Source organism: Pogonomyrmex barbatus, unplaced genomic scaffold (genome assembly GCF_055798465.1).
Source record: "Pogonomyrmex barbatus isolate J1 unplaced genomic scaffold, ASM5579846v1 scaffold21, whole genome shotgun sequence".
Taxonomy (NCBI): domain Eukaryota; kingdom Metazoa; phylum Arthropoda; class Insecta; order Hymenoptera; family Formicidae; genus Pogonomyrmex; species Pogonomyrmex barbatus.
In genome coordinates, this window is record NW_028297118.1 from 2503364 (window position 1) to 2575452 (window position 72089).

At 29.1% G+C, this 72089-nt stretch overlaps 7 protein-coding genes and 1 long non-coding RNA gene across 32 annotated transcripts in view; 2 read left to right on the forward strand and 6 right to left on the reverse strand.

The window, feature by feature from the left end:
- Window positions 1-10492: 10492 nt before the first annotated feature.
- ast (single-strand DNA endonuclease protein asteroid) lies at window positions 10493-20159 on the forward strand. Of its 4 annotated transcripts, none has more exons than XM_011634118.2 (3): window positions 10493-10640; window positions 10914-10975; window positions 11410-20159. In XM_011634118.2, exon 3 carries the CDS (start codon window positions 11474-11476, stop codon window positions 13781-13783), a length of 2310 nt encoding a protein of 769 aa, XP_011632420.1. In that variant the 5' UTR covers window positions 10493-10640; window positions 10914-10975; window positions 11410-11473; the 3' UTR covers window positions 13784-20159. The 4 variants fall into 4 exon arrangements, with proteins under 4 accessions (XP_011632420.1, XP_011632482.1, XP_088934072.1 ...); XM_089077946.1 differs by having other exon boundaries at window positions 10498-10629; XM_011634180.2 differs by lacking the exon at window positions 10914-10975 and having other exon boundaries at window positions 10494-10640.
- Window positions 13438-14511, reverse strand: LOC105423964 (uncharacterized). Its single transcript, XM_089077953.1, has 2 exons — window positions 14221-14511; window positions 13438-14152 (listed from the first exon to the last, which is right to left on the reverse strand). The coding sequence occupies exons 1-2, from the start codon at window positions 14509-14511 to the stop codon at window positions 14027-14029; spliced, it is 417 nt and encodes a 138-aa protein (XP_088934079.1). The 3' UTR covers window positions 13438-14026.
- On the reverse strand, window positions 15971-31667 carry Orp8 (Oxysterol-binding protein-related protein 8). Of its 4 annotated transcripts, XM_089077943.1 has the most exons (17): window positions 30488-31667; window positions 30182-30324; window positions 26786-26914; window positions 23768-23817; window positions 23173-23403; window positions 22952-23096; window positions 22500-22721; window positions 21046-21236; window positions 20747-20925; window positions 20493-20670; window positions 20262-20358; window positions 19962-20158; window positions 19629-19754; window positions 19299-19547; window positions 19035-19202; window positions 17816-17991; window positions 15971-17694 (listed from the first exon to the last, which is right to left on the reverse strand). In XM_089077943.1, the coding sequence occupies exons 1-17, from the start codon at window positions 30553-30555 to the stop codon at window positions 17469-17471; spliced, it is 2775 nt and encodes a 924-aa protein (XP_088934069.1). In that variant the 5' UTR covers window positions 30556-31667; the 3' UTR covers window positions 15971-17468. The 4 variants fall into 4 exon arrangements, with proteins under 4 accessions (XP_088934069.1, XP_088934070.1, XP_025073206.2 ...); XM_089077944.1 differs by lacking the exon at window positions 26786-26914; XM_025217421.2 differs by lacking the exon at window positions 30488-31667 and having other exon boundaries at window positions 21046-21203; window positions 30182-30318.
- Window positions 30081-34762, reverse strand: Ccs (copper chaperone for superoxide dismutase). Of its 4 annotated transcripts, none has more exons than XM_089077952.1 (7): window positions 34473-34760; window positions 34188-34386; window positions 33747-33936; window positions 33614-33680; window positions 33347-33528; window positions 33156-33268; window positions 30081-30324 (listed from the first exon to the last, which is right to left on the reverse strand). In XM_089077952.1, exons 1-7 carry the CDS (start codon window positions 34485-34487, stop codon window positions 30314-30316), a joined length of 777 nt encoding a protein of 258 aa, XP_088934078.1. In that variant the 5' UTR covers window positions 34488-34760; the 3' UTR covers window positions 30081-30313. The 4 variants fall into 4 exon arrangements, with proteins under 4 accessions (XP_088934078.1, XP_088934076.1, XP_088934077.1 ...); XM_089077950.1 differs by lacking the exon at window positions 30081-30324 and adding an exon at window positions 31810-31863 and having other exon boundaries at window positions 34473-34762; XM_089077951.1 differs by lacking the exon at window positions 30081-30324 and adding an exon at window positions 32649-32853 and having other exon boundaries at window positions 34473-34759.
- A 16280-nt stretch (window positions 34763-51042) lies between these two features.
- Window positions 51043-58406, reverse strand: LOC105427683 (uncharacterized). Its single transcript, XM_011639546.3, has 8 exons — window positions 58267-58406; window positions 55788-55991; window positions 55437-55698; window positions 55196-55318; window positions 54597-54758; window positions 54278-54475; window positions 52557-52756; window positions 51043-52448 (listed from the first exon to the last, which is right to left on the reverse strand). The coding sequence occupies exons 2-8, from the start codon at window positions 55976-55978 to the stop codon at window positions 52283-52285; spliced, it is 1302 nt and encodes a 433-aa protein (XP_011637848.2). The 5' UTR covers window positions 55979-55991; window positions 58267-58406; the 3' UTR covers window positions 51043-52282.
- A 4684-nt stretch (window positions 58407-63090) lies between these two features.
- Window positions 63091-68593, reverse strand: LOC105427658 (actin nucleation-promoting factor WAS). 3 transcript variants are annotated; one of them, XM_089078093.1, is made up of 7 exons: window positions 68124-68593; window positions 66196-66476; window positions 65797-66081; window positions 65421-65703; window positions 64367-64741; window positions 63287-63537; window positions 63091-63177 (listed from the first exon to the last, which is right to left on the reverse strand). In XM_089078093.1, exons 1-6 carry the CDS (start codon window positions 68217-68219, stop codon window positions 63292-63294), a joined length of 1566 nt encoding a protein of 521 aa, XP_088934219.1. In that variant the 5' UTR covers window positions 68220-68593; the 3' UTR covers window positions 63091-63177; window positions 63287-63291. The 3 variants fall into 3 exon arrangements, with proteins under 3 accessions (XP_088934219.1, XP_011637822.2, XP_011637837.2); XM_011639520.3 differs by having other exon boundaries at window positions 63091-63181; XM_011639535.3 differs by having other exon boundaries at window positions 63091-63537; window positions 68124-68294; window positions 68436-68592.
- A 522-nt stretch (window positions 68594-69115) lies between these two features.
- Window positions 69116-72089, forward strand: part of LOC148936499 (uncharacterized) — an 8519-nt gene continuing 5545 nt past the window's right edge. Inside the window, exons 1-3 of one of the 11 annotated variants that reach the window (XR_016139487.1) lie at window positions 69116-69280; window positions 70135-70290; window positions 70905-71169. This is a non-coding gene — a long non-coding RNA (uncharacterized LOC148936499). Of the gene's footprint in view, window positions 70291-70904; window positions 71246-72089 lie in introns of those variants that run through there. The other 10 variants (XR_016139488.1, XR_016139492.1, XR_016139493.1 and 7 more) reach the window with 10 other exon arrangements.
- LOC105427724 (uncharacterized) overlaps window positions 70786-72089 on the reverse strand; it is a 4932-nt gene continuing 3628 nt past the window's right edge. For all 4 annotated transcript variants that reach the window (XM_089078091.1, XM_089078089.1, XM_089078090.1 and 1 more), the window contains 2 exons: window positions 71882-72008; window positions 70786-71153 (listed from right to left, as the gene is read on the reverse strand). In XM_089078091.1, coding sequence (XP_088934217.1) covers window positions 71009-71153; window positions 71882-72008 — 272 coding nt within the window. In that variant the 3' untranslated portion in view covers window positions 70786-71008. The remainder of the gene's footprint in view (window positions 71154-71881; window positions 72009-72089) is intronic.

Consider the following 72089-nt stretch of genomic DNA (forward strand, 5'->3'; position numbering starts at 1 on the left):
ATCCTACCTACCGGAATTTTTTAGTATCCCTATCTACCCGAAAATTTTATGTCCCTTCCTACCCGTATTATTTTTAATTAACGTTTATTAATTTTTAAATATAATTATATAAAAAAATAATAATAAATATAATAATTCTAATTTTTAAACTATAATATTTTCTTATTTATTTTAATTCTTTCCCACCCGAATTCTTACCCACCTGAATTTAAAAAGAACTATAAATAGTGTATAGTACTATTTATAGATAATATTACAGTACTATCTATAGATGGTACATACTATTTATAGTGCAGACACAGAGAGCAATCTACAATTACGTGCAATCGCACGTATAAAAATCTTATTAAGTACTTACACATATATATATAAAAACTAACCTTGGGTAATTCTTCAGGCCAGATCGAATTTATCTTTTTTCTGGCCACGTTGCTCCATCGTCGACTTGGCTACATAGCCAGAACTTCTGGCCACATACAGCCAGAGATAAGGAAGGAGATACATTCCTTCAATTACCGGCTAATTATGCCGGTAAATTTTCTTTGTGTCGATCGCGAGGGCCATTCAACATTAATAAAATATAAAATTTATAATAAAATCTTATAAAATTTACATTAAATTTTGGAAGCTAATTTAATACCGCGTTTTCATAGCATGCGTAATTAGTCTTTGATTTAAAATAAAAAAACTCGATTACATATGATAAAAAGAATTTAAGAAAATTGAATAATAAATATTGCGATAATAAAAATATAAAAATAAAAATATTGATCTACATAATTAATATACATATTCAAAGAAAAATATGTTCAATGAGAAAAAATCTAAGGCCCATATGATTCGTTCATATTATTCGCGTACGATCGTTTATTTAAATCTCACCACACAGAGAGAATGATTTCTTTAGATTTAATAAATTTTATTAGATTCAAGGAAATTTATCTTTCGAAAGTTCAAATAAACCAATTATTAATTCTACAAATACGACTGCTTAATTTTTCAAATAATAAGTAGCTTTATTTTTAAATAAAATATTTACTTAATAAATTGTTTAAAAAATAATAACACTCTTTATTTATGTTTTAACAATATTAATCTCTTTCCTTCTATTGAAACAATATTTAATCTAGCCAAACAAAGTATTATTTAGTTTAAAAATAAATTTTATTTCCTTTAAATAATGATGTTTTTTTTATTAAACAACGTAGTATATTCTAATGAAACAACAAAATTCTTAATTCAACAAACTGAATTTTAATATAAAATTACGTTAATAAGTTAAATTAAATAAATTCAAGTCAAACAAATAGAATTGCTAAATCTAAAGAAATCTTTTTCTCAGTGCTTGAATTAGGTGAGAACGATGTAAAAGATTCAAAATGAATGACGTGAGATTCAAGCGAGATAATAAATTTCTCGCATAATCAGCAATATTACGTAAATTGTTATGATATAAATTTTAAATACTAGATATTGTATCTATACAATTCATCAAATATAATAGTATGAGTAATAATAAATTCAATAAATAATGTAAATGAAAAAATATATTAACAATACTTGTATTAAATTAGAATTAAATTAAAAATAAACTTTCAAAGATTTCAATACAAAATAATGTATTTTAAATAAGAGTAAATTCATAATTTATAATTATCAATTTATATTCCGCGAGACAAAACATTTACTGAATCTCACGTCATATTAAATTTTGCTTTAACTTACGTAAAGCCAAGTTATTATATAGATGGATAGGTTAAACATGATTAGGATCAAATCGGCACGCTTGTTGTATAATTTGTTATGTTAATGTTTGCTGAACATTTACTTATGTTTATAATATTTATTATTAAAAAATTTCTGAATTTCATACATATATATATATATATATATATATACTACATATATATCTCTTTCATGCACCGATTTAAATATTTAATCTTGGTATCAAAATATGGGAAGAGGAAAGATGGGTAATAAATAAAAACATAATATGTATATTTATATTATTCTTATTTCATATAAATATAAATTATGACTCTCTTTTCATTTCAATCCTCACGACACATGTCCAAACGTCAATAGGCACCAACACGACGCGGTTTCCAGGCCGCTAGGACTCACGGGTCCAAACAACAAACGCCAGCCCGGCGCACTGGACTTCGTAAAGCCAGGACACCTGACAAACCTTCTCTGCAAGGGCACGTTTCCTCCGGAAGGCGAGAGTACATGCCTACTCTCAGACTACTTTAAGCCTCCGTTGGGCAGCTTGCAGTATAGACGCAATAGAGATTTCCCGAAGGTCTCGTACGCCTAGAATGTGGGCTCAGGATAGATCGGAGGACCGTGACCTCCAGTTAATCCCTGCCCCGACTGGGCTGTTGGTCTAATGTACTTAGTCTAGGATAGTCCTAGACACAATGCCCGATCAATTTAGACAGTGGCGATCAGACCTCAAAGATTACTATTTTTTCAATCATAGTAATCCAATCCAACAGAGAGTCATAATTATATTTATATTTTATATTTCCATTTATATTTCTTCATTTAATATGAGAAATATATCATAATACGAGTCATATGATCTCCGATCTTGAATATGAATTGAATATGAGAATATATATAACATGATCAAAACATGAGAATATATATAAAAACATTTAAAATAAAAATTTAATACTTTTGAAGAATTTGAATTAAATTTCTTTTACGCGATTTTATTTCTTTTACGCTATTTCAAATGTTTATTTATTTTAAAAATTTAATGAACTAATAAATTCTACATATTAATTCTATAGATGAATAAATTCTATATATTTCCTATATATTTCTATATATTTCTATATATTTCCAAAAAATACTTAATCAATTAAACTCTATTATTTTCAAAATATCTGTCACTTTATATGGTACATAAATATTTAATTTAATTTAATTTCTTAAAACGATTAAATTACTTTACTTATTTTATTTATATTTTCTTGCAAAATTATTTGATAATTTTTAGCAATTAATATATCCCGCAAATGAAATATAAAAAACGATATAAAATAATAAAATCAATACAAAGAACTCTATTTGTGCAAGTACATTATAATAAATCAATTATACCAAGATTAAATATATAATCTTAAACTGTTTACATCTATCCATTTTAGGACAACAAATCTATGAAAATATATCCAACTGCAAAATTTTAATAATAAATAATAAATACTATAATAATATAATAATATAATACTATAATAATAAAAATAATCTAATATAAGTTTCATAGATTTGTTATTCCTACAAGTATAAAAAATTTATCACTCACCGATCCGATGCGCAACAGCGGAGTAAATCTGCAACGTAGCTACGATGATTCTGTAACATACAAAGAGAATATTCAAATTATATTAGCGTTCTAAACATTACATATTTTAAAAATGTTTACGTATATCGAATCTTGTTTTTCAATTAGATATTTATGAAAATAATTAATAATTAATAAATAATTTTCAAAAAAGATCTTTATAGAAATAAATTCATATTAAACTTTAAATTATTTTTCTTTCCCAAAGTATAAATTTTAAATGATTGAATTCAGTGAAATAAATGAAAAAAGAAATAATTCCAAATAAATGAAAAAAGAAATAATTTCATCTCGACAAAAAATTTATACTTACCGCAAGGTTGCTCCGCCGGTGCCCGATGCCTCTCCTAGGCCTCCTCCTCCTCTCAAGGTGTCGGGTCGTCGGATGTCCTCGCAGCACAGGACACTCGCGAAACACACTCGCGAATTATTATAAGCGCGCGGAAACTAACTTTCGATAAGTCTTTCGCGCGATATTTGACGGCACTCCGCGTTTAGCTGCCCGTGAAAATATCAAGTTCCGTCGGTCCAGTCAGCACCCGGGTCGGTGAGCTTTTCGGGACACACGATAACTCTTCGAGCAAAGGCTAGGACCGAAGCGGAAGAAGACGAATCGACTGACTTGAATCCGACGTCTCTTGTTTCTGAGAAATCACGTCTAAAATTGACTCAACCATCGCATAGCCAACGGTTCAGGTCGAATCACCAGGGCGGATACCATACACGTGATATCAAAAGTCACCCTGGCTATCGAGAAGGCTGGTAGATGTGACGAGAGAGAAGGTACCCACCGCCGATGCCTAACAATCTAGACAATCGGGCAACCGGGATCCAGCCTCTCGGCACACGCAAAAACCGTCCGATATACTAAGTTCTGGTCAAGTCAGATTAAACGCGATTCATTAGGGAGAGAAAACAAGAAAAGCGACGAAAGCAAGTCGATCGATTGAATTCTTGCCGATTGGGACCGAACCACTTGTCGAAGACAGAGCGTGTTCTCAATTAGCCGTTTAATGCATTTTGCAACTGTGCGAAACACAACACATCAAGCGATAGCGAGTGCGTGTAACATTCACAGCCGGCATCACCAGTGCCGCGACGCACGTGGCGTGAAGACGTAGCCGACTACGTCTCAATGAGACATCCCATGCTCCCTGCACCCCTTGACAGTACGACTCCCGGCACGAACCGTGATACTTCTCAAACGAGCCCTCGCAGGACGAGGAAAAGCCTTTCAGTCTGATTTACTCTACTACGATTTACTCTAGTACGGCACTCCCGAAGAAAACGCGCGACGCGACGAACTGGCTACAGTTCGTTTATTCAATTAAATCGGCGGCGGAAAAGTTATTAATAACAGTAATATTATTCAATGTTAATATTAATGTTACTAATAACTGTGCAACGGGTACTATTAGCTTCTTCGTCTTTGGGGTACGTACTCGAGTAGCACAAATTAATCGGCAAATTATCAGCCATCATCGGACCAACAGCTAACGTCTGGCCAATATTCTGCCGATAATAATGCTGCTTGAGTAACCCCTCAGAATACTGAGCCCCTCTGCCACGACAAGGCCATACCCTTTAGAGGGGTTATCATTTATAAAAAGTCATAAATTTCAAAAGGAATAAGACGCGCGAAATGTATATCTATTTCGTTAAGAAGTCATTTTTTTCGATACATTTATATCATTAATCAATCATAATTAATAAGTATTAACTATTATTCATATGATGCTACAACAATGTTTGGTATTGTTTAACAATAAAAAAAATACGAAGGGACGCAGCGCACTGTTACCTGCTCCTATGAACGCCGATTAGAGAATAATAACACGTGGAAGATTCGTAAATACCGGCCATATATACATGCAGTGCGCACGTGTTAAACGCGGCGCGTAAACAATGCTCAAGGCTACGTCATCAACAATATTACTACTAATATTTAACTTATATGAGGCTCTATACTCTATAACATATCTTTTGATAATTCAATACTGACAGTAATAGTAATTAAGAATATTTTTAAAATCGTATGAACTTCCAAAAATGTATGTAGACAGACTTCGCGGTCTTTTGTTGCTCAAGCATGATTAGGATAAGCGAATAGATAAGAAATTCCGATTGTGAGATTCAGACATATGTAAGCTAGCTAAACTGCTATGATCATGACAGTGGGAAAGAAATATACGAGATATAAGCGAAAATTTAAGTCTGGAGGGAAGTATTCTATAATTCTTTTAATTTAACATAATTTTATAATGAATTCATGTCGTAAAATTTCATAAAAATAAAAATATTAAAAAATATCTTCACGAAATTCATAGTTGAGCAAATTTAACTTAAATAATAAAATTTGAGAATATATAAAAATAATTATTTTAGAACTCTATAACTTTGCACAATTAAGGTTATATTAAAAAATTAAATTCGATAAATCACAAAAACAGAAACCTAAGAATTTACAAATGTAGATTTTCAGAGAGCTGAGATAAATAAGGATATGATATAATCTCAGAGAGTCAAAGAAAAATCTATTTAAATACACACACATATTAAAAAAAAGGATAATATAAAGAAATATAAAGAAGGAAAAGATTTTTTTATGAAGTTTACGTATTCAAAATTTTTTAATAATATTAACGTAAAATACGATAATATATTTATATTTTTGTTCCAAGATTTTGAAATATTTTATTATTAAACTTTTCTTATTAAATTTTTATTATTAAACTTTTCTTATTAAATTTTTATTATTAAACTTTTCTTATTGAATAAAACTGAATGCTCACTGTAAACTAGAATCTGTCGTTTGCAATCTGTACTGTATTCGCGTATCAACATATATATATAATAATTGCCGAAGATTCTCAATTATAATATTAGTATAAAATAAATAAGCTCGCGTGTACTGATGTGTGTTATGTGTATATGCAAAGACACAGACACACACACACACACACACACACACACACACAGAGAGAGAGAGAGAGAGAGAGAGAGAGAGAGAGAGAGAGAGAGAGAGAGAGAGAGAGAGAGAGAGACAAGCTAATCTTGTATGACTTAATTCCACTTTGTCGTGCGTATTCATTACTACAGGCAAATGCTACTACAGGCAAATATGTTTCTTTAGTAAAAAAAAATTTTGAAAAATTTATACTTGTGCGTGTCCATGACTCTTTCATTCACAACAGTGTTCCTCATTCTTTTCTGTACAAATTGCAAAACAACAAACAATAAACAAATAAATTCTCTGGACAAAATTCACAGTATTTAGTTTCATATTAATCAACGTAATGTAAATAGCAAGTTGCGTTAAATTTGTTACTTTGAATTTTTAATTTTCAAAGAAAAAAATAAGAACGTTAGTGAGCAAAAATCTTTATATAATAAATTTTCACTATATTTTCCATATAAATATTACTATTATTATCTTGCACATTAAATGGAAATCAAAATATATTCTTAAAAATTTGAATATCTCATTTAAGAAGTAAATTTCAGATATGTTACTAAAGATTTTTTAAGCAATATTTCTCAGATTATGTTAATGTAACAAAACTATGACGCAATACGTTAATGCAAATACGTTAATGCAAATACGTTAATGCAAATAATACATAACAATTATTAACTTAAATATCAATTAATTCACTCACTCTGTCCTGTGGCATCCATTTTCTTTTTTGGAAATGCAATTATTATTTATTGAACAAGTATTTTTTATTTTAGAATATGTAAGATTAATAAAAAATAATTTATTATATTTTTTAAATTTTTATGTTAAAATTACATGCTACTTCAATTAATCTTTTATTTTAAATGTATCAAAAAATTATAAATTAAGTTAAGAAGTAAAATATTTAATATGAATATTTTGTTCAATTATAATATAGTATCATTATAATTATTTAAATAATATAATGTTTTTTATTTATTTTAAATATCAAACCTAACAAAATGTAATTTTATTTTAGATCGGAGAAATATATAGTAAATAGTAATTAATGCACTCACCAAGTTCTGCTTTCCAATAAAATTTTATTGACAGCTTTCTCGAATCACATACACATTAACAACGATCACTTTATTCGGTACTCTTGACATTTACGCGAGCCACGAGAGAATTTCACTTGCCGCGACGCAACAGGTACGAAAATTGTATAAAGTAACAATTTATAAACGAATGGGATTATATTTACTCACTGCACTATTACTTACGCAATAAAATAATCTGTCCACATTAGCACTTTAGGTATCATATCTGCGGGCAATTGAATTTGAAACGCAAGAAACATGGAACGCAAGAAACATGGAACGTTTGATTCGGAACACGCGCGAACAAATATGACGCAGCAAGAAGACCGCGCGATATGTTGATGATGACGGTCACATGCGTAAATATGTATATTAAATTAAAACGAAATATCTCATTTCGATTTGAAAATTTCATACCTAATATGATCATATTAATATTAAACCTACGTCGCGTTTGTCTCGATATTTTTGTTGTATTATTAAGCGAATAATATAATCTGTTCGAACGAATACGCGCGCGAAATTTTATTCTGTGATGATACAAGTACACGATTATCGCATTTCACGAATGAATGGGATTCTATTTATATATTACACAGTTATTTATGTAATAAAATAATTACTCATTTCCATGTTCGATATTCTAGACATCCTATTTGCGTATAATTTGAGTTTCGGAAACGCGAGAAATACGGAGCGTCCTATCCGGCGCACGGCGCGACAAATATGCGCAATGAGAAGACCAAGGGTGGCGCGATACGACACCGCGCCGACGCGTGACGTCACGTGACCTCGGCGAGTAAAGCAACAGCGGCAAGAATTGTTTATGTTACGTTAATAAATATATCAAATAGAAATAAAATAACTCGCTTCCATTTGAAAATTTCATATCTAATATGAATAAATTAATATTGTGCGACATTAAATCGCGTTTGTCTCGATATTTTCATTGTATTATTACGCGAGCGATATAATCTGTTCGAACGAATACGCGCGCGAGATTTTATTCTGTTACGATACAAGTACGCGATTGTCGCATTTCACGAATGAATGAGATTCTATTTATATATTACACAGTTATTTACGTAATAAAATAATTACCCATTTCCATGTTCAATATTCTAGACATCCTATTTGCGTATAATTTGAGTTTCGGAAACGCGAGAAATACGGAGCGTCCTATCCGGCGCACGGCGCGACAAATATGCGCAATGAGAAGACCAAGGGTAGCGCGATACGACACCGCGCCGGCGCGTGACGTCACGTGACCTCGGCGTAGTAAAGGCAACAGCGGCAAGAAGTGTTTGTGTTACGTTAATAAATATATCAAATAGAAATAAAATAACTCGCTTCCATTTGAAAATTTCATATTTAATATGAATAAATTAATATTGTGCGACATTAAATCGCGTTTGTCTCGATATTTTCATTGTATTATTACGCGAGCAATATAATCTGTTCGAACGAATACGCGCGCGAGATTTTATTCTGTTATGATACAAGTACGCGATTGTCGCATTTCACGAATGAATGAGATTCTATTTATATATTACAAAGTTATTTACGTAATAAAATAATTACCCATGTTCAATATTCTAGATATCCTATTTGAGTGTAATTTGAATTTTGGAAACGCGAGGAATACGGTGCGCCCTATCCGGCGCACGGCGCGAACAAGTATGGCGCAACGAGAAGACCAAGGGTAGCGCGATACGCCACCGCGCCGGCGCGTGACGTCACGTGACCTCGGCGAGTAAAGCAACAGCGGCAAGAATTGTTTATGTTACGTTAATAAATATATCAAATAGAAATAAAATAACTCGCTTCCATTTGAAAATTTCATATTTAATATGAATAAATTAATATTGTGTGACATTAAATAGCGTTTGTCTCGATATTTTTATTTTATTATTACACGAGCAATATAATCTGTTCGAACGAATACGCGCGCGAGATTTTATCCTGTTACGATACAAGTACGCGATTGTCGCATTTCATGAATGAATAAAATTCTATTTATATATTACACAATTATTTATGTAATAAAATAATTACCCATTTCCATGTTCGATATTCTAGACATTCTATTTGCGTGTAATTTGAATTTCGGAAACGCGAGAAATACAGAGCGTCCTATCCGGTACACGGCGCGAACAAATATGACGCGGCAAGAAGACCAAGGATAGCGTGATACACCGCCGCGCCGGCACGTGACGTCATGTGACCTCGGCGTAGTAAAAACAACAGCGGCAAGAATTGTTTGAATTACGTAAATATATATATCAAATCGAAATGAAATAACTCGCTTCTATTTGAAAATTTCATATTTAATATGAATAAATTAATATTAATATTGTGCGATTGAATCAAGTTTGTCTCAATATTTTCATTGCATTATTACGCGAATAATATAATCTGTTCGAACGAATACGCGCGCGAGATTTTATCCTGTTACAATACAAGTACGCGATTGTCGCATTTCATGAATGAATGGGATTCTATTTATATATTACACAGTTATTTACGTAATAAAATAATTACCTATATCCATGTTCGATATTCTAGACATCTTATTTGCGTGTAATTTGAATTTCGAAAACGTGAAAAATACGGAGCGTCCTATCCGGTGCACGGTGCAAACAAATATGGCGCGGGAAGAAGATCAAGGCGCGCGAGACGCCACTGCGCCGGCGCGTGACGTCATATGACCTCGCCGTACTAAAAGCAACAGTGGCAAGAATTGTTTGAATTAGATAAATATATATATCAAATAGAAATAAAGTCGCTTCCATTTGAAAATTTCATATCTAATATGAATCACGAGCATGTCCGTTCTGAAGCTGGTTCCTCATGCAGTATAACTTGCGTAAGCACGTCATCCAACCAAATTGTCTCAGCTACTCTACACAAATCCGTCTAGATTTTTATTAGACGATTTGATTGGTTGACGCAGTTTACGCAAGTTATACTGTATGGGGAATCACCCCAGGTTTCTCTCTGTCTAAATCTAGCATACTTTTATATGACAAAGAGAGATAGCCCGGAATTTGCTTTCTCTGTCAGTCCGACTACTCTCACTTTACAATGTTCAGTGCCTCTTCTAGTATAATTGTATTGCAGTGGATGTCAAATATTAGAAATGTCAGCCATTTATGCATGAAGTAGATGTACATTTATCAATTTTTGTTTGTATACAAAAAATTATATAATGAATGAAGTTATTTCTCTGCAAAAACGTAAGAAATAGGTTTGTTCTAACTATTTATATAATTTTTATATGGAAACATTTTAAAAATTAATGTAATGTAATGTAACATACAGTTGTGCGATACATCTGCCATAAGACACCATGGATAAAACTTAACTTTTTTTTCTTAAAACTTTTTTTTTTAAAAACCTATACGATTAAAACCAAAATTAAAATTTTTATGTGAAATTCACTTCACTTTAAATAAAATAGATTGAAGCATTTTGATTTTTCAACCTTCTTAAGAAGATAATTTTCTTATTTCCTTAACAGCTTGATGCTAGTTCCAATCAAAAAAAGAGAAGAAGAAAGTAATTTGGACTTTACTAGATTATGTAAGATATGATTGTAATATTACTCATTCATAAAAATAATATCAAATAACAAATTATAGAAATATTAATGTGAGGACTTGAAAAAAATAATTTATTAAAAATAATCATTAAAGGCAATATGAATCCATTAAGAAAAGGAACATATTGAGATTAGATCAATTAATAGCGTTTTTGATTGTAATAGATTTTGATTACAAGAGTGATTATTGATATTCAAGAGTGATTATTGATATTATAATGCATTTCTTGTACTTAAAGTATATCATATTGAAGAAAAAGAGATGAACAATGCAAAACATTTAGTTAAAATGCTATTTAGCTAAAAAAAAATTTATATAATAAGTAAAAATAAGAAAATAGACTATATTAAGCAATAAAATAAAAGAATTTTTTAAATGTCAGAAATATCATCAATTCTTAATATTTTCTTACAGAAATTCTTACAATTGAAATATTAAAAGCTTTTGAAGCTTTGCCAGAAGAAAGTTGATTTTTATAATGGGAATTCCTGGTCTAACAACATATATATCAAATGATTCTGAACGTTACCTGGAGAATTATGCGCTACATGATAGTTATTTAGTAATCGATGGCAACAGTATATGTTGTCAGTTGTATATGTGGTATGCAAAATGCAATTGCGCTTTTGGTGGTGATTATGACAAATATGCACAATGTGTGTCGGACTTTTTCCATGAACTTTTATTGTGCAATATTACTCCGCTAGTTCTGATTGATGGTGGCTGTGAAGACAAAAAGCTCAAGACTATCATATCTCGAACTAAGGAAAAAATCAATATTGCATCATATTATACTCTGTCCTCGCAACATAGGACCAAATTTTTTCCTTTGCTTATAAAAGAAGTTTTCAAAGATGTGATGAATGCGAAAGGCATTAGATACGCGCAATGTATATTTGAAGCAGATAATACGATAGCTGCAATAGCACGTATTCTTAATTGTCCTGTATTGAGCTATGATTCTGATTTTTATATTTATGGATCATTATACATACCGTTTAACACATTAGAAAATAATGTAATGCGTAATCCAACAGGAAGGGGTTACATAAAACGCTGTAAAATTTATTACGTTGAGAAACTTTTTAGGGTTTACCATGGATTAAATCAGTCTTTGTTGCCATTAGCAGCAATATTATTGGGAAACGATTATGTGAAGCAACACACATTTAAAAACTTTTTCCGTCATCTGAAATTACCACAAATAGGCAAGAGAGCGTATAATGAACAGCAACGACGTATAGATGCCACATTTAATTGGTTACGAAGACACAATTTAAATCAAGCTATAGTAGGGATATTAAGTAGATTACAAAAACGAGAGCGCAAACATGTATTAAATACAATAGAAATGATAATAAATAGTTATATTAATGCATCATTGAGCGTATTACATACGTTAGGCGTTCCTGCAGAAATCTTTTCAAAAGCAATTATACAAAATGTATCCAAAACATACAAGTTTGAAGGTGATATATATAATCTGACATATATTGACGAAAAGGAACAGATGAATGAAACAGACCCAAGTGACGAGGAACAAATAGAGGACAAAGAAATAACAAACATACTTAAAGAAAAGCTTTCTAATGAATCTTTGATTAATAATTGGCCTCAATGGTTTATCAATGAATTCAAACAAGGCAGATATCCTTCCTATTTCATAGACTTAATAATAAGAAAATTGTATGTTTGTCCTGCACAAATTGAAGACTATTTTTATGTATCGTCTATCGTTGCGAGCTTAAAAATTATTGGTGTTATTTACGGATTACTGATGTCAGGAGTCGAAGAAAGAAAAATCGATATGGAATATATGACTAGAGATGAGAATAAGAAAATAAAGCGTTATCAATTAGAGTATAGTGATAATATACTTGGTCATACTCTACCATCTTTATTTAGCCTAAGAGAGACACCCATTGTCATCAGAAGGGAAATTTTAAATAACACTTTAACAATTGCTTATGCAAGTTACATAAATGAAATCCCATCGAATTGGATGTTATATATTGCAACCATGAAATACTGGATATGTCAACAACAAGAGCCATTTAAGTTCAATTGTCATATCTACTCTTTATTGTTCGCTATGTTGTTTAATATAATAGATAACAATATAGGATTCTACAGAGTTTTAAACAAATTTTATCAAAGATTTAACAAAACTATAGAAAATATTCAATATGCAAGGAGAATGAGAAATTATCAACCACAATATTCAACTGATGTTACACTTACAGATGCAATTCACGAAGTTAATGCAGATGATTGCTTGATTGCAGCTGCATTCTTCATATCTAATTTCGAAACGGATCAAAAATTGCATCAGCAACCGAAAAAATTTAATGTTACAATAGTGCATGGTTTCGCAGAGTTTCAAAATTGTTTGAGACACAGCATGAATTTAAATGCCTTGTTGGAATATCCTTATGAACAAACTAAAGTTGCTAGTGTATTCAATGGTACATTATTGTACAACTTATGTGGCAATTTTAAAAAACGCGACGATGTTGAAGTTTACGTTAATTCGATTTTACAAAAGTCCCCAAGTTTATTACGTTTATTTAATGTACTTTTATTAAAGGTAAAATGTTTGCTTGGAACAGCATTAGACAGAAAAATCGACAAGTATAAGAAGCAAAAAACAAAGAGATATAAAAAAAAGGAGCCTAGCACACAGGAAGAAGATTGTGAAGAGAAAACTATAGTACACAAAAATACTAGCGAAGAATTCTTTCATGATGTAAATAATCCTTTTTCCGTACTTGGCACTGCACAGCATTAAGTTCTTCATTGTACATAGTAATGTATATATATTTTATATAACTATATAAGATAATATAAAATAATAAATGTATAACATAGGTTATATATAAAATATATAACATTTCTTTTTTTTTTAAATACAAAAATGTTTAACATAGGACATAAAACGCACAAACGTAAAAAGATTCTTGTAATTGCATCGTAATCTTAATATGTAATTTTTATGTTTTGCGTTACGATTAGTTTTACAATTAGAAGAGATTTAATTCTCGCTGCTATCATCAGTTTCATCGTTTTCAGAGAAATTGTCGTAATCTCTTCGTTTCGGACGTGATATCGATCCTTTGGTGTCCACTTTTTTCTTTTTTATATCAGGCAACTGATTGTTCTAAATAAATAACGAAAGAGTGTCGCGCGCTATAAAAATTGTCATAAAAAGGATTAATTATATATTACATTTTTGTATATTTCCCAAAATGCACTGATAGCTGTTTTAACAGCATTAGCTTCTTCTCGTAAAGTTGGTATGCAATATTGATCGTCTCCATGTTTAGTGAGCAATTTGACACAAACAGCATATTTCAATTTTTCTTGTAATTCCTGCTCGAGAATTTTGAAATCAGTTTCAACTGGATAATGTCTACATATATAATCTCTTAAATTTTTTGATGTAACAAACAATTGATGTTTTTGTAATTCTCTCACAGCCGTTCGTAGAATCTGTGGCGTAATTGGGATTTTTTCCATCTGAATACGAGACGAACATTATTAGAATATTTTTTATATTTTCTAATAAAAAATGTTACATATAAACAATTAAGAAAAGAAAGAAATATCATATTTTTATTAAAAATGTAAATATATCATAATCAAGATTTGTAATAAATTTTTTACAAATTATTTTATTGATAAATTGTTGAAAAAATGTAAAGATTTATTTTTATTATCATTAAATAAATAATTCTATAGTACTTAAACTTACTATATATTCGAAAATAGTAATAGAATTGATTTCATGTCTTTATATCATTTTGATGATTAATTTTGACAGTTACAACATTTGTTGATTAGATGTAATCGACATATTTTCAATTATGTCATCGACAACAATAACTCGTAGTGCGCACGAATATATTATTTTTTTAACTTTTAATAGAAATCAGATTTGAAAATAAGGTTCACGAAATCATTCTACTATAGCAAATAAGTTTTATAATTCAAGACAGCAAATTTAAAAATTATAAAATATGAAACCTATATAAAAATATCTATATATTTATGACTTAAAAATTATAAATATAAAATCTTCATGTATCTTCATGTATTATCCAATGACATGCACGATATCAATCATAAACAAATAAAACATGTATGTATATTTATATTTTCTTTTTACATCTGTATGTAGTTTTCCATAAAATTAAATGTATATTCTTTGAAAAACATCTATTGTATTCAAACATCTATTGTATTTAAACATCTATTGTATTCAAGCATCTTCAATATAAAATAATTTGGTGAATTAGTTGGAAAATATGTAAAAAATATTAATGTTTTTACAAAAGAGATGAAAAAATTATTTTTAATAAAGTTGTTTTTAATAGTATCATCTTTAATATAAAATAAACTCATATATACATAACATTTTTAAAATTTTTACTAAATTATGACAAAAAATATGTAAACTTAGTTATTTGATTTTTAACAAATCATTACGACGTTATCATTACATACGATAGTTGCTTCACTCTTTAAGTTAATTCTTCAATTATATATAGAATATATTTGCAAGTTATTTAATCCTATTTTAATATATATATATATATATATATATATATAAAATTTGTATTCTGAATCTTTTTATGGACAAGTGTCTCTAAAAGTAACATAGCCAATCAGAAGGTTTATAAAAGCTTCTTTTGGAGGCATTTTTATCAATAAAAGAACAATATTCTTTTTTATATATAAGCGAAGCATTAATTGATAATATTTTAGCAAATATATAAAAAAAAAATTATCAATCGGAAAAATATACTCGTGGACAATAATTAAAAAAAATTATTTTTAATATACAATCAAAAAGTTTTTTGACGAATTATTTATATTTTTATATTTTTTGTAAATTATTTTTAAAATAATTTGTAATTTATGACAAGAAATTCATCTTTAATATATATGATGGTAGCTATATGTCATAAATGGCGTATTAGACTATACTATTTTATTGAATTTAAAAAGCTTCCAAAAAATACATAAACATGTGCTTATTGATTAAAAAAAGAAATTCTCGATAGTTATATCCGATTTAAGCGAATTCTTTTATATATACAATCTGATGATACTACAGCTATATTATAGAGATATCACATGACAAGCTTAACGATAAATAAAATATAAAATGTCCATAAGTTTTCGATAACAGAGTTTCGGAAAAAATTTGTATCAATATTATATAAAATATCTTGATCTATACGAATTAATCGACAATTAACAATAAAGTTAATTGATTTATGAATAAGACAGCTTAATATAAATAAATTATAAATTTGTGGTATCACATTAGAATCAAATTACAATATTACATTATGTATTAATAGAGAATTAAATGTAGTGAAATTTACAATAAATTAGCTGTAAATGTTCCGAACAGTATTTTTACAACAATTACGTGATTATATTACAATTTGATACTGGTTAGTCACGATAAAATTATGTTAATAATTCGAGAACTATTATAACTTCCAATATTACCTAACCCTTCCAGTCACAACGTCACGTGTATATCTTTTTTTTAAATTATATCATGTAATAGTTCATCAATATTATTGAACTTTTTATTTTCGGCTATCTAAAAATTTAACTTTGATTCTTTAATGATTGTTTGTTCAATATTGTATTTTTTTTGTTTGTTTTTTTTTTGTATAGGCAAATTAATACACAAAATATGCTATTTTTTATATTAAATTTATTTATACTTAAACTATTCTTTGATAACAATATAAACGTGTGATTTTTTTAAAAATATAAAATTTTAAATAACATAAATACTCTAAAGAACAAAATAAAAAAGAATTTTTGCAAATTTTTTTGTAGGTTCAATTCTCAATCCTTTATATTAAAAATGGCAAAAGTATAAATTTTTATGAACAAATGCAATTTGGTGATAATTTGAAACGTTTATGTGTTCATGCACTAAGATTTTTAGAGCTAATTTCAAATTTTTTATCAAAATTTTGTATCGAAAATAGCGAATCCATATTGAATCCACTATTTTAAATTTTATTAGAAATTTGATATCGGATTTGAATTCAACCCAAAAATCTATGACATGCATAATGAGAAGATTCCCGAATTGTGTGACTGAAAAGGTTAAACTTATATAGGCTATATAAGCTCATTTAGATTGTTCTTGTACTTAAATTTTCGTATTTTTGCAACTATAACAAAATACCATTGCACTGGATGTAACATGTAGAATTTCTAATATATATATATTCTATTAATATTTTATTTCTATATCGATAAATGTTTCATGCACATATTGTTTTAGAATGAAAATTATATATCGTTATATTTTTTTTTAAATGATCTGCTTACACCACAAAATACCGACACCATACTGCAAGTTCCAGGAAATAGGAAAGCAAGTAATACACGTAACGAGTATAATACTAAAGATATGGAGAATAATTTTACTGAATCCCTCAACCCTTGGTGAAATCATTATTCCACATGTTTACAAAATATTGCACGGAGAAAACAATAACAATAATAAGTATGGTATCCATGAAGCTCTTAAACATATTTACGTTATGATGTTCGGATTCTCTTTGCTTCCTTAAAATATGCTCTACTATTTGTTGTATATGATTCAATTTCTCATGATGTTCCATCATCTGATGTTCTACTTCTTTCATTATATCAATTATCCTAAAATTAATACATTTAAATATGCATTACTATAGGTTATAGTTTAAAAAATTTTGTACATATTACATATTACTATAAAATTAATAAACAATTTACAATATTTTTATTATAATTATCTTACCTAGTAGTTGATCGTCTTCTTTTTCCTACAGACTGACTAGAATCGGTATGTGCCTCTGCAGATGAACTTCCAGAATCATGAGCTGTCTCTGTCAGAGGCATATTATTTGATAGCTGTCTTTTTGAAGATTTGAGCACTGATAAGGAGGAACGTGATTCAGCTTGTAATAATGGGATCTGCAATGATTTATAATAACTATAATAATCTAGATAACTTCTAGATAATTAATTGCACTTAATATGTTACATGTTTTATGAATAATTTATAATACAAGAATACTAACGTCAATATTTTAAATTTAATTTCTAACTTATAGATTAATTGTTAAAATAATTATTAAAAGCTTCTTTAATATTCAAGCTTGAAATTTTAAGTTATAGTAAGCATACATATCGAGAGAGAGAGAGAGAGAGAGAGAGAGAGAGAGAGAGAGAGAGATAAAAATCCTTTACTTTTTATCTTCTATTATATTTTATAAAATTAAATTAAAATTATTTTATATATATAAATAAAGATAAGAATTCTTATTATTAATACGCGTTTCATGTTTGTATTTTTTATTTATGTAAAGACCACAAATTTAATTTTATTATTTTTTGTTATTAATTTTAGTTTTTTTATATTTTTAATTTGACAAAAACAACATTTGTGATATGTGCAGAATTCTTTATATAGATGGCAATATAAGTGTTTAAATATTTAAAACATTTAAAATCTGATAAATATAGAAGTTATGTATACAAACACATATATACATATATGTACACACATACATACCTCTTGTATCGACTATAATGGGGACTTTATATAATTTTCCAAGATATAGATTTGAAACTTGTATAATAACTATATAATTATATAACTAATGTATAATAATTTTAAACTTGTATATAAACTTATCATATAATGGAAATCATATAATGGAAATAGTGTATATCCTAAGACTAACAAATGATTACACAAAAATAACATTGAATTGGTTAATAAATTAATAATAACAAACATTATATTAATATAAACTACAAATTAAGCAATACAAGTTTATTAAAAATATATATACAATCTATTTAAATCCATTAATAACAGATAAAGTAATATATAATAATTGTTTAATAGCACTGTCGAAAAAAGGAGAAAATAGACAAAGCAGTTAAGATAACATTACTTATATGTAAACACAGCATGCACATAATGTAAATTAAATCTTACATCGCTGTACCTGTGATTGTGGTTCAGTAGAGACAATACTACCAGTGCGCATAATAGGTGTTTTATGTCTAGTCTTTGTGCGCACTATATAATTTTCTTCATATTGTATTACATCATTTCTTGGATCCCACGGTCTTACATCAGCATGCCGATAAACCCAATTCCCAGTTATAATATCCTATCATATGAAAAAATTATATTATTTTGCTAATATAAATATTTGACGATAAATATTAAACTATAAAAATTAAATAAAAAAAGCGACATATCATACTTGAACAAAGTATTTTGGAACCCATTCTTGTCCTAAACTTTTTCGCGCTTTAGCACGTTCCCTTTGTGCTTCTTCAAGTCGAGTTTTAGCTTCAGTAGCAGCAACTTGATCATCTCTATTAATAGCTTGTGTAACAGCCAACCATAATTTTTCACTTTCCCATTCTCCTTGATATTCTAAAGGAACTGTGTATTTCTTCAATCTTTTTTTGCGTATTTCCGGAGTTGGATTAAAGAAAACACTTTCTTGCTGCAAAATAATATTAATAATTATATTATATTATATTAATAATTAATTAAAGTTATCAATCAAGATATAAACTTAATTTACTCCTGTTCGTTTATCTGTTATTGAAATCAATCCATCCCAATATCCCGAAATAGTAGCTAAAGTCTCTTTTCCTAAGCGTATTCGTCCCACAACTTGATTCATTAATTCTGCACCGCCAAGAAATGGCTGGAAATATTGTTCTTATCACATATTTTTACATATACATATTAAATCATATTATATCATAATATTATTATACCATAATAAATTATATAAAATAATATATTATTATACCATAAAAGTACAAATTAAAATCTTATGTTTTTTTTAACTAAATCAAATTTTATTAATAACTCTGGCAGAAATAATATTATTAGTAATATTATTTATTACCTTTAGTTTAAATTCTAGTTCAGTATGATAGCCGGTTTTTTCGCATATTATATTTACTTTTCCACCGAGTTCCATAGACAGTGTCCCCATCAAAATACCTTTACAATGTGCATAAGGAATTGTCATTGTGTAGTCTTCGCCTCTTGGTAGCATCGTTAATATGGCGACACCATCCAAAATTGCAGAGGTTGAATTTCCTATAAAAATATAATATATGCAATACAGTAATCTTTATATATCTATTGAAATAAAAAGTATTAATATTATTATGTATTGTGTTAAATAATAAACAATATTTACCATAAAATTTTGACTTTGCAATAATTGTAGCGCTAATAGTAAATCCATCTTGACGATTTGTCACATAAAATCCTGAGATAGGCGGATGATGCGACAGCTAATAAAAACAAAAAAATATGTTAGAATAGAAAATATCTTAAAAAAAAAAGTTACAATTAAAATATTTTCACATGTATATAATAATAAAAAAATTCATTTAATGTTAACATAAAATATCTTTTAGATTATTACTTGTTCAGCTAAGTAGAATGTTCTTGAACCATTAGGATGTTGCCAATAGCAACGGAATGTTTCGCCCAAAAGTGGATTGTACGGTTTTTTCAAGCCTTGTGGTTTCTTATAAAATCCTGATAAATACCATTTCACTACAGCTTTCATACGTGTAAATGCATCATCTTCCAAAACTGCTCTATAAAATAAAATAAAATTCAAAAATTTAGTTTATTGCCGTTTAGATGATCAATATATTACTATGTCTTACTAACTGCGACAATAAATCAGCGTGATAGTATGAATCAGCCAATTTTTCTAGAAATGAACGTGATTCAAGAATAAAAGTTGGTAATACAACTTTAGACAGATCCATCCCAGGACGAACTTGTTTCATTAAGAACCATATCAAAGATTTTTGTTCTTCTTGCAGTTCCGTAACGACTTCGCCAGCCTGTTAATTAATAATACTATAGAAAATAAAATATAAAGAATACAATAAAAGGTAAATATTTTATTATGTATTATGTATATTTTCTAATTAAGAATTATGCTATACAAAATTAATACTTACCGTTCCAAGAACTTCGTTTTCATTAGCTACATATGGTGTTTCGGTGATTGGTTCTGATGATTGATCTTCTTTGGCCGATGCCTCAGATTCGCTATCAGAGGCACTGATTTCAGCATCAGCTGCTACTCCATTTTCCGGTTGACTAATATCGTCCAGGTCTGTGTGCGAGGTGTATACAGGATCTAGCGTTACTATTTGACAGGTATCATCATATTCTAAGACGTGTATAGAGGGAATGGTCATGCGACGTGCTGAAGGAATTGATGGATAAGATGCTAAAGCAGAATGTGAGGAGGTAGACGGCTGATTATCTGATTCTTCATTAGAAATCGAAGATACAACATTTTCTTGATCTGTGCCAGGTGTGGAAGATCGATCAAGCAAAAGTTTTTCCCAATATGTAACTGCATGACAAAGATGTTGAAATATTGGAGTTGGTGAAGGGCATACACTTCTAAGATCGCGAGTTATAGGTGAGAGTGGTTGCGGACAAGATAACAAACGTCTTTGAGGTGTTGTAGGTGATTTTGGAGCATAACAGCTTAAATATACTATTGGTACAAGAAGCAGGATAGCAAGTAGGATGAAGATTAGGAATAGAAAAAAAAATAATAGATTATTATTAATGAATTAAGTTCGTAATATAAAATTACGTAGATCTTTATAAAGTAAGATTTAGATATATAGAAATATAAAAATATTTTTGTGTACATACACATACACATTTTTTATATCAAATATAATACAAATTTTAATAATTTGAAAAAAAAATACGTCAAAAAATTAAAGGCATTAAAAAGATGCATTAAAAAGATTACCTTAAATTCATGTAACACTATACAAATAATGTTATCTGTTATTTTTATAAGAAAAAACTTTTTTTTTAAATTATATTTATATTATAAGTTTGGTTATATAACTTGTACAAAAAAATAGTCTATAATCGATTACTTTTATCAATGGGAGTGCAAATTGACAAATCACCATGCATCATTCACAGATTGTACTTCTTGTACAACATATTTTTTTAATTATTTGTCTTCATAAAGTTTCTTATTTGATTTTTATTTATTGATGGTTATTCAAATCCAAAATATCGATTGCTTTTCCCGTTCTTTTGTTTCATTGTATAAAAATTCATATAATATTAATGTGTGAGGTATTCTCAAAATTCAATGCAAAATAAATTTTTGTAAACAATGTTAATATAACATATTAATCATTTATGAAATATATTAAAATAGAGTTAAAAAAACATTTTGTGGAATAATTAACCTTTAATTAATTAATTCACGGATAAAAAAAGGTATAAATAATTAAAAAAATATATTGCTATTTTACTATGCGTGTTAAAAATTTCATTCCATAAAAGATTTATCTAAATGCAAAATATCTCACTTTTATCACAAAAAAGTGATATTATAAGTATAAAGCTGTGTATCAATGATACTGACCATGATCATCAAAGTGCTTTTCATAATCAGCTTCGCTCCACTGAGTTTCATGAGTGGTAGTTGCATCATGTGTTAAAGGACGCGGTAATGCGCTTGTCGAACGCACTATTAATGAAGAACAACGTAACGACAATTCAAGTGCATCTAACCAACATTTGCCTGCCGCTTGGGATGGTGCTCGAAAGATTAAGTAAGAAGTTGGCAATGGTTGTACGACAGCACCTGGAAGATATTAATCTATTCATAACATTAAAATTGTATGATGATTATAATTACATATATATCTATTACTAAATTAGATTATCGATAATAACTCATTATATACTGTAAAAAATAAAGTTGCTATATAAAAGCAGTATATATGTTTAATATACATACATATATACATATACATATATATACATATATAACGACGAAAAAAAAAAATATATATATATATAGTATATAGCTACCAATAGCTTCTTTTTCTGGTCCTCGAGGAGCCCATATAGATTGCTCCAAAGGATGAAATAATTTAAAACAAAATCCATCTTTCTTACTTGGACGTTCTATAACTTGACATGTATTAAGTAGTACTGTTCCTACCCAATGATTACTCTATAATAAATATGTAATCATAGATATAATAAATTAAGTATATTATTACTTGATGAAAGAAGTGGACGAAACAAACCTTTGTTTTTGGACTTTTGTATAGAAGTAATAATCCAGGTTTCAGAATGCACCACAATTTGGTCCAACTTTTTAATGTGCCGCGAACTTTTAACCAATCACTCATAACAATAACAGTTGGATCTTTAAAAGAACTTAAAAGTTCATTGGCCACTCTTTTCTTTTCCATTCGATAATTTTTTCTCTGAGCTTTGTATGATTCCTTTCGCGTTAATTTGCAAGAATCCATTGACTAAAAACATTTAAAAAATATTCATATAAAACATACATTTAAAGTATCTTATTATATTCCAGATAATAAAAATAAAAATAAAAATAAAATAAAAATAAAATAATAAATCACAATACAATCGAGAGGGAAAAACTTTTATGAAAAAAATAAGTAAAAGGTACAGAATAAAATTTTTCTTTGTAAGTATACAATTAGAAAAAAAAATAGCTTTAAATATAAATTCTGCATCAAATTTTTCTACCAATAAAAATTATAATAATAACTAATAAATAAACAAAATCTGTTCTTACAAATTGGCTATCAGAAAAATAATAAATTTAACCTTAATAAATGACTTGCATTTCAAAAATGAGGAATTAATTACCTTGTCTGATGAATTATCCATTTTTTGGCTACTTTCACCTGCAGAGACTCCTATAACAAATATAATTTGGTATTATTTTTTTGTTATCATATTTTGTACAATCGTGAATAACAAAATAAAGTGTATCCATAGTTTATTTTCTATAAATTTTTAAATTATATATCGTATTTAGAAAATTCATTTTTTTAATGATTTACATTAATAATACTTTGTTTTCTAAATAATCTAAACTTTTACAAATGAGATAATATAGTTAACACATTATGTATTTTATATATTAATAATAAAATAATAAAATTATATATTTTATCGATTATAAATTTTTATTTTGTTAACACAATTTTAATTTACACATATAATTTTTAACAAACAGATAATATAATAATTTTTATTAGGAAACTAAATTTAATTACATATTAAGTAATTTAATATAAGAAATAAAAGAAAACCAAATGTTATATTTTCTAGGAAAAATAATTCATACTTACAATGTAGAAATAATTAAATTATAAAATATTTATCATAAAAGAAATGTAAATATTTCATAAGAATCTTATATAAATAAAAGTCTACATTTATACATTTATCCAAAAATAATACGAGGTATCGCAAACATTATTTTTTCAATCGTTGTAATTAAAGAAATCAAACGAGAGAATTTATTTTATTTAAAAAAACCTTAGTTAATATATTTCTTTTTTATTCACCGTTTGCTTCTATTAATATATAGTTCAAATCATATTCTTTTCCATATATTTCACGTTTTATAATAATTGTTTTTTACTGCTATGAGTTTTAATCGTTCTTTATAATATTTAATTTATAATATATAATCTACTTTGGATTACTAAGATTATAATTAAATTAATTACAATCATATTTAAACCGTTCAATGCCTAATATTTAAGAAGTACTTATCAAAAATATTATAGAAGAGTATGAGATAAAAGTTGAAATTTAATTTAAAACATTTAAACCCGACATTGTGAATCGCTGATTCTTTCACGCATTAATAAACATATTCTCATAATAAGTTTATTAATTAATATTTAATATTTTATACATTTCTTGTTTTACATTTACATATTTGAATTCAGATTGCACATATCCAGTCCAATCCAACTTTGAATCCATTACAGTCGAGAAAACGGTGTAAAATTTGTAAAATAATGTTTTGTATAAAAGAAAAAATAGAATATTAATGTTTATCATACATATTACTAATAAAATTTATTAATTTACTTTACGAAAATATATCACAGTTATATCTATATTAAATCATCTTAATTGTTATTGAGACAAAAAGATTTGCTTATATAAATATACATTTATTTAATAACTAAATAACTTAATACGCGCTTTTACATATACACACAATTTTTAATTTATACATACATATAATATAAAAATCAAATTTTTGAAAAAAATAGTATTATATTAATCTGTTATGTTAAGAACACGTTAACGCTTCGCGAAGAGGATTTGCGCCAGATTACTAACATATATTAATAATTCTGGATTAGATTAAATTTCTATTTTTCTATAATTCACATAGTGCAATCTAGTTAAATATCATTATCGCAATAAAATCATGCTTAAAGGGATCCTAAAGTAACAAGGTCCGACAGAAAAGCGTCCGTATGTAGACATCTATGCATACAAACATACTTTCATATACACTCATCATATATTTATGCATACATACACAAATTTTCATACACACAAATCTTTCATATTCGTTATTTATGCCTAATTTTAAGAACTCTAGATTATTTCCCCATATAATTTACATACCATACTATTTCCATTTTATAAGTACAAAATCCATTTTATAAATACAAGTTTTTATATAAAACAAGCTTTGTTACGGATTAACAAGTCTAGCTGCTAAATAAAATTAAGAACAGATAAAGATCTCAATTTTTCAACTTTTAATCGTTTCGATACAAAATCCACCGGCTTTGCTAAGCATCAGTTTCACATATTTTAATACTTATGAAAAAAGAATTTCTAAATCCCTGTAAAGCCAATAAAAAGATTAGCGTGTAGGAAAAATAACGCATTCGGAAAGTAGAAATCAAATTTTGAGAAAAAAAAAAAGGCAGCATGCAATACATTTTCGCTGAAAGAAAATTGCCTACTAATCTGTATAAGCATAATTAAATTAAACGTAAACTTTATGAAATAGCCCGCATAATGCAATGAATACAACCTGGACGTACGATTTTTCGTGCCTTGTGCAGAACATCACTGAAGTGAGGTAGCAAGATCTTTCTTACACAGAAAAATAAATTACTCTTAAATCAAGACTATATACTCTCATATTTAAGCAAGAATATTATATATAATTCTTTTAAAAATAATTTTAATATCGACACAAGTGTAGATATTTTCTCATATATAAACAAAAGTATTATAATTTTCATATTTTTGAAGATTTTTAATCTTGAGCAAAAGTAATATATCAAACAAGTTTCAATCGGGTCAAGATTAAAATTTTTAAAAGATTATAATTCTTGCTTGCATATGAAGATATTTGTCTTGATTTAAGATTAATTTTTCTCTTTAAGGACAGATTCGTGCGAGTTGCCAGCACGAGAACTCGCATAAACGTCCAGGTCTTAGCAATGAGACATAAATATTTGCACTATTACATTGAATTATATAATCAAATCGATATATATGCATTCTTTTATATCGATAATAAGGCTATTAATTAAACTTTCTTTACATATCCGAGGCTCATTTTACAAACAAATAAATATTAAATCATACTATTAGCTATACCAAAAGAATTTCATGTAAAACGAAACATAAACACAAGCATTAAAAAAGAACTTTGTAAAGCCATATAGAATTTTTTCTAGCGTATATACACGTCTATTCTATTGTAAAAATAAAAAAAAGTATATAACGCTAATCAAGTTTGAAAAGCTGCTTGTAATCCTTCACACAAACGTTATCCCCAAACTATAGCAACGATATATATTATTTTCAAAAATATTTCTAGGTTTATACCTGAAAAAAATGAAGGTGCACCAGTTGTAATGTTTATGCTTGTTGAAAGGGACTCGGTTGATGGAAGTTTAGGTAATGGTGTAGACGGTGCTTGAATGCTGCTTCGTCGAGGTTCTCGATCCGCTGGTTCTACATATTTAGCACTTACTCAATTGCATCAATATTTATTATCACATTAAAAATAGAAATTGTTTCTTTTTCAAAGAGCTATTCAGAAATTAATCGACAATATAAACAGCCAGAATTTGTATTTTCTACATTACAACTAGATAATATTAACATGTAATGATAGAGAGAATATTGTCTTTTTTTTTCTTTTTTCTTTTTTTTTTGGTGTGTGTGTGTGTGTAATGGATCAGATGACAAAAAACATAATTGTTTGCACTTAAATTTTAAAAAGAAATACTGCATGTTTGCCTACTTTATTGCACATATCATATACTGCAAAAAAAGAAGATATACATGCTTATTTACATGTGCACAATAAAAAACATGCTTCAAATTCATATTGTTACATGCAGTCACAAGCATAAATTATATACCGCCAATATATACAGGATGTTCTATTTTATTTTAAACAGTCAATTATTTAGAAATCACAAGATTGTAAAAAAATGTTTAGTACCAAAGTGATAGAGTTCTAAAGAGACCACATGATTACTTTTGTCTGAAACGGATTTTTCAAAATTATATTTTTAGAGATATTCGACTGAATTCAGACTTTTGGCGCACCCTGTATATAAGATTTTTATTCCAAAAATGATCTTAGAAATTTACTCTTAAGTGTTGGTATAATCTTTACAGAACACTCTGTACAAACACGCACACGCACACGCACACGCACGCACGCCACACGTGCACGCATACACATGTATTTTATATATATTTATTTTGTACCCTGTGTATATATTTATTCGTAAATATATATATTTTTTATAAAAATCTCAATTTTATCTACAAAATAATCATTTATATTTTATTATTCTTACACCGTTATGTTTCAACAATTATTTTAAGAAATTTGATAATCTCGTGTGAACTATTAGTAAAAATAGTCAAAATATATTTTCAGACTTTGTAAATAAAATTCCTATACTACGTTTTTCTCTAATTTTGTGTGTATTATGCTTTGTACATAACATTTAAAAACAAAGAGACTTGTCATGTGAGAAATGTCATCTAGAACATCAAAGTGTGCTGTATGAATGCTTCTGTTTCATCCAATCAAGAATTTACGACAATCAATGTAAAATTATACGTTGTCATCATTGCAAGACAAAACTAGTATGAAAGTGGGTCAAATGACATGAGTTATTATCCACAACAAACTACAGTACTACTTATAGCAGTAGGGATTCCTGCTATAACACGAGAATAGTTTGTTACTCTCGAGTATTGATTTCCATTTTTCCATCAGTCGGATGTGCTACAGTACATATTTCATTCATATTAATAAGCTGCCGTAACTGTATATAGCTGACATATCTTCATTGTCAAGATTACTAAGCATTTTTACACATAAAGTACATCGCAAAATGGAAGTACGCAAATATGGAAATACCGTTTTATAATAAAATCTCTCTAATTCGAAAATCTCTACATTTCGAATTTTTACTCATTCCTTGAAAAAATCCTCCAGACGAAAAATAGAAAACTAAATCGAAGTTATTTATAAGTTATCTCTATAACTCGGATTATTTCAAAATTGATTTTTATATCACAAAAAAGCCTTTACAACTCGAAATTTCAAAGGTTAAATAAACGTCACGAAAGAGAATCCACATCAATATTTAATTTTCCTTCCATACTAAAACAACTGATATTATAAAACAAGAATAAATTTTTTATTTATTGAAAATTCAATATGATCAATAAAAATTATAAAATTTTTTGAAATTTAATTAGATACTTTTTCTTGTCTCTTTCTTAAAATTATAAGTATGTTTTTATTAAGTTATAGCATGAAATTAAAATATTTTAACAATTTAATGGATACATGTACATACACTACTAGTAATATTAAAGTTATTAAATTGTCTGAACCTTTGTAAACAAATGTTTTTTCTCTATAACTCGAAAAATTTCATAAGTTGAAAATTTCTATAACTCGATTTATTATCTATTTCTTTGGCATTGAAATTAGAGAGGTTTGACTGTTTTATAATAAAATTGTTTTATTAAATGTATTCATATTTCCATCCGTCATCAGATATTTTTAAATATCCAAAATATTTTGGAAAAACGCATAAAACTCAAAATTGTCATTGCAAAGATAGATAAATTTTAGAAATGTTTATGCATTCACACATAATAAATTGTAATGCATAAGATATTCTAAGTTGCATATACAGAAACAAATGTTATGTAAACATAAAGAAATGTATAATTTATGCGTTATATAAACCTATTTAGAATGCTAATAACTAAGTAGAACTAAGAATTGTAAAATGTAAAAACATGCTGCAATTACACCTATAATTTTCATTGACATGGTTCAAATGTCAATGTTTTTTAAGATTTTATAAAGTTTATAAATAGGAAATAGAATACACATATAATCTTTGTGTATATTTACAATTATGTAATATCACTTTCCTAACTTGACATTTTATCTATTTATACTTTATCACTTTTTAATTTAATACATCTTTTTCATGTCTTATAAATTAATTATACAGAGTGTCTCATTTTAATAATTCTCGATCAATGCATTTAAAAAAAAAATGTTTCATATAAAGATTGTAAAGTTTCGAAGGGACCACATATGATTACGATATTAATTTACTCGCAGATGGCGTCACTGTCTATATTTTTATGATAATTTTTTTAAATGGAATTATATATTTTTTGTTACACAGTATAATTCTTTAATTATTCTGAATAAAAAGATATTAAGATACAAATGTCAAAAAAATCAATAGTTTACAAGATATTTTATAATTTATTCCGGCATATTCCTGCCATATATCTCGTAAACTATTCATTTTTTAATCATTGTATCTTTATACTGTTATGTATAGAATAATGCGATAAATATATTAGTATAAAGAAAATATAATTGCTTGTAAAAAAATATGTACTTGAATATTACAAATTGCATAATTTTTTTTAAAACAACAATGTATTTTTCTTACACCAATTGATTTGTTTTACACCTATTATTCTATGTATGAAATATTAAGACACAGTTATCAAAAGCTGGGACACTCTGCATTGTACATATTGCTATAATGAATAATAGATACATTAATAATAATTAATATCATTACAAAGTGTCTTATAGTAATTAATAAACTTGTTTACGTTGTGGAATTTGATATATTTTTAATCAAGTACAGAAACATTAAACAACATATAACACATGTAACGACAAGATATATAAAGTAATACACTTACGACTGAGGGATCGGCTGACGTTTGGTGGTGTCATAGTCTTAAAGGTATCTGCTGAACTTCCAACAGATACAGAACAAGTCTCTCCTTGCAGACGTTGATTCTCTCCACCAGGTACCACAATCGGTTGCGAACTCATTGTGAATCTAAAATTGACAATTCACATCGTAAACTTCAAGTTTCATATTAAAAACACGCATACACTTTTACGCGTCGAATTTAACGAATCAGTCGAGAAGTTGTTCGAAAGAGAAAACGAGTGCACAACTCGTAGAAATAAATCACTCGACTCGAGAATGCAGGATATACCTAGAACTTCCTTGCGGAAGGAATGCCATGCGTGATAGCGGTGCATGTTTACCTTTCGGTTTCATCATGCAACTGTTATGCGTAGCATAACACGCGATTCACCTCACCTTCCAAATGATCGGTTTGCACGGTAGATGTGTCAGTCCATTACAGCGACGAATTACGCGGCGAAGGTAATTAATGCGTGCTGTGATGCGACGGAGGAGAGCAGCTAAGACGCGACATTGCGGCGGTGGCGGCGGCGGTGACAGCGACAGCTCACGACCAGCACTCTCGTTTCGCGCCCGTGCACTACTGTCGCCGACTATTTCCACAGCCACTTCCGCCCGAAGCCGATAATCGTTGCGACCCGTACGCGACGGGTCGGAGGGAGATGCGATGACGCGTCACAGACAATCGCGAAACGCGATCGCACACCACCGCATCGATCATCCGCGCGGCTATCACTTCGCCTCTCGGCCAGTGGTGCGAACACTGCGAACTTGTGCCCGAGCACGCTGGCGATTTTCCCCCTCCACTTGCGCACACAAAGACGCTCCGTCTATTCGTGTGTCTGCGCAAGCGCGCGTAGGCTCACGGATAGATGGAGCGTCTCTGTGCGCAAGTGGAGGGGGAAAACCGTCAGTGTGCTCGGGCATAAGTTCGCACCACTGCTTTCGGCCTCGGCCGGCCTCGGCTCTCGAGCCTCGATAGTATGGAGACGGAGACAGAGACAGAGAGAGAGAGAGACAACGCGCGTGCGCAAACATATAAGCCTAAACCAAGTTGTTTAATGACTGCGCTAAATTGTGTTTGCAACAATGGTTAACGTGATGCGATCACGTGGTAGAAAGAAGAGATTGAGTCTTCAGTCATGTTAGAGCCCTTTGTCTTGTCGCCGATTATCTTTTTTTTTTATTCACGCCGACGATGAAATTTTGTCGCTCTCCGTAATGTTTAGTTTAATGGACAGTTAAGCGCATTAATGTAATGTCCAGTTTTTTTTTTTTTTTTTTTTTTAAAGCGCAGCCGACTATGACTGATGACGTCTCACGCGCGTGGGCTCACTTAAATTCCCACTTCTCTCGTTGTTTCTTTCCCCGCTTTCTCTCTTGTTTCTTTGAGAGGATCGATCGATCGTTGACGTGTGAATTTTTAATAATTGCGTTTGCTACGACCACGCCCCCGCCTACACTGTTCTAATATTAAGTGACATATACTCCTTAATATTCGTTCCTTTAGTTCTGCATCTGTATATTGCGGGCGATATATCATAATCTAAATAAAGGCGCTAATCTAAGATAAGTTAAAACGATGTTAAAATTTAAGTCATATAGAGCCGATTTTACCATCTTGATTAATTTTATTAATTTATTAAATTTAAGAATCACCAACACCTGCAAATTTAAAATTGATCATTCTTAACTTAATTTCTTAATTATTTTAATTAAAAGTATTGTTTTATTATTATTTAAAGGTATTATATTTTACATAAATCATATAGTGTTTTCGATTGCAATGAATTTCAAAATTCATTGCAATCGAAAACACCGTTTTTCATTCTTCCTTTTTCTAACGTTTACATTCTATGTTCATCTTGCTTCAGATACAAAAAGTGCACTACAATCGATATTCATAATTCTTATTTTGATGAAGATTGTCTTAATGTCTTAAAATGCTAATACAGCTCTGTGATTAGTTAATAACCTCTTAAAACAATAACAGGCAGTCTTAAATGTAAGATTCGATTATGAATATCAGCCATCAGCTTTTATATATAAGATTATCTTAAGATTACATTTCAATTAATAAGATAACTGTATAAGCTTATTTAAAACAATCTTAAGTATAAGAATGGATTATGAATATCAGTCTAATATGATACAAGTCTGATTAATTATAACTCGTCTGTTAATTATATCTATGTATGTTCTTGTCATATTTAATATGACTTGCACAAATAAAACGCTCTGCATTTTATTGCCCATCTACTAGTTATATTGTGGCTATATTCAGTTTATATATTTCATATATTTCATGTTTTATGATTCATGTTCTATTTTTGTATTCTCATATCTATGAAACATCGCACTTTATTTATGTAATCAGTATATCAGGCAATATTTATATTGTATTTTATTAAAAAGTGTCAGAATGTGAAAGCCTTTGTAACTCCGTCGAAGAACAAATAAAATTATCTATATATTTACCTATTAATTTAATACAGCTATACATAAAGAAATTAGATATTTATAAATATAATTTATTTGATTTAAAAATATATTTCATTTTTATATATTTGTTTCTGTTGTTTATAAGATTTTGATTTGGAATGTATTTTGTTAAAAACCTATATCACATTATGTGTCATGTTAGTTACAAATTTGCTGAAAAAAGAATAAGTTACTATATACAACCAAATTCTATACAAATCATAAAATTATTTGTATAATTGCTACAGTTTTAATATCCGTATGTGTTAATATATTTAAATGAAAAAAAAAAATTAAGAAAAATCTTTTTTCTTTCCTCTTTCTTTTCATCTTTTTTCATCAATTGTTAATGAAAAAAAATGTGAAGATTAATAATAATAAGCAACGTACAATTTGATATGTAAAATAGCTAAATTAAAAAAAAATTTAAATTAACGAGCATATTTTTTTATTTAGTTCTGTATAACTTTTTATACCATGTTTAAGTGCTCGATCTCTCTCATCCCATATAGTAAGGCCATCACATGCACAAATCTTCTTTGTATTTTGAAATAATCCAGATGATCTGGCTATTATGCCACATGCAAGTCTATGCAAAATGAAAAAAAATTTAATGTAAAATAATCAATCATTAAACTTTGACGTGCTAGTTATCGGTCACCTATACCTAGATCCACTATTTCCATTTATTTTAGATTCTGGATTGTCACCTTTTCCAAAATCATCTGGATTTTTAGTGACAATGAGAGATCTACCAATAATATCGGATATTTTAAGGAACTTATCTATTTTTCGGAAAGTAGTTCTGCCAGTAGTATCTGTTAGGATATTACCAAGATCACCAACATGCTGTAATTGCAAACAATAATAATAATATTAAAACATTTAGCTAAAAAATATATGTGTATACGTAAGAGCATCTGTTTATATTTACTCGATTAGATAGATCGTCTTCCGGACTACCATGTGGTGAATTATTTGGATTAAAATGTCCACCTACGCTGTAATAAAAATGAAATTTTTTTTAAGGTATCAATTTAAATATTTACTTTCGCAATTTGATTTACCTGTCACAGCCATTAGATATATCGCCACATTCATGTATGTGTATACCATGCTCACCCGGTGATAAACCATCTATTGTACCATCTATGATACAACCTTCTGAAGTTTCCGCAAATCTTACTACTCCTTTAATTGCATTACCTACACTATACCCTGAATTTCCACCTAGCATTGATACAGCACTTAATTCATCTGTAAAAGATAAATTAATTTTTACAATCATAAGCAATCATATATATTTTAAATTTTGAAGTTTTTTTCCCTAAATATGATCTTTCTATATAAAATTACTTCTCTTATAGTTTATAAATATATCCTTTATAATTGTAAATAAAAATAAAAAACTATAATATATATATATATATATATATATATAGTGATTGATGTGTGTATGTGTGTGTGTGAACTATACATCATATGTAAGCAATAAAATATATTTAAACCTCCATATCCCTTTAAGACTGCCCGCCGTCCAGTTCTTTCAATTCTTTCCTGTATAACAGAGCTAGGCAGGTTTGTTTCAAGGATGACAGTGCCACGTTCTAATGATATATCGATATTTTGAACGCCTTCTAAATCGGCTATACTCTTGGAAATTGCGTTGACACATTTTTCACATGTCATATGTACCGTAAATTCAATCTGCAAAAATAACATATTACAAATTTAAGAATATGTCATTTTTTTTCTTCCAACTCATAAATCAAGTACAAAAGATAATTGCTTACTTTTGTTGAAGCCATTTATACGTAGTAGTATTAACGTGATAAAGCAAATTTTTTTTTTATATATGAATAAATAGCTGACATTTCTAACATTTCTAATATTTAACAACCATTGCAATACAACTATACTAGAAGAGACACTGAGCATTGCAAAGTGAGAGTGGTCAGACTGAGAAAGCAAATTTCCGGGCTATCTCTCTTTGTCATATAAAAGTTATGCTGAATTCAGACAGAGAGAAGGCAGACAGAGAGAGCGGATATGACCGCGATTTAGACTGTGTTCGTAAATTCACTGCCAGTACTGAAAATCTATAAAATACGTTACGTAGACTATATATTTTCAGTACTGGTGAATTTATGAATACAACCTTAGCTGTAACTTTATTTTGAAGTACCTCTATGTCCATAAAAACATAGACGTTGACCATAGATATTTATATTTATATACTAGACTGCTAACTTGCCTCAAATACATGGCTCCGAAAAGGTTGTACAAAAACACATGCGCATGCGTATGAAGTAAGGGGGTACGCATGCGTAAAAAGATTTGCACTAGGACAATAAGGTGCAAACATTTTCACCTATTGTAAATTTTTTTTTAAGAACCAAATTGCAAAATCCGACTCTGTAGCAAGAGAATTTTATAAAAAATACGTAGAAAAAGACTCATGGCAGAATATTGCTTCTACGAGATAATATGAGCGTACTCAAACATATATCTGCACTGTAAATAAGGAGATAGTTACATTATTTTAATTATTTAAGCTAAATTGCAAAATTAGCTCTGTAGATAGCTTCGTAATTGTAAAAGAAATTATTTTAACAAAGACGAAACATCGTTAGACATAAGACAAAATATAATTGAGTAGATACATATCTGCACTGTAAATAAGGAGTAGATAATCATTTTAGATCAAGTCAGAGTTAACCTGTCACTCCTGCCGATCCATAAAGTGGATCGAAATTAATCCGCTTACACTTAAGAAATATTATTTCATTCCGAAGTGAATCAGGATTGAACGACTGGGTATAAATTAAGTCAATGTTCATGATACTATAGATAATGTCTACGTGATTCTCATTCATGTTATGTCCACGATTAAAATAAATTTTTGAGAATATAAAAATAACAGCAAAATGCAAAGTTATTCTATAATGACTTGTTTTCAGCGTTTTATTTTAAATAATTTAATTTTCATGACATGAATTTCGAGAAATATAAAAATGTAAAAAAAACTGCAAAATTTTAAAAAATATTTAAACAGAAGGAAAAAATAAAATTATATTTTCATAGAAGTCTCTACTGTTTGCTATTTCACTTATTTTTGCATGTTATAATTATTACACAGATAGCGTCAATAAAAGTATTAACATAAAAATGGATAATTATTTCATTACTTAAATGACTGTATAATATATAAATAGAATCGTATTCAAAAACGTAACATAAACAATTCTTGCCGCTGTTGCCTTTACTCGCCGAGGTCACGTGACGTCACGCGCCGGCGCGGCGGCGTATCGCGCTACCCTTGGTCTTCTCGTTGCGCCATACTTGTTCGCGCCGTGCGCCGGATAGGGCGCACCGTATTCCTCGCGTTTCCAAAATTCAAATTACACGCAAATAGAATATCTAGAATATTGAACATGGAAATGGGTAATTATTTTATTACGTAAATAATTGTGTAATATATAAATAGAATCACATTCATTCGTGAAATGCGACAATCGCGTACGTGTATCGTAACAGGATAAAATCTCACGCGCGTATTCATTCGAACAGATTATATTGTTCGCGTAATAATAAAATAAAAATATCGAGACAAACGCGATTTAATGTCACACAATATTAATTTATACACATTAAATATAAAATTCTCAAATGGAAGCGAGTTATTTCATTTCTATTTGATATATTTATTAACGTAACACAAACAATTCTTGCCGCTGTTGCTTTTACTACGCCGAGGTCATATGACGTCACGCGCCGGCGCGGTGATGTATCGCGCTACCCTTGGTCTTCTCGTTGCGCCATATTTGTTCGCACCGTGCGCCGGATAGGGCGCACCGTATTCCTCGTGTTTCCGAAATTCAAATTACAAATAGGATATCTAGAATATTGAACATGGAAATGAGTAATTATTTTATTACGTAAATAACTGTGTAATATATAAATAGAATCTCATTCATTCGTGAAATGCGACAATCGCGTACTTGTATCGTAACAGAATAAAATCTCGCGCGCGTATTCGTTCGAACAGATTATATCGCTCGCGTAATAATACAATGAAAATATCGAGACAAACGCGATTTAATGTCGCACAATATTAATTTATTCATATTAGATATGAAATTTTCAAATGGAAGCGAGTTATTTTATTTCTATTTGATATATTTATTAACGTAACATAAACAATTCTTGCCGCTGTTGCTTTACTCACCGAGGTCACGTGACGTCACGCGTCGGCGCGGTGTCGTATCGCGCCACCCTTGGTCTTCTCATTGCGCATATTTGTCGCGCCGTCCGCCGGATAGGACGCTCCGTATTTCTCGCGTTTCCGAAACTCAAATTATACGCAAATAGGATGTCTAGAATATCGAACATGGAAATGAGTAATTATTTTATTACATAAATAACTGTGTAATATATAAATAGAATCCCATTCATTCGTGAAATGCGATAATCGTATACTTGTATCATCACAGAATAAAATTTCGCGCGCGTATTCGTTCGAACAGATTATATTGCTCGCGTAATAATACAATGAAAATATCGAGACAAACGCGATTTAATGTCGCACAATATTAATTTATTCATATTAAATATGAAATTTTCAAATGGAAGCGAGTTATTTTATTTCTATTTGATATATTTATTAACGTAACACAAACACTTCTTGCCGCTGTTGTCTTTACTACGCCGAGGTCACGTGACGTCACGCGCCGGCGCGGTGTCGTATCGCGCCACCCTTGGTCTTCTCGTTGCGCCATAATTGTTCGCGCCGTGCGTCGGATAGGGCGCACCGTATTCTTCGCGTTTCCGAAATTCAAATTACACGCAAATAGGATATCTAGAATATTGAACATGGAAATGAGTAATTATTTTATTACGTAAATAACTTTGTAATATATAAATAGAATCCCATTCATTCGTGAAATGCGACAATCGCGTACTTGTATCGTAACAGGATAAAATCTCGCGCGCGTATTCGTTCGAACAGATTATATTGCTCGCGTAATAATAAAATGAAAATATTCAGACAAAATCGATTTAATGTCACACAATATTAATTTATTCATATTAGATATGAAATTTTAAATGGAAGCGAATTATTTCATTTCTATTTGATATATATATTAACGTAACACAAACACTTCTTGCCGCTGTTGCCTTTACTACGCCGAGGTCACCTGAAACTATCGAGACAAACGCGACGTAGGTTTAATATTAATATGATCATATTAGGTATGAAATTTTCAAATCGAAATGAGATATTTCGTTTTAATTTAATATACATATTTACGCATGTGACCGTCATCATCAACATATCGCGCGGTCTTCTTGCTGCGTCATATTTGTTCGCGCGTGTTCCGAATCAAACGTTCCATGTTTCTTGCGTTCCATGTTTCTTGCGTTTCAAATTCAATTGCCCGCAGATATGATACCTAAAGTGCTAATGTGGACAGATTATTTTATTGCGTAAGTAATAGTGCAGTGAGTAAATATAATCCCATTCGTTTATAAATTGTTACTTTATACAATTTTCGTACCTGTTGCGTCGCGGCAAGTGAAATTCTCTCGTGGCTCGCGTAAATGTCAAGAGTACCGAATAAAGTGATCGTTGTTAATGTGTATGTGATTCGAGAAAGCTGTCAATAAAATTTTATTGGAAAGCAGAACTTGGTGAGTGCATTAATTACTATTTACTATATATTTCTCCGATCTAAAATAAAATTACATTTTGTTAGGTTTGATATTTAAAATAAATAAAAAACATTATATTATTTAAATAATTATAATGATACTATATTATAATTGAACAAAATATTCATATTAAATATTTTACTTCTTAACTTAATTTATAATTTTTTGATACATTTAAAATAAAAGATTAATTGAAGTAGCATGTAATTTTAACATAAAAATTTAAAAAATATAATAAATTATTTTTTATTAATCTTACATATTCTAAAATAAAAAATACTTGTTCAATAAATAATAATTGCATTTCCAAAAAAGAAAATGGATGCCACAGGACAGAGTGAGTGAATTAATTGATATTTAAGTTAATAATTGTTATGTATTATTTGCATTAACGTATTTGCATTAACGTATTGCGTCATAGTTTTGTTACATTAACATAATCTGAGAAATATTGCTTAAAAAATCTTTAGTAACATATCTGAAATTTACTTCTTAAATGAGATATTCAAATTTTTAAGAATATATTTTGATTTCCATTTAATGTGCAAGATAATAATAGTAATATTTATATGGAAAATATAGTGAAAATTTATTATATAAAGATTTTTGCTCACTAACGTTCTTATTTTTTTCTTTGAAAATTAAAAATTCAAAGTAACAAATTTAACGCAACTTGCTATTTACATTACGTTGATTAATATGAAACTAAATACTGTGAATTTTGTCCAGAGAATTTATTTGTTTATTGTTTGTTGTTTTGCAATTTGTACAGAAAAGAATGAGGAACACTGTTGTGAATGAAAGAGTCATGGACACGCACAAGTATAAATTTTTCAAAATTTTTTTTTACTAAAGAAACATATTTGCCTGTAGTAGCATTTGCCTGTAGTAATGAATACGCACGACAAAGTGGAATTAAGTCATACAAGATTAGCTTGTCTCTCTCTCTCTCTCTCTCTCTCTCTCTCTCTCTCTCTCTCTCTCTGTGTGTGTGTGTCTGTGTCTTTGCATATACACATAACACACATCAGTACACGCGAGCTTATTTATTTTATACTAATATTATAATTGAGAATCTTCGGCAATTATTATATATATATGTTGATACGCGAATACAGTACAGATTGCAAACGACAGATTCTAGTTTACAGTGAGCATTCAGTTTTATTCAATAAGAAAAGTTTAATAATAAAAATTTAATAAGAAAAGTTTAATAATAAAATATTTCAAAATCTTGGAACAAAAATATAAATATATTATCGTATTTTACGTTAATATTATTAAAAAATTTTGAATACGTAAACTTCATAAAAAAATCTTTTCCTTCTTTATATTTCTTTATATTATCCTTTTTTTTAATATGTGTGTGTATTTAAATAGATTTTTCTTTGACTCTCTGAGATTATATCATATCCTTATTTATCTCAGCTCTCTGAAAATCTACATTTGTAAATTCTTAGGTTTCTGTTTTTGTGATTTATCGAATTTAATTTTTTAATATAACCTTAATTGTGCAAAGTTATAGAGTTCTAAAATAATTATTTTTATATATTCTCAAATTTTATTATTTAAGTTAAATTTGCTCAACTATGAATTTCGTGAAGACATTTTTTAATATTTTTATTTTTATGAAATTTTACGACATGAATTCATTATAAAATTATGTTAAATTAAAAGAATTATAGAATACTTCCCTCCAGACTTAAATTTTCGCTTATATCTCGTATATTTCTTTCCCACTGTCATGATCATAGCAGTTTAGCTAGCTTACATATGTCTGAATCTCACAATCGGAATTTCTTATCTATTCGCTTATCCTAATCATGCTTGAGCAACAAAAGACCGCGAAGTCTGTCTACATACATTTTTGGAAGTTCATACGATTTTAAAAATATTCTTAATTACTATTACTGTCAGTATTGAATTATCAAAAGATATGTTATAGAGTATAGAGCCTCATATAAGTTAAATATTAGTAGTAATATTGTTGATGACGTAGCCTTGAGCATTGTTTACGCGCCGCGTTTAACACGTGCGCACTGCATGTATATACGGCCGGTATTTACGAATCTTCCACGTGTTATTATTCTCTAATCGGCGTTCATAGGAGCAGGTAACAGTGCGCTGCGTCCCTTCGTATTTTTTTTATTGTTAAACAATACCAAACATTGTTGTAGCATCATATGAATAATAGTTAATACTTATTAATTATGATTGATTAATGATATAAATGTATCGAAAAAAATGACTTCTTAACGAAATAGATATACATTTCGCGCGTCTTATTCCTTTTGAAATTTATGACTTTTTATAAATGATAACCCCTCTAAAGGGTATGGCCTTGTCGTGGCAGAGGGGCTCAGTATTCTGAGGGGTTACTCAAGCAGCATTATTATCGGCAGAATATTGGCCAGACGTTAGCTGTTGGTCCGATGATGGCTGATAATTTGCCGATTAATTTGTGCTACTCGAGTACGTACCCCAAAGACGAAGAAGCTAATAGTACCCGTTGCACAGTTATTAGTAACATTAATATTAACATTGAATAATATTACTGTTATTAATAACTTTTCCGCCGCCGATTTAATTGAATAAACGAACTGTAGCCAGTTCGTCGCGTCGCGCGTTTTCTTCGGGAGTGCCGTACTAGAGTAAATCGTAGTAGAGTAAATCAGACTGAAAGGCTTTTCCTCGTCCTGCGAGGGCTCGTTTGAGAAGTATCACGGTTCGTGCCGGGAGTCGTACTGTCAAGGGGTGCAGGGAGCATGGGATGTCTCATTGAGGCGTAGTCGGCTACGTCTTCACGCCACGTGCGTCGCGGCACTGGTGATGCCGGCTGTGAATGTTACACGCACTCGCTATCGCTTGATGTGTTGTGTTTCGCACAGTTGCAAAATGCATTAAACGGCTAATTGAGAACACGCTCTGTCTTCGACAAGTAGTTCGGTCCCAATCGGCAAGAATTCAATCGATCGACTTGCTTTCGTCGCTTTTCTTGTTTTCTCTCGCTAATGAATCGCGTTTAATCTGACTTGACCAGAACTTAGTCGGACGGTTTTTGCGTGTGCCGAGAGGCTGGATCCCGGTTGCCCGATTGTCTAGATTGTTAGGCATCGGCGGTGGGTACCTTCTCTCTCGTCACATCTACCAGCCTTCTCGATAGCCAGGGTGACTTTTGATATCACGTGTATGGTATCCGCCCTGGTGATTCGACCTGAACCGTTGGCTATGCGATGATTGAGTCAATTTTAGACGTGATTTCTCAGAAACAAGAGACGTCGGATTCAAGTCAGTCGATTCGTCTTCTTCCGCTTCGGTCCTAGCCTTTGCTCGAAGAGTTATCGTGTGTCCCGAAAAGCTCACCGACCCGGGTGCTGACTGGACCGACGGAACTTGATATTTTCACGGGCAGCTAAACGCGGAGTGCCGTCAAATATCGCGCGTATAGAGTAAATCAGACTGAAAGGCTTTTCCTCGTCCTGCGAGGGCTCGTTTGAGAAGTATCACGGTTCGTGCCGGGAGTCGTACTGTCAAGGGGTGCAGGGAGCATGGGATGTCTCATTGAGACGTAGTCGGCTACGTCTTCACGCCACGTGCGTCGCGGCACTGGTGATGCCGGCTGTGAATGTTACACGCACTCGCTATCGCTTGATGTGTTGTGTTTCGCACAGTTGCAAAATGCATTAAACGGCTAATTGAGAACACGCTCTGTCTTCGACAAGTGGTTCGGTCCCAATCGGCAAGAATTCAATCGATCGACTTGCTTTCGTCGCTTTTCTTGTTTTCTCTCCCTAATGAATCGCGTTTAATCTGACTTGACCAGAACTTAGTATATCGGACGGTTTTTGCGTGTGCCGAGAGGCTGGATCCCGGTTGCCCGATTGTCTAGATTGTTAGGCATCGGCGGTGGGTACCTTCTCTCTCGTCACATCTACCAGCCTTCTCGATAGCCAGGGTGACTTTTGATATCACGTGTATGGTATCCGCCCTGGTGATTCGACCTGAACCGTTGGCTATGCGATGATTGAGTCAATTTTAGACGTGATTTCTCAGAAACAAGAGACGTCGGATTCAAGTCAGTCGATTCGTCTTCTTCCGCTTCGGTCCTAGCCTTTGCTCGAAGAGTTATCGTGTGTCCCGAAAAGCTCACCGACCCGGGTGCTGACTGGACCGACGGAACTTGATATTTTCACGGGCAGCTAAACGCGGAGTGCCGTCAAATATCGCGCGTATAGAGTAAATCAGACTGAAAGGCTTTTCCTCGTCCTGCGAGGGCTCGTTTGAGAAGTATCACGGTTCGTGCCGGGAGTCGTACTGTCAAGGGGTGCAGGGAGCATGGGATGTCTCATTGAGACGTAGTCGGCTACGTCTTCACGCCACGTGCGTCGCGGCACTGGTGATGCCGGCTGTGAATGTTACACGCACTCGCTATCGCTTGATGTGTTGTGTTTCGCACAGTTGCAAAATGCATTAAACGGCTAATTGAGAACACGCTCTGTCTTCGACAAGTAGTTCGGTCCCAATCGGCAAGAATTCAATCGATCGACTTGCTTTCGTCGCTTTTCTTGTTTTCTCTCGCTAATGAATCGCGTTTAATCTGACTTGACCAGAACTTAGTCGGACGGTTTTTGCGTGTGCCGAGAGGCTGGATCCCGGTTGCCCGATTGTCTAGATTGTTAGGCATCGGCGGTGGGTACCTTCTCTCTCGTCACATCTACCAGCCTTCTCGATAGCCAGGGTGACTTTTGATATCACGTGTATGGTATCCGCCCTGGTGATTCGACCTGAACCGTTGGCTATGCGATGATTGAGTCAATTTTAGACGTGATTTCTCAGAAACAAGAGACGTCGGATTCAAGTCAGTCGATTCGTCTTCTTCCGCTTCGGTCCTAGCCTTTGCTCGAAGAGTTATCGTGTGTCCCGAAAAGCTCACCGACCCGGGTGCTGACTGGACCGACGGAACTTGATATTTTCACGGGCAGCTAAACGCGGAGTGCCGTCAAATATCGCGCGTATAGAGTAAATCAGACTGAAAGGCTTTTCCTCGTCCTGCGAGGGCTCGTTTGAGAAGTATCACGGTTCGTGCCGGGAGTCGTACTGTCAAGGGGTGCAGGGAGCATGGGATGTCTCATTGAGACGTAGTCGGCTACGTCTTCACGCCACGTGCGTCGCGGCACTGGTGATGCCGGCTGTGAATGTTACACGCACTCGCTATCGCTTGATGTGTTGTGTTTCGCACAGTTGCAAAATGCATTAAACGGCTAATTGAGAACACGCTCTGTCTTCGACAAGTGGTTCGGTCCCAATCGGCAAGAATTCAATCGATCGACTTGCTTTCGTCGCTTTTCTTGTTTTCTCTCCCTAATGAATCGCGTTTAATCTGACTTGACCAGAACTTAGTATATCGGACGGTTTTTGCGTGTGCCGAGAGGCTGGATCCCGGTTGCCCGATTGTCTAGATTGTTAGGCATCGGCGGTGGGTACCTTCTCTCTCGTCACATCTACCAGCCTTCTCGATAGCCAGGGTGACTTTTGATATCACGTGTATGGTATCCGCCCTGGTGATTCGACCTGAACCGTTGGCTATGCGATGATTGAGTCAATTTTAGACGTGATTTCTCAGAAACAAGAGACGTCGGATTCAAGTCAGTCGATTCGTCTTCTTCCGCTTCGGTCCTAGCCTTTGCTCGAAGAGTTATCGTGTGTCCCGAAAAGCTCACCGACCCGGGTGCTGACTGGACCGACGGAACTTGATATTTTCACGGGCAGCTAAACGCGGAGTGCCGTCAAATATCGCGCGTATAGAGTAAATCAGACTGAAAGGCTTTTCCTCGTCCTGCGAGGGCTCGTTTGAGAAGTATCACGGTTCGTGCCGGGAGTCGTACTGTCAAGGGGTGCAGGGAGCATGGGATGTCTCATTGAGACGTAGTCGGCTACGTCTTCACGCCACGTGCGTCGCGGCACTGGTGATGCCGGCTGTGAATGTTACACGCACTCGCTATCGCTTGATGTGTTGTGTTTCGCACAGTTGCAAAATGCATTAAACGGCTAATTGAGAACACGCTCTGTCTTCGACAAGTAGTTCGGTCCCAATCGGCAAGAATTCAATCGATCGACTTGCTTTCGTCGCTTTTCTTGTTTTCTCTCGCTAATGAATCGCGTTTAATCTGACTTGACCAGAACTTAGTCGGACGGTTTTTGCGTGTGCCGAGAGGCTGGATCCCGGTTGCCCGATTGTCTAGATTGTTAGGCATCGGCGGTGGGTACCTTCTCTCTCGTCACATCTACCAGCCTTCTCGATAGCCAGGGTGACTTTTGATATCACGTGTATGGTATCCGCCCTGGTGATTCGACCTGAACCGTTGGCTATGCGATGATTGAGTCAATTTTAGACGTGATTTCTCAGAAACAAGAGACGTCGGATTCAAGTCAGTCGATTCGTCTTCTTCCGCTTCGGTCCTAGCCTTTGCTCGAAGAGTTATCGTGTGTCCCGAAAAGCTCACCGACCCGGGTGCTGACTGGACCGACGGAACTTGATATTTTCACGGGCAGCTAAACGCGGAGTGCCGTCAAATATCGCGCGTATAGAGTAAATCAGACTGAAAAGCTTTTCCTCGTCCTGCGAGGGCTCGTTTGAGAAGTATCACGGTTCGTGCCGGGAGTCGTACTGTCAAGGGGTGCAGGGAGCATGGGATGTCTCATTGAGACGTAGTCGGCTACGTCTTCACGCCACGTGCGTCGCGGCACTGGTGATGCCGGCTGTGAATGTTACACGCACTCGCTATCGCTTGATGTGTTGTGTTTCGCACAGTTGCAAAATGCATTAAACGGCTAATTGAGAACACGCTCTGTCTTCGACAAGTGGTTCGGTCCCAATCGGCAAGAATTCAATCGATCGACTTGCTTTCGTCGCTTTTCTTGTTTTCTCTCCCTAATGAATCGCGTTTAATCTGACTTGACCAGAACTTAGTATATCGGACGGTTTTTGCGTGTGCCGAGAGGCTGGATCCCGGTTGCCCGATTGTCTAGATTGTTAGGCATCGGCGGTGGGTACCTTCTCTCTCGTCACATCTACCAGCCTTCTCGATAGCCAGGGTGACTTTTGATATCACGTGTATGGTATCCGCCCTGGTGATTCGACCTGAACCGTTGGCTATGCGATGGTTGAGTCAATTTTAGACGTGATTTCTCAGAAACAAGAGACGTCGGATTCAAGCCAGTCGATTCGTCTTCTTCCGCTTCGGTCCTAGCCTTTGCTCGAAGAGTTATCGTGTGTCCCGAAAAGCTCACCGACCCGGGTGCTGACTGGACCGACGGAACTTGATATTTTCACGGGCAGCTAAACGCGGAGTGCCGTCAAATATCGCGCGAAAGACTTATCGAAAGTTAGTTTCCGCGCGCTTATAATAATTCGCGAGTGTGTTTCGCGAGTGTCCTGTGCTGCGAGGACATCCGACGACCCGACACCTTGAGAGGAGGAGGAGGCCTAGAAGAGGCATCGGGCACCGGCGGAGCAACCTTGCGGTAAGTATAAATTTTTTGTCGAAATGAAATTATTTCTTTTTTCATTTATTTGGAATTATTTCTTTTTTCATTTATTTCACTGAATTTCAATCACTTAAAATTTATATTTTGGGAAAGAAAAATAATTTAAAGTTTAATATGAATTTATTTCTATAAAGATCTTTTTTGAAAATTATTTATTAATTATTAATTATTTTCATAAATATCTAATTGAAAAACAAGATTCGATATACGTAAACATTTTTAAAATATCTAATGTTTCGAACGCTAATATAATTTGAATATTTTCTTTGTATGTTACAGAATCATCGTAGCTACGTTGCAGATTTACTCCGCTGTTGCGCATCGGATCGGTGAGTGATAAATTTTTTATACTTATAAGGATAACAAATCTATGAAGCTTATATTAGATTATTTTTATTATTATAGTATTATATTATTATATTATTATAGTATTTATTATTTATTATTAAAAGTTTGCAGTTGGATATATTTTCATAGATTTGTTGTCCTAAAATGGATAGATGTAAACAGTTTAAGATTGTATATTTAATCTTGGTATAACATTATTTATTATAATGTACTTGCACAAATAGAGTTCTTTGTATTGATTTTATTATTTTATATCGTTTTTTATATTTCATTTGCGGGATATATTAATTGCTAAAAATTATCAAATAATTTTGCAAGAAAATATAAATAAAATAAGTAAAGTAATTTAATCGTTTTAAGAAATTAAATTAAATTAAATATTTATGTACCATATAAAGTGACAGATATTTTGAAAATAATAGAGTTTAATTGATTAGGTATTTTTTGGAAATATATAGAAATATATAGAAATATATAGGAAATATAGAATTTATTCATCTATAGAATTAATATGTAGAATTTATTAGTTCATTAAATTTTTAAAATAAATAAACATTTGAAATAGCATAAAAGAAATAAAATCGCGTAAAAGAAATTTAATTCAAATTCTTCAAAAGTATTAAATTTTTATTTTAAATGTTTTATATATATTCTCATATTCAACTCATATTCAAGATCGGAGATCATATTATGACTCATATTATGATATATTTCTCATATTAAATGAAGAAATATAAATGGAAATATAAAATATAAATATAATTATGACTCTCTGTTGGATTGGATTACTATGATTGAAAAAATAGTAATCTTTGAGGTCTGATCGCCACTGTCTAAATTGATCGGGCATTGTGTCTAGGACTATCCTAGACTAAGTACATTAGACCAACAGCCCAGTCGGGGCAGGGATTAACTGGAGGTCACGGTCCTCCGATCTATCCTGAGCCCACATTCTAGGCGTACGAGACCTTCGGGAAATCTCTATTGCGTCTATACTGCAAGCTGCCCAACGGAGGCTTAAAGTAGTCTGAGAGTAGGCATGTACTCTCGCCTTCCGGAGGAAACGTGCCCTTGCAGAGAAGGTTTGTCAGGTGTCCTGGCTTTACGAAGTCCAGTGCGCCGGGCTGGCGTTTGTTGTTTGGACCCGTGAGTCCTAGCGGCCTGGAAACCGCGTCGTGTTGGTGCCTATTGACGTTTGGACATGTGTCGTGAGGATTGAAATGAAAAGAGAGTCATAATTTATATTTATATGAAATAAGAATAATATAAATATACATATTATGTTTTTATTTATTACCCATCTTTCCTCTTCCCATATTTTGATACCAAGATTAAATATTTAAATCGGTGCATGAAAGAGATATATATGTAGTATATATATGAAATTCAGAAATCTTTTAATAATAAATATTATAAACATAAGTAAATGTTCAGCAAACATTAACATAACAAATTATACAACAAGCGTGCCGATTTGATCCTAATCATGTTTAACCTATCCATCTATATAATAACTTGGCTTTACGTAAGTTAAAGCAAAATTTAATATGACGTGAGATTCAGTAAATGTTTTGTCTCGCGGAATATAAATTGATAATCATAAATTATGAATTTACTCTTATTTAAAATACATTATTTTGTATTGAAATCTTTGAAAGTTTATTTTTAATTTAATACAAGTATTGTTAATATATTTTTTCATTTACATTATTTATTGAATTTATTATTACTCATACTATTATATTTGATGAATTGTATAGATACAATATCTAATATTTAGAATTTATATCAGAACAATTTACGTAATATTGCTGATTATGCGAGAAATTTATTATCTCGCTTGAATCTCACGTCATTCATTTTGAATCTTTTACATCGTTCTCACCTAATTCAAGCACTGAGAAAAAGATTTCTTTAGATTTAGCAATTCTATTTGTTTGACTTGAATTTATTTAACTTAACTTATTAACGTAATTTTATATTAAAATTCAGTTTGTTGAATTAAGAATTTTGTTGTTTCATTAGAATATACTACGTTGTTTAATAAAAAAAACATCATTATTTAAAGGAAATAAAATTTATTTTTAAACTAAATAATACTTTGTTTGGCTAGATTAAATATTGTTTCAATAGAAGGAAAGAGATTAATATTGTTAAAACATAAATAAAGAGTGTTATTATTTTTTAAACAATTTATTAAGTAAATATTTTATTTAAAAATAAAGCTACTTATTATTTGAAAAATTAAGCAGTCGTATTTGTAGAATTAATAATTGGTTTATTTGAACTTTCGAAAGATAAATTTCCTTGAATCTAATAAAATTTATTAAATCTAAAGAAATCATTCTCTCTGTGTGGTGAGATTTAAATAAACGATCGTACGCGAATAATATGAACGAATCATATGGGCCTTAGATTTTTTCTCATTGAACATATTTTTCTTTGAATATGTATATTAATTATGTAGATCAATATTTTTATTTTTATATTTTTATTATCGCAATATTTATTATTCAATTTTCTTAAATTCTTTTTATCATATGTAATCGAGTTTTTTTATTTTAAATCAAAGACTAATTACGCATGCTATGAAAACGCGGTATTAAATTAGCTTCCAAAATTTAATGTAAATTTTATAAGATTTTATTATAAATTTTATATTTTATTAATGTTGAATGGCCCTCGCGATCGACACAAAGAAAATTTACCGGCATAATTAGCCGGTAATTGAAGGAATGTATCTCCTTCCTTATCTCTGGCTGTATGTGGCCAGAAGTTCTGGCTATGTAGCCAAGTCGACGATGGAGCAACGTGGCCAGGAGCAACGAAAGGTAGGTCCAGTCTGGCTTGAAGAATCATAAAAGATTAATAATTATATATATAGACTAACCAAAAAATAAGTAAGTAGTTAATAACATTTTTATACGTGCGATTGCACGTAATTGGGAAGAAATGATAACGTGTTTTCTATGTCTGTACTACAGATAGTACTGTACTATCTATAGGTAGTACTGTCTATAGTATTATGAAAATTCGGGTGGGTAAGAATTCGGGTGGGAAAGAATTAAAATAATAAGAAAATGTTATAATTTAAAAATTAATAATTCTATGATGAATTTATTTAATTTCATTTAAATAAATTCATCATAAAATTATATTTACAATTAAATTTCTTCATATAATTATATCATATAGTTACATTTAAATGTACTTACAAAAAATTAGTAAACTAAATTAAAAATTAATAAAATAAATTAATTAAAAATGATATGGGTAGGTAGGAATACTAAAAAATTCCGGTTAATAAAAAAATTAAATTAGAGATTGATAAATCTAAAACATTTAAAATGTTAATTATTAAATTTTAGTTGAGAACAGAGAACGGGTAGGTAGGGATATAAATCTATATAAAATCTTCAATCGAGTAAGTAGGAATACTAAAAAATTCGAATAGATAGGGTAATAGTTTAAGAATATGTTTCAGTCGGGTAGATAGGGATACTAAAAAATTCGGGTAGGTAGGACAATAGTTTAAGAATTTGTTTAATTTAATAATTTAAACACTTGTAAATCTGTTCAAATTATTGATTGTAAAAAGAACAAAATGTAATAAATAACATTCGGTTGGTTTTAAACTCTTAATAATTTTCTTTTTAATTTTCTTTTAATTTTTTTCGTGATATGTATATATATATAAATTTATCTATTATATTCTGTTCTTTAAATATATTCTCGGTTTATTGTATTGATTTCTTTAATTGTAAATAATGCATTAAAAATGTATAACTTTGTAACTTTGTATTGTATTGTTTGGTACCAAAATTGTTAATTGTATTTAATTAATAAATATTAAAATAAATTAAAACATGCGTGCAAAAAAAAAAAAGAGGACCGTCAATCAAAATTAGTGGGGATGATGGAGAACCTTCACAAATTCAGATTTTATTCGATAAATATTTCGATAACAATTTTTGTTACCGAACAATACAAATTATATTATATTATTATATTATATGATATGTTATGTTGTATTATGATATATTATATTATTATTGTATTGTGTTATGATGTTTCTTTCTTTCATATAAAACTTTTGTATTTTTATTGAATATTATTGAATTATATTTTATATTGTAATAAATTTATTTATATTGTATAAAAAATAAATATAAAAAAATTTTAGATATGCATATAAAGAAAAGAGGACCGCTAAAAAGTGAAATTAGCGGGGGTGGTGGAGGGCCTCTACAAATTGATCAGTTTTTAAAAAACGCAAAAGAAATTATAGCATAGAAGTTTGCTATAACTAACAAAATTTGTTAGAATTATAGTAAATAATCAATACGACATATTTCCGATTTTGTGAGACGAGGACGGATATTGATGACGAAGATTGATCATCCCTCTTTATCTAATTGCTTTTGCATATAGCACGGAACAAAACCAAAAAATCGTGGACATAACACAAATAAGAGCCACGCAATTGTGGACATTATCTACAGAAGGAGGAATTATATATTTACATAATATGTAACATGAATTCTCTAGTTATTGTATAAAAGTATTAAGGAACAATTATCAAATATGATTTATAATGTATCTGAACTATAAGACATTTTATATTTCCTTTTGGCATCTTCTGACATAGAATATAGAATATAAATTATTCATTCTTTAATAACTGTACCTTGATATTTCTATGTATAAAATAATAAGACAAATTAATTACTGTAGAAAAAGCAAGTAATTGTTTAAAAAAAAAAAGAATATATATTTGAAAATTCTGCTAATTGCATAATTTTTTTAAGCAGCTATGAATCTTTACACCAATAATGAGACCAGAATAATTAATTGTATATAATCAGATTAAAAATTAATTAGTTCCATTATTCTGATTTCATTATTTCTCTTACATTATTTCAATCATATCGATATACATATATACATATACATATACATACATACACATACATATACTCTATATATAATTCACTATCTTTTTAATCTAAGATATAATAATCTTTATAAACTTAATTAAAAGTAATACACAATACACGTATATATATAAGCATGAAAAATCCAGAATATCATATATGTAGATATACGAAATGTGCTATATCATGTATATATTTATATTAATCATGTATAAATCAAGATGTTACTAATATTTTGTAGTAATGTATTTATATATATATATATATATATATATATTTTTTTTTTTGTAGTAATGTATTTATATATATATATATATATACATATATATATATATATATATATATATATATATATATGTGTATACATATATATAAATATAAAACCTTATATATTTATCTATTTATTAACTTATTGAAAGTAATTCTATGACAATACATAAAATGTTACATAACTGTTGAAATTTAAAGTGGTATAAATCCAAAAATAAATGAAAAAATACAAGGAGATAAGGAAGAAAAAGCGGAGAAAGAAAGAATACGAGAAAGAAGAAAAATATAAAGAAAATGGAGAAAGGAAGAGGAAAGGAAGAGAGATAGAAGGAGAGAGAGAGGAAAGGAGGAAGGGGGGGGAGAGAGAGAGAGAGAGGGGGGAAGAAAACAAGAGAAAGAGAAATAAAGGCTAAAAATAAAATAATAATAATAATAATAATACTAAGATATTAATATCAATAATTATTGCAATAAATGTTAAATATCAATTAATAAAACATCCAGGTAAAGTTATAAATAGAAACAAATATTTTAGAAACAAATATTGGTTGAAAATATTTATAATATAATTATATGCAAGTCTTGTAAAAGAAATTGTACTCGTCTTATTTTTTCAAATATTATTTCAATAATCTGTACTAAATTAAATTTGTAGAAAATAAGAACGCTACTTAGATTTTAATTTTGAAGTATAATATATTCAAATATAAAATGTACTTATCGAAAAGTATTTGTAATTTCTACACAAAAAATAATAAATATTACTTCTAATTTGCTAGACATAATCTTAACTATATTTCATCAAATGATGAGATGACTTTAACATTGTTTTTTTGTGATTTAAAGGATTCAACACCATCTCTTGTTACAGAAGTGCCAGTAACATCCAAATATTCCAATCTTGATGCATTTAAAGCTAAGTGAACAAGACTTGAATTTGTCACACGTGGATAATTTCTGAAGGAAAAAAAAACATTTAAATTATTTTTATATTCTTTTATATTATTTTATATATTCTTGCTAAGTTTTTAAATTTTTCATGTAAAATAATTCAAATAAACTTACCGAACAACTAATGTTTTAAGATTAGGATTGTTAGATGTACGTCTATCTTCTCGTAATATTATCATTCCTTGTGGAGCAAGGAAGCTATTTACCACTTCTTTATCACAAATATCGCTTCCAAGTGCACAAATTGCTCTATCTGATATTAAACATCGTTGAAATCCATAATTTTCAAAAGAGTATGCATCGTCGACTAAAAACTAAATTGATACAATTTATTTTTAATTGATACAATTTATGTTTTGATTTTTTACATTTTATATGTAAAAAGAAAACATGCTATCTTTAGCATATGAAAAGAAAATATCTTCAAATTAAACAATTTCCAATATAAACAGTTATAAGAAACCTTCTATTAACATAATTCTATTAACATAATTTTTGAATGATCAATTCTTTGAGTTACTATATATTTTCATATTATTAAAAAATTTTTATAATTTTTATATATTTTTATGTATGCGCATATGGAGTGATATTGGAATAGGTGGTTCCACTTTAGTAGTATTCAACTCTTCGTGAGGATGCAAAAAGATTTTATAAATATAGATCTAAAAACTTTTTCTTTTTGAGATATAAACATTTTATTTATTGAATTTTTCATAAATAACTGTCACACGTAGAATTATGAATACGTACAACATTTTTACATGCTTCCCTGATTTAATTCCATTAGATATTTTATTTGTAGAAACATAAAAAGTTTAATTTATGATAATAATACTATTGATAGTCTGGAAATATTCAAAAACTTAATTATTACTACATGTGATAAAATTCGGAATATACTAGAAATTTTTGAACGTCTTTGATAATTTCTGAACCGTCGTTGTAAAGCATGTATTGTTGCAGAAGGAAATCATTTTCAGCAATTTCTAAGTAAGTTTTAAGAATTCCTAACATTATAACCAGGTGTTTATATTTCGAAAAGGAAGAATTTCTCGATTTTATGTTTATTCAAATAGTCGAATCTGTCGAAAGCAGATTATAATCATAATCCATAGTTCATTTTTACATTTAAATCTTAAATTTATATGGCTGCCTTATTGGTTGAAATATAATCTTAAAATGATCTAACATAAATATAAGAACTGACTATGAATACTGTTTTATGTATAATGAGAACATAACAAATATCAATTTTCTAGCAACTAGAGAGTAATTTGCTGTCAATTTGCTAACATATTGCACGTAGTTTGTTTACTGGGTTTATAATCTTTTATATTCTTAGGAAAAATATATCAAAGTGGAATCTATTTCATGTATCACTGTGTGATACATACTATCACTATATGCACACGTATAGATCTTATATACAGATTTCTTAAATAGCATTCATTAATTATATAGATATTTCTCATTAAAAATTGAGACAAAGTCCTGGATCATTTTTTGTATTATGTTGTATAATAAAGTAGTAATTATTGAGAAAAGTTAATCCAATTAGTCGTTCTTTAGACAAACGTATGTGAGTAAGCTGTACGCTTGATAACATGCATGAACAGGTCAGCCACTTCGGCTCACTCACGCCTGTTTAAAGGATGATTGAATTAACTTTTCTCAATTACTATTTATTATTCGCTATAGCAAAAAATGATTCAGAACTTCGATTCCATTTTTAATGAGGAATACCACTATTTAATTAGTAGGCGCTATTTAAGAAACACCCTGTATAATATATACTACGTTTTCTAATATTTATAAATTTGCTTTTTCCATACCTGTGCTAAATTACCGTCTTCAAATATAGGTAATCGTAAAGCCTGTCGTTGTCGTTGCTGTCGCTGTTGTATAACTTCTGGTAATTCTTCATTTCTCCATATTGAAGGACATTCAAGATATAGATGTGTTAAAGTTTTAGTACTACTAAAACAACCAACTTCACTATCTCCAAGTCCTGTATCTCGTAAATCTAAAATCTAATACAAACTGTAAAAACATCTTGGAATATTTTCCTAATAAAACTAAACATAACATAATAATGATTGACATATTTATATTATAAAGAAGATACAGATGTAAATAAAAGAAATATTATACCTCTAATGTCTTGAATCCAAATCTAGTTGCTAGACTAGCATACGCAACACATTCGCCCAGACGATGACATGAATTTAATCTGAGTTCCTTAAGTTTTGGTATTTTGCTAATAACTAATAAGGAATGTGGCGTAAACCATTCACAATTGCTTAAAATCAGACACTAAAAGTAATATTAAATATTGAACATAATAATAGTGATATAGATTATATAGTGGAAAAAAATAATAAACAAATATAATAAAAATTTACGTGTATCTATTTATTATTTCATAAAATAGCTTTTCTTAAGCATTATATATATATATATATACACACATATTTTTACAAATTAAATTAAAATTATAAATATCTATTTGTTAAGAAATAAATTAAATACCAAATATATATATATATATATATATAATAAATTTATTTCATAGTATCAATTATATCGTGAACTATGTAGTTTTATATAATTTACACAGGACAACTAATTCAAGAAAATTATGAAATCGCTAATACAAATATGTACATAACATACAATCAAAAGAAAATAGTAATATGCAACAATATGCTGTACATTGAAGGATCCATATTTATATTGAAATATTAACTTACTGTCAAATTAGGCATGTGATGATCCATTTTAAAAAAATATGACTTATTATGCTCTATATAATCCATTTTACAACCTTTTAATGAAAGTTTTTCAATGGTACATGGAAAATCTGTTATATGAATCTGTAAAAGTTCCATTATAAGATAAAATATATATTCTCATAATAAAACAAAAACACAAAAAAAATCTTCAGATTAAATAATTTTTAATATAAACATTTATTAATATTATAAGACATACCTTATCTCCATTAATATAATACTCTTCAATGATCAATTCTTTGAGTTGATCACATAATGTCTTTACATTATTAAAAAAACTTTGTGTAAGAGACGAATATTCGCGAGAAATTAGATTGCCACGTATTGCCAAACTCATTGTAATTGGTTGCAAAAATTTCATGTACTGATTCAAATCATCTAAAAGTATGGGCTTTGTCCGAAAATCTACTCTTCTCCACAGAGTTCTGTCCTGTGTTAATTGTGCAAATCTTTGGCAACATCTATGATTCAAAGAAATCAATTATAATAGAAACCAATATTTAAAATATAACAGATTATAAAAAGTATAATGTAGATACATATAACTTACAAACTGATTGCCATTAGATCTTGTGGATGTAAATATTTCAATATATTAAGTAAAACATCATCCGAAAATTCAAGGATGTTCAAGGGTGATATTATTCCATTTAAATTTGTATTTTCTTCAAGTTTTATACGTTTCGTATCCTTACTACTAGATGGTTCAGGAGAAAGAGATTTGCTGCGCTTAATCTTCATTTTTTGCTTTCACCTATATAGCATAAAAAAGAAAAAAATTAATATCTCTAAAGAATCAATAATATGTTAAGCTGAATATATAAATAACTTCATGATTTTTCATAATTCTTATTGAGATCTTGTTGAGAATATATAATTTTTTTCATGTATGTATAGAGCATCATAAAAACATCATAAGAAATAATTTAGAAATTGTTATATATGCATATAAAATACATTTTAACTATATATTGCTTCTATATATAATTATTATAGTTTAATTTTTTGGAAATGCATTATTTACATATGACAAATAATACTTGTCTAAAGTGTTATTATTATAGAAAATTATAAATTTTTCTATATACTTTAAAATATGACTTTACTACTTTACTTTAGACTAGAATTATACAAAATCAGTTATTTATATTAATAAAAAAATATAAATTTAATTTATCAAATAATTTTATTTAAATTACTAAATAATTATTTTACTTTTTGAAAAATTTAAACAATGACAATTTTAATTAAAACGCGTGCGCACGTTGATTATCTATCTTGTTTTTATCAAACTTTACATTTATATCTATTTCATTTAAAGTGTGTTCACTAGTTCAGCTATAAAAAAATAGATACCAATAGTTACATTTTGTCCATAAAACTTTTTTTCAAAAGTACGGTTGTTACGTTTAAAACTTAAATAAATATGAATATATGAAAATAAGTATGAATTTTACTGAAAAAAATATTAAATGAATTCAAATTAACAATGCTACTATAGCTGTCCGCAATATTAACGAAAATTAAATTATATTTTAAAAAAATATTATTAATAAAAGAATACTAACATTAGTTTAAAAAATTCTATTCTAGAGATTTTTCTTTATAAAATAAGTTATAAATTAATAGATTCAAAGCTTCAGTTGATAATAATATTTTTAAAAGCTTAGTGAAAGAAGATTCTTAAACGACAAGAGAACTTGCTAAAAAAATGAATACTGATCATTCAACTGTGATATTGTTTCTATAATAACAAAATAAAAAAATAAATAAATGGATACTATATGAATCAATCCAAAATAAACCTCACGACCAAAACAAAAAAAAGATTAAATGTTCATCATTCATAATGAAATCTATTCATAATGAAATTTATTTTTCGAACGAATTATTATTTATAATAAAAGATGAATTTTATATAATGGTAAGCAATCTTCACAATGGCTTCTAATAAAAACTAGCTCTTCAATCCTACTCCAAAATCAACATCTCATCCATAAAAAAAAAAACGATATAGTGGAATAATACATTATTTGTACCAGTTAAAGACACAATAGAAAATATTATCAACAAATCGAGGGAATGTGATGAAAAATTAAGAATATAACATATCCAGCATTGATTAATCATTATTGACCAATCCTTTTTCAGGATAGATTACATACAAGTCTAAGAACAATAATAAAACTAAATGCATTAAATTATAAAATCCACATCCTTTTTATTTACCACATTTCCAATTTAACATATTTTCAAAGATTTAGATTATTAAAAATAATCGTATATAATAGTAAAAAATAAATTTTTAAAAATGACAGATGTGAAAAAAGCTGTAAAATGATTCATTAATTTAAAAAATATAAATCTTTTTAGAAATGCCATTCATTTATTGCAAATCATTACGTAGTAATTTCTTTTAATATTCAATCTAATAAGATCCAATTTAATAAAAAAAAATCTAGTAAAAAAAATTTTATATTCTCATAATATTGAAAAATAAATTTTTAACATTTTTAACATTTCTCTATTCTTATAATATTCATATAAAAGATATTTTAATCATATAATTTTTATTGTACAGAAAAATGGCAATTTTTTAAAATTACCATTTAAAAGACAAATTAGGTCATAAGAATAAAAATTCTACTATATACTTAATGAATAAATTTTTGATAAAATTTATACTTTCACAGTACTAATACAAAAAACAAAAGCATCTTTTAAAAAATTGTAATTTTCGTCTTTGTTTTTCTCTCTCTCTCTCTCTCCCTCTCTTTTTTCTTTTTCTCCCTTTTCACTTATTTTCTTTCCTTTCTTCTTTTTTTTTTTAAACATTCAAAAAGATAGAAAAAAAACAAGAAGAAGCATAATGTTAATATGGATGTAAAGTTCAGTATGTACAAATGAATCATTACATATGACGCACAAACTACTTTTTTTTATATTTTATCTGCTTATCCTCCACTGTTTAATAAAAATATGTAAATTTACGCTGAATATAATGATAGTTTCAAAGCCTCAACTCTTACCTATATGACACAATAAATAAGGGAAAGCTGATAAAAGCTATACCAGAAACACTACACTGACATTTCGTGATCGACGAATGAATATTCCATTGTTGTGTTTCTTAAAGGTGATGGGTCAACTCTGTAGTGACATTAGAGACCTCGTGCGGTGAAAATGCGAAACGTCAGATTCAAAGGCTGGTATTCATAGCAGAGAGAAGCCTTAGCCTGGATCCTCATGCAGACACCAGCGCTTTGACACCGAGCGCTGATTGGTGAAAAATGGATAACGGGGATAAATAGATTCATTCGCCGTTTTATCTCCACTAGACATTTTTCACCAATCAGCATCTGTATCGAAGCGTTGGTGTCTGCATGAGGATCCAAACTTATTCAAATCATCACATTCGAAAGCAAAGCTCTCATTGGATATCATTCATCGCTCGTTGCGTTTAGTGTGCGAAAGCCATTAGGGTGTTGTGCTTCCATAGGAAAACGGAATCGGAACGGAAAGGTGAAATGGGCAGAGCCAATCAGCATCGTCCCAAAAATTTCAAATTTTCCGTTTCGATTTTAGCATTCTGGTTCCCCCATAGAGCATATTTTCAGAAAATGGATCCATTCTAATCTTATATTTTTTTTCAAATTGATATTTTATTTTATTTAATATATTAATTGAATAAAATGATGAAAAATTATTAAACTTATTAAACTAAAATTATTAAATACACAAATTTGTATATTGATTGTTAAATTGAATGATTGGTAGATCATCAATAGCTTACATTAAAAACAAAATTATCAAAAAATTTTTTTTTCGGAGAGCGCAACAATAGAGAAATAAAATATCAAGAAATGATCTTAATTACGAAATTTCATGATATATTTCCTAAATGAAAAAATTCCCCGAAAATTTCAGTTTTCCAAGTTTTTTAGAAAATAGATATCTTGCTAGTTCAAAGCTGTCAATTATCATGCGTGAATAGGAGAAATCAAAGTAAAATTTTTTTTATCATTTTTATTTTTTTTTGTAAAGATCAATTTTATAAAAATATTCGTTTACATATGATATTCAATAAACTTTTACAGAATTTTTGCATTCTTATATGCAAACTTATCAATTAGAATATTTTCTATTTCCATCCATCCATCCATTCATTCTTAAAAAGATTTAGAGTAAAAGATTTAATTGCTTTCCACAATGGCTGTTTTCATTTAATGACACAAGTCGATACAAGTATCGTTTTGTCCTTGTTACTCATTGAATGCCAAGATAGAACAACGCTTATGACGACTTGAGTCACTAAATGGAAAGCACCTATCATTGATGAGGTTTTTTTTTTTGTTCATTTTGTCGTACAGGATAACAATTAAAAATCTTGCATTTCGATAGCTTGTGACTTTTTTTATATATGTACGTAACTGATCACGAATAAAAAGTTACAAGTTGTGCAAATATTTTATTCTATACTTTTTTCGAAACGACTAATTATATATTAAATATATATTTTATGTAATTTTCTTTATGTCACATAACAGCTGCTTATATGAAGTAAACATATACATGCACAGTTACGATACAAATTAATAGAATTCATTTGAACTTTGTTTAATTGAAAAATATATAATGCCAGAAAATGAACAGCATGTGCATAGTGGGCATTTGTAGTCTGATGTTTAATAAAATTTAAAATGGAAACGTAATAAACAAAAATTCAAAAAAAAAAAATATGTGTGTGTGTGTGTGTGTGTGTGTGTGTGTGTGTAAATCAAGAATATGTAATCACAAAAAGGAATACAAGCGATACTCGATAGGCAGGATTTTAAGCGTATAATAATCTCTTTATTTTTTTAATTTATTTTTATATAAATTATCTTGTAAATGTCTTGAATTATTTGTTGGAATATTTCAATTTCATTTGTTGGAATATTTTATAAAACTTTAAATTGTTAAAATTTTCATAGTTTATAAAATATAATTATGCTATGTCATATATCATTTTCAAGATAACATTGCAATTATATTGAAATACATTCCTGTAAGAAGATTATGAATATCTTTCTGTTATGTAACACAAATTATTTTTATTAATAATAATAAAAACCAACTGAACAAATTCAAAACGAGATAATGTTTAACATATCTTACATTACAAATTTTATTATAAATTTAGAACAATTTCTATAATAAATGTTAAGATACTAATTAATTTTTAATATTTACATTTATTAACTTGCAAGTATATTGTTTAAGGAAAAAATAATATTGATTTTAGATTAATCTGATATGCAATAAGAATATATTTTATGTATGTAATAATAATATAAATAAAAAATATATATGAAAAATATTCATATATCATATTTTATAGCATATAATGAAGTTATATAATGAAGTTCGATTAATTCAAAGAAATTTAAAATAAAGTAAAGGCCAAAGAATGAGTGAGAGATAACGATGGAATAAATTTATTTAGGACATGTGATCACAATAAAGATGAAATATGTTTTAATTTATACTTATTCTTTCTTAATCATAGTCACGAAGTAAAACGTGGACGAAATCAGAATAATAAATACGTAGTAATAAATAATATGAGTATGTTAATTGAATTTTGAGTTGACAACAATACATAGATCAAAAGACTATATTCTAAGTCAGACACTTTTTTGTAAACAATAAACATTTCAGACAGACTAAAACAAACATAACGATATTAAAAATAACAGTAAAATGCATTCATCTGCGTCAGTCAATAGATTTAAGATATCTCAAGTTCATAATTAAGATCTTTGAAACTGTTCCTTGATTAGAAACGAAAATATATTGAGTTACAAAATAAAGTAAAAAAAAAGTTACAAAAAAATGTAGTCAAAATGTAACAAAATCCGAAGTGAAAATATAATGAAAACAGATTTTATGGAAATTCCAACAAGACCTTGTTATAATGTGAGGCTCTCATATTAGTCAAATACTTTAATATACATTATTAATTTTAACAACTATATATTCTTATTTATATCAATTTCATTAAACAGATTCTGTCACATTTTAATAATGTCTATATGCTATGTATCTGTCTGTGTGTGCGCGCGTGCGTGCGTTTATAATAACATTTTTCGACTTTACTTTGTGATTCAACATATTCTTGCTTCTGATCGAGGAATAATTTCGATCTTTAAGATCTTAATCACGAACACAGTAGTATTTTGGATCTTAATTGCAGATACAAAAAGCATGTTGGATTTTGACAAATTATGATTAGATGAACATTTTATCGTTATTTTTAATATCATCATACTCGTTTTATTTAATTTTATTATGCGTGTTTATTGTAAAAAGATATCTGAATATAATCTTGGAATATGGTCTTTTAATCTACATATTGTTATCAATTTATAATTCAATATGCGCATAATATTATATTTACTATTTTAAGTGATTTGTCTGCGTTTTATTCTATAATTATAGTTAAAGACAACTAAATATAAATTGAAACATATTTCATTTTTATCGTGACCTTGTGTTCTAAATAAATTATATTTATTCTATTTTTATCTTTTGCTCGTTTTTAGCCTTAATATTAAATTTTTTTAATGTAAAAAAATGATTCTTCAGAAAATAAAATAAAAGTTTTTCTATTTTCCTTTGTCTCAAATAATATTTTAATTTCAGTTTCAATTTTTCATTCTTATATAATTTTATGTAATTTATATGTATTACATCTTTGCAATATGTTTTGTTTAAATATGTTCAGCTAATGAGCATATACAGTAAATTTTTTCAGACAAAAATTATTTGGATTTATAAAGTCTATAATAATCTATACATATATGTATACACTTCAAATCATTTGGTTCTTAGGATTATTTCAAAGTTAATAATTTATTATTAATATTAAGTAAAATATTAATTTTTTTACTAGTATAAAGCATTTTTATGACACATTAGAAATGAGAAAATGTTTTACGATTTAAAATTTTTTACGATTCATGATATACCTCTTTTTAAATAAAGTTATATATTAAATTATATATTTTAGAATAAATATGATTTTATCAGACATGTAAAAAAATCATATCTTATTATGTAAAGTATTTTTGAAAATATTTTACATATAAATTTAAATCTTCATAAAGTAAATGCAATTTTGTGCAAATAATTTTTCCAAATTCTACTAATTCAAAAGATACATATTAAGGCTCTCTCGCTACAGCCATATCGAATTATGACGTCGGAGGCGAGAAATGACATGTAAAAAGTTTCTTGCGTTATAGATTTATTTTGTACTTTTCCGTTAAAAACATATTTTCGTATTCTTAACAATTTTAAAAAATATCAGAAAGTAAGATATCTCCAATAAATCATGTAAAAGTGTAAAATAACTCTTAAAATAATGATACACTGCTTAACTATTAGAAACTATCAGATCATTAAATCTAGTTCCTGATAGCTGAGCAGTGATTATTATTTCAAGAATTATTTTATACTTTTACGTGATTTATTAGACAAATACATTACTTTCTAGTATTTTTTACAAGTTTTAAAAACATGAAAATATTATGTTTTTAAGGAAAAAGTCATTTCTCGCCTCTGACGTCACACGATCCATGTCGCGCCGTGAGAGAATTGAGCCTTAACACTTATATTAAATATATTATAATTTTTTTCCCATGAAATATTAAAATTATTATAATCTTTGTTATTGAATTACCTGTCCTATCTTTTGTATTCAATTCCAATTTATGTTCAATTTCACATCTAAATGATTTCTTTTAAATATGTTTACCATAAGATAAATCATTATTTTTCTTTGGATCTAAAGTTGAATCATTTACATGATATATTTATAAATAACTTTATTAAACATTGTTTTTATCAATAATGCATTTATCACAGTAATATGTTATTATAGTCTTTTAATTACCTTTCTATCTGAAAGAATTATTGTGCATATTTGTTAATATGACAAATAAATAAAATGGAGATGCAACAACTTTTATATGACTGAGATATACTTAAATAAATTAATTAACCAACCCAATTTAGTCATTCCATTCATCATCAGTGGTATCACTAGTGGATTCTTCACTTTCACTATGAATTGCACGAGATCGTTCAGCCAGAGCTCTAGATAAAGCATCGGCTAAGCCACCACGGAATACAGGTGCAGTATTCGGTTTTACTTCATTTCGAACAGGTTTCAATTCAATGCCCTCACGTATCTGTCGTAGCAACTCTCCCCTTGAATCTTCAACCAATGCTGGTTTCGTTTCTGTTTTATTAACTTTCTGTAAATTAAGACATCTAAATTATGTTGATATTTCAACATAGTTGGGATTAAACTTAAAATTAATTAATCTTTTCTTTTTCAAGACATTCTTTATAAAGGAAGGTGTTAAAAAGTGTCAATTTTGGCCCCTAAATTACTTTTGAATAGATCTTGAAAAATCATTGTTTAGATCCTTAAATGATAAGAAATAACAATCATTTGTCCGAGAAGTGATGGGAACATTACACGAATACATAAATATAAGAAAACTTAAATATAAAAAAAATAACGTTAGTTAAAAACCTGCCTGTACGAGTATTATATCTTTTCTGAAATATTATCTTCTAGCGCGAGTACGAGATATTATCACCAGAGGAACGTATGCTGCTAGACTCTCTACTATTATATACATATTTAATAAAGAATATATTTATATTTAATAAGAATAGATAAACTAATACTTATATTTCACATTTCATTCAAATAAATATAAATTAATTCTACTATGAAATATGGTGATAAAATATAAATAAAAAAACATATAAAAAAGATAAAATTATCGGCTGTGATTATATAAATAAAAAAGACAAATAACAATATAATTATTCCAAGATAATTATATAACATTAATATACATAGTTATATTATACAATATATTGTATGTTATTATTAGCAGTTTTATGAAAATTAAACAATACAAAAATATGAAAAATTATTAAGATAATCTCTCTACACTATTTGGTTTATATAACTTAATATAAAAATAAAATAAAAAAAGATTAATGAATCTTTGGATATAGAACAAATTGATTTTCAGTCAGGAATGATAGATCACTTTTAATACATACCTTTAAAGTCGTCCCGCTTCTAATAGATTCCATAAGCATGGGTCTAAGATCAACTATCGATTCCTCATTATTATTATTAGTAACATTTGTATTCATTGTGCTGTTAGTACTACTTAAATCTGGTAAAGGTGGTGGAGGAGGTGGTGTAGGAATGTTCGTACTTTTTGGAGGAGTTGGTGGAGGCGGAGGTGGAGGAAGAGTCGGTGCTGATGTTATAGTTGGTGGAGGTGGTCTCGATGGTAATGTTTTATGCACTGGTGGAATATTAGACGCATTTAGAGGTGTGCTTGGAGGTAAACTAGATGGCACACTTGGTAATGTCGAAGATGTACTAAAACGATTTGGAGGTAAAGGCGGAGCAGTGCGTGTTTGATACTGAAACACATAATATTTATATGTGTGTATGTATGTGTGTATATATATATATATATATATATGTATATAATTTATATATAAGATCAAATATGCATAGTATAATTAAGAAAATAATTAATATAGCATAGAATAAATCAAAATTGAATAATTTTTGGGGGAAATAAGACTTCATTTTCAAGAGAAAAAATGCAAAATTTTTAAGAAAAAAAATATATAATAACATATTGCAATAATAGAATTGTTTTTAAAACAATTATCTTGCTCATATCTATAATACTAAAAGATGTAAAGATTATTAACAATATCTACAATCTCTAAATATATGTACCAGTATTCCTCATCCCAACTTTATTGAAGTTTTTGTAGAAGAATATATATATATATATATATATATATATATATATATGTGTATGTATATATATATATATATATATAATTATTATATAATATATAAAATTATTGCAATTAATATTATTTATTATAATAAATTTATTATATTCAATAAATATTATATTATATTCAATATTATATTCAACTTCATTTTAATATTGTCATTGTGTAAAGAATATTTAATTTTAACTTATTTAAACCTAACTTTAACTTTTTAAACTATTTAAGACGATGAATAAAAATATTGAAATGAAAAAATAGTTCTGACTAAAAACAGGATAAAACTTACAGGTATTGTTCGTGCTGGAACAGGTGGAGGATATTCTTGTCTTTGTGGCAATGCAGGAGGTTGATTACTATTTTTTGTATTAGCCAATGGCCGAATATCTTCCTGCACTGCACTCATACCTCCATTCCTTTCAATGAAGTCATAAATAAATTTCCGAGTTCCTTTATCTTGAAGTTCATATTCCGAAACACCAGCATTATTAAAAAATTGTTGTAATTGTGAATCTACAGAATCTAACTCCAAACCTTTATTATTTACATCCCATCCTAAATGTGCCACATGTCTGCAAAAAAATGAAAACAATATTTATACATATTTATATATATTTAAATAATTAATAGATGTGTGTAGAATAAAATAAAATTTAAATCTATACCTAAAATTAGAAGGAAGGCCAATATCATCTTTAGTTAACTTGCGTTTGAGATCTTCTTTCCTTTTATACATTGTTTTATACATTGAATTGCTAGAAGCACTTCTATTAACACCAATTGTAGCAGGTGCACCATTTGATAAATTACCTGATGAACCTGATGTGACAGTAAAGGGTGATATGCTACTTTGATTTTTCCAAGGCAAAGTGCTACTAGATTGCATTTCTTTTACTCTCCTTTCTTGCTTTCTTTGACGTTTAGCATTTAATTTTTCAAGAAGTATGTTTCTATAAAAGATATAAAAAAGATCAAAAGAAATAAAAAAAATTAAAGTAATCTAGAAATTATTAATATAAAAATAATTTGATTTGAATGAAACTTTGTCATGTTTATTAACAAACCTTAATGTAATAGCTTCGGTTTCACTTGCAAAGTTAAATGCAGCCATACAATCTTCTGCTTCGAATGTATGAAAATATGACATTGGTGCTTTATAATCCATTGAATTATAGATTTCATGTTCCCATAACATTATCTTTCTTTGCAAGCAATATAATCGTAAAAAAAAGCTGCGTCTTGGATTATCTCTTATCAAAGTGATAATGCCTGTATTCTTTTTAATCCAATCTTTATGTAAAGGAGCTTCAGTCAAATATAATTGAACAACACCAGCTGCTAAACACTAAAACAGTAACATAAATATACAATAAAAATCATATAAAAAAAATATATGTGATGTAATTGTAATTTAAATTCTAAAAACATAAATTTCTGATTAATTAAAATTATTATATACATATAGATATATCAAACAAAAAGAATAGAAGAAGCAGAATTATTAATATTTTTATAAAAGATTGTGGAATAGGATAATAAAAGACATAATGTGATATGAATATATGAATATATTAAGGCAGTTTGCTCAGATAACGATAACAGATTACTCTACCTATTCTTATACCTCACTCTCTAAAAATGATCACTTTCTCATACAGTACATACACATATACACACATACATATACATATATATGTACATGTGTGTACATATACACACATATATATATATATATATATATATATATATATATATATATATATATGTACATACATGTACATTTACTTAGCTGAGTCTATTCAAATATAATAGATTTTACCAAATGTCTATTACAAATTTTTGTCAGCAAAAGGACTATAAATTATACAAAATTTGCTATATTAGATGATAGATTATCAATAGAATTAAACAGGATCTGTATGACACAATTTGACAACAGATTGACAGCAGAAACTAAGCAAATTCTATACAATCACTAAATATAAACACATATAATTACAAGATTATTGCTAGGTTGCATCCATTTCTTGTATGTTAAAAATTTATCAGGTTCTCTATATAATCAATCACTATAATTAAAATTTAGATATGTCATAATTATTTATGCATCTCATATATATATATATATATATATATATATATATATATATTTAGAAGATATAATCGTAATTTTTGTAATAAGAAAATTCACAAATATAGTATCTGGAAAATAATCATTAGTACATATAAAAAATAAAGGATCATGATATACATCTTCAAAAAGATTTTAATAGCTTACTTGTGTTATAAAGAATATATTAATTTTATTAATAAAATAATTAAAAATTATCTAAAAAAAATAAAATATAAGATATTATTTTTTAAGATTAACGTTAATAATGTTAATATACTTTAACGCATAATTTAAATGGTTATGAAACAATCTGTTCAATTTCTGCTGCTAACAAGTCATGTCAACAGACTTTGCTTAGTTTCTGCTGTAGCATAGCATCTCAATAGACTCTGTCGACAGATCATAAACTTAATACAAATACAAATTACTATAATAGAAATCTGATTAAATCTTATTCTCATTCTATAAGCAAATTGCTATATTTTGCTATCTAGATATGTTTATATGTACATAAATATATATATAATAAAGAAATAATAAATTTGATTATTTTTTCCATTTATATATTTATATATTTATATATTTCCATATTACAAATAATAAAGCAATATGAATTGTTCGACATTATTAATTATATCCAAAAAAAATCTAAGTTCTTTATATATATATATATATATATATATATATATATATATATCTCTAATTTTATCTTTAATATATTAAACTTAAAAATACATAAAGGTATGAAAGTAATGAAAAATAAATGGAACCTAAAGGAAAAGTTTAAAAACTATTTGTCAATTCAATTAATATATTTAATTGATAGATCAAAATTAACACGTTCATAAATAATATTGATAATTTCAAAAAAGTTTTCACCTGGCAGCGATTTCCTATCAGTTGGAAGATTTGTTCATTTTCTTCCGGTTTTAGGAGTATTGTACCCCTGTTCTTATCCATATTACCAGACTTCATATTATCATCGAATAAGATTAGAATTGTTGCATAACCAAATATATACTCAGTCTAAGACCGCGCCTTTTTTCACGCCTAAAATATTTTCTTCATCATCGTTATATCAACATATTTTGATCTATCGACCATTCGCATAATTTCATACAGCTGACGATATCACTTTAGCAAAAGTGAAAAAAAGAAAACGAGAAAAAAGAAATTCAAAAATGTATAAACCATTAATGAAACGACTTTAAATCCAAATTCTTCACGAAATTCTTCGATATTTCACGATGATAAATGTCTTCACACTGATATATCAAGTCCACGATAAAAACCTTCGACTCACGATAATGATGACATTTCCCTTCTATCCGGTTCAACGTTCCGCATTTCTGCGTTTCTTTACGTGACGCATTTTCACCATATGGAATTGAATGACATCAGTCTAGTTTTCATCGAAGTCTTCGGCGCGTTCAGAAAATACAAGTTTGTATTTATAGCGTGTATATATTTTTTCATTGGGCAGAACTGAACGCACTGGAACGATACACTAGAGGTACGGTCAAGAGCTTACTATAAATGCAATTGAAGCATTTTTTGATTAATAAAATTCTTTGTTTTTATTGGACAATCAAACTCTTCGAAGCATTTGTAATGTTTACATTGGCTACGGTCCATTTAGCGCTACAAAAGTTTCGAAGCGTTTGATTAATCAATCAAAACAAAAAATTTTATGAATTGACCAATCAAAAAATGCTTCGAAGCATTTGTAGCATCAGGTGGACTGCACCACTTTTGTAGCGCTAAGTGGACCGTAGCCTTTATCTTTCTTCTTCCAGTGAAATTACTTTAATTTGCACTCCACCACCAGATGACGGTATCTCATCTTTCGTCCATCTTATATACAGAGCTTTCATTTCTCTTAGTACATGTTCTGTGGCCTTAACATTGTACGATTCCCGCCGATTCTTGCACCGCATGCGTGTGACACTTTTGCCATCTGCTTCCGCTCCGCCGCTTGGCGCGTCTGCCGCCAGGCGCCACCGTCTATCGAGGAAGCAGACGCTTATACCAGTATGGTAACTTCCGCCTTGCATGCAATAAATTTTACTGTGTCATTTCTCGTCTATGACGAGAGAATTAGAAATCCAATTGGCTGATTACGCAGGAGGTTTAACGATTCTGACATACATTTTCAGAGATTTAGAAAATAAATATAAGTCGCGTTAAATAGATTCCAAATGTTTTATACTAACAGATACACCTTGCAACTGCAACTTTTCTTCTGCTTCATTCTACCTACGATAATACCTATATATTTTTGGGACGAAACTTGGAGCTATAATAGCGCAAATATTTATGCGATAGATTACTTTGAACTCTATATGGACAATCAATAGCATTGTATACACACACACACACACACACACACACACACACACACACGTGAAATATATATAGCACACATTCTTACCATGATCGATGAAAAAAGTGAAAAAAATGTTAGAATCGAAATAATACATTAAAATTTAAATAAAGTATATATGTGTACATATATATATATCTTCTTGGGAATACCGTTTGTATCATCGATCAAGAAAGATCATTACGTGTACATAAAAAATGTAAACAAAAAAGATCATAAATAAATTATTCATGAATGATTATGGATACTAGTCTGAGTCCATCGAATATATTGTCACTTTTAGCTGCATCAATTTCGCCAGATATAATTATGAACAAAAAGCAATGCTTTTTTTAAAACTTGTGAACTTAATTGTGCAGAAGATGGATAAATAATTATACTGTAAATGATAATAAAATACCAAAAGAATAAAATCTTTTATATATTATAGTTTTAGACATTATAGTTTTTATTACATATTGGGATTATAGTTTTAGACATTACAAATGAATCTCGATATTCCATCAGATTTTTATAACCACCGAATTGCGCAACATGATTAAGAACAAATTACATCGTTCTGATGAACATTCATTAATGATGGAAAATATTAATGATGAGAAACCAGTCTTTCCGGCTAATCAAAATGGCATTAACTAGCGGATAGTTTTATTAAATGCTAAGGTAACGTAACAGACTTTACATAATTATTTTTAACAATGATTCATCATATTTATGCCTTCAGAGATTTTAATTTTTTTATAGCATTGATCGATCAGATAATTTAAGATCCATTAAAAATGTCATTTGATTATAATTAGAAATAAAAATAGAATTCATCAAGAACTTTAAAAATAATTATGATTAAACATAATTGCTAATTTTTTTAACAAATAATGAAATATTTGATGTATTATTATATTGTAATTATTATAAATAAGATGCAGATAAAGATTAAATTTTTTTTACTATTAAAAGTAAATAACTAGAAAATTAATTATTTTAATTTGTACGTAAATTATTCTGAGACGTCTTCTAAATTTGGAAATACGAAAATAAATGATCGTTTAGAAGTATTTTCGATATCATTTGGACATCATCGCAATAATGACTCTTAATGCAGCATAATGTTTTTCTGATTGGCACTAGGAAATATCAATGAGATACGTAGGAATATAATTTGGAATATAATCATGGATTTATTTTAGGTGTCACATCATTCTTATCATTTATTTGACGATTAAGAAATAAATCATAAATTGTTTTATAATTGTTTGAATTGTTTTTAATTGTTTTAGATTTATATGAAAACAGAATTATAATCACAGCTACATTCTTATCAAGAGAATCTCTAGCGAAGTAACAAACAATTTCGAAAATCAAGATGAAAATTAAATACAGTTTATGCCGGAATTTTACCGGCTTTCACGGAGTAAGTACCTTTTCCAGTACTGTCTATGTTCGCCGAGCTGCTGCTGTAAACTCCTTTGGCACCATCGACTGTACCACTCGTACCTTCATCGCTTTCACCGATACGGGAGAATATACTACAAACAAAAATAAGTAATTATCAATAAGTTATTATTTGTTATCAATACAAGATTAATTTTAAAAATTCTTGAGAAATCTTTGTAACAAATATTTTTAAATTTATTTATAGACATGTTTCTTTTTTTAATGCTCATTACTCAGTCTATTAATCACAATAATATTACAATTACAAAACTAAACAGCCCTTTTTTTTTTAAATTATTCAAGTAATCTTTCTAAAATTGAAAACTTTATCCAGAACATATAAAATGTTGAAAAGCTGTAATTAGCGTTTATTATTTAGGTTTTTTTTGTCGACTTATGTCTCATCAAGGTATATTTGTTCATTATATTACCATGTTTCGCTAATTTCCATAATCAGCCATAATTTGCGTATTATCGATTGTATGACGAACGGGAATTATGGAAACATTCAGAACTTGTTCACCTTGAAATCTACTCTGTTAGAAAAACTTCACGGATTGATTCACCGCAAAAATCTGATGTATTACTCGATTGCTGAATCATACTTTTTTCTTTCTTGATATTTTAAATCCAAGTTAATAATTTCAACAATAGAGTATTAAATTTGAAATTAATTTTCTTCTTTTTTTCAAATAATATAGAGAGAATAATATAGAGAAAATATAGAGACAATATAAATCGTCTTATACAGACGATTAAGATTAAATTATTAAAGTACTTTTTAACTTTTGAACATACAAATATATTTAATAGTACATACTCTACTGGGCCGTGACTTCCAAGACCTGCATGACCTCCATATCCTCCAGAACCAGCATTTGCACTTGCACTAGCTTGGGCATTTGCATTTGCACTAGCACCACCACATCCTCCAGTAGCACATCCACCTGTCATGAGATAAAATAGAGATATATTTAAATCTATCTTTATTAATTAATATTGTCTGAATCTCTTTTAAAAAAAAAATT

Coding starts and splice junctions, on each gene's coding strand:
- ast (XM_011634118.2), top strand. CDS start 11,474: ATGGGAATTCCTGGTCTAACAACATATATATCAAATGATTCTGAACGT.
- LOC105427683 (XM_011639546.3), bottom strand. CDS start 55,978: ATGAAGATTAAGCGCAGCAAATCTCTTTCTCCTGAACCATCTAGTAGT. Junction 54,759..55,195: donor ATCACATGCCTAATTTGACA/GTAAGTTAATAT, acceptor TATTACTTTTAG/TGTCTGATTTTAAGCAATTG. Junction 52,449..52,556: donor CTTAAAACATTAGTTGTTCG/GTAAGTTTATTT, acceptor TTTTTCCTTCAG/AAATTATCCACGTGTGACAA.
- Ccs (XM_089077949.1), bottom strand. Junction 33,937..34,187: donor AGTCTTAAAGGGATATGGAG/GTTTAAATATAT, acceptor TATCTTTTACAG/ATGAATTAAGTGCTGTATCA. Junction 33,529..33,613: donor AAGACGATCTATCTAATCGA/GTAAATATAAAC, acceptor TTGCAATTACAG/CATGTTGGTGATCTTGGTAA.
- LOC105427658 (XM_089078093.1), bottom strand. CDS start 68,219: ATGAAGTCTGGTAATATGGATAAGAACAGGGGTACAATACTCCTAAAA. Junction 66,477..68,123: donor TGATAGGAAATCGCTGCCAG/GTGAAAACTTTT, acceptor TTACTGTTTTAG/TGTTTAGCAGCTGGTGTTGT. Junction 64,742..65,420: donor TTCCAGCACGAACAATACCT/GTAAGTTTTATC, acceptor TATGTGTTTCAG/TATCAAACACGCACTGCTCC.
- LOC105423964 (XM_089077953.1), bottom strand. CDS start 14,511: ATGGAAAAAATCCCAATTACGCCACAGATTCTACGAACGGCTGTGAGA. Junction 14,153..14,220: donor TTTGGGAAATATACAAAAAT/GTAATATATAAT, acceptor TTATTTATTTAG/AACAATCAGTTGCCTGATAT.
- Orp8 (XM_089077943.1), bottom strand. CDS start 30,555: ATGATGAAACCGAAAGGTAAACATGCACCGCTATCACGCATGGCATTC. Junction 19,548..19,628: donor TAACAGATAAACGAACAGGA/GTAAATTAAGTT, acceptor ATTATTTTGCAG/CAAGAAAGTGTTTTCTTTAA. Junction 17,992..19,034: donor CTACTGAACCACAATCACAG/GTACAGCGATGT, acceptor AAATCATTGCAG/ATCCCATTATTACAAGCTGA.